Source organism: Microcaecilia unicolor, chromosome 12 (genome assembly GCF_901765095.1).
Source record: "Microcaecilia unicolor chromosome 12, aMicUni1.1, whole genome shotgun sequence".
In the NCBI taxonomy this organism is placed as follows: Eukaryota; Metazoa; Chordata; class Amphibia; order Gymnophiona; family Siphonopidae; genus Microcaecilia; species Microcaecilia unicolor.
This window is the reverse complement of record NC_044042.1, coordinates 44,213,984-44,286,072: the sequence shown is the minus strand read 5'-3', so window position 1 is coordinate 44,286,072 and position 72,089 is coordinate 44,213,984. Positions and strand designations below refer to the sequence as shown.

The following is a 72,089-nucleotide window of genomic DNA, read 5'->3' as shown; positions in this document are numbered from 1 at the left end:
GTTTACAGAGAGTAGAAATATAGTAATGGGAATGGAGGGCTGTGAAGGGAGTGAGATGGGGAATAGGACTAGTGCGTGAGAGAAGAAAATGGAAATTTGATAAGTAGCTGAAAAGTAAAAAGGAGGAGAAGGGTGAGAAAGAGGGTGAAATTTGAGTTGACAGGCAGAAAATAAAATAAAAGAGAAAAAAGAGCTAAAAAGGAATGATCAATATGTCAGAGGTAGGTGTAGACAAGAGAGAGGAAAAAAGACAAATGAACAGCGGCCGCTTGAAAGAGAATTAGCAGACTACAGACAGGAAAGCAGAAAAGAAAAACTGGACCCAACATGATGGAAAATTAAAATGTACAAAGGTAGAAAAAAGCACTTTATTTTGAATATTTTAAATGGAACATGTTAGCTTTGGGAAATATGAATAGCAAATACCTTTGTATTGTGTTCTGTAGTAAAGGAAATGCATTTCTGATTTTTTGTCTAAATATTTTTATTTCTAATTTATGATCCCTTGTTCTATATTTGGTGAGGGTCTGTTGGCGTGATAGTAATGGCAGGTGGGAAAATCGAAGGGGAGGCAGGGAGGAGAGGGGATAGGGAACAGGGGCCCTCATTTATTTTTTATTTTCTGACATGGTCCTAGCATGTCTAACAACAGTCCTGACCCTTGCTGTATAGTTGGGGATATCTACCAAGCTCTGTAGTCGGCAAGAGCATCCATGAGCCACCGACAACTAAGCATGCATTGGGTGCCAGCATTAGTGGTTTAGGGATGTTGCTGCTGCCTGCCAAGCTTGGTAAAATGGAGTTCTGGCCACCTTCAGAAAAAGTCTTTAGCTGGCAGGGCATGGGGATCCTCTTTAGCTAAAGTATTTATATTTTGAGATGGGGATAGGGCAGGGCAGAGAAAATTTTGTGCCCACCCACATTTGGCTCAGGCCTACCTAGAATTGGCCACCCAGAATTGGCTGTCTAGCTATGCCTCTGCTTTTGCCATTTGTAGGACACAGACCTTAGAAGTCTGTCTGGCATCACTTTAGTTCCCACTACTCTTGCCCAGCATAACATCTGAACAGCTATGTTGTGTTTTCATTCTCTTTCTACGTAGGCATCTCCTGTGTCTATCCCACACATTTTTGAATTCGCTCACTGTATTGACTGTACCACCTCTCTTGGAAGGGCATCCATTACCCTCTCTGTGAAAAAGTATTTCCTGACATTACTCCTAAGTCTACCTCCCTCCTCAACTCATGTCCAGAATTATAGCTAGGTGGGGTGCAAGGTGAGCAGTTGCTCCCCCAAATGGCTTTGCAAAGAAAGTGAATTCTATGTGCCACATTCCTTCAGCCCCGCACAATAAACTCAGCAATCTCTTTCCCCCACCAATATCCTTCCTGCAGCTGCTTTTCCTGACCATCAGTAGCAGCAGCAAAAGAGCAAACATTACTCACAGGGCTGCAGTTTCTCTACCCATGTTTGCTGGTCCCACTTCCTCTGATGTCATTTCTTGTTCTGGGGCAGAGTCATCAACCGTGGGTAGAGAAATTGTGGACCCACCAGTAGTGTTTGTTGTTTTGCCAATATTGCTGGTCAGGAAAAGCAGTATCAGCAGCGGCTGGGGTGTGGGGTGGTTAGTGACACCACGAGGAAGGAGATGCCAAATAGAAAAAGGAAAGAGAAAGAATGCAGAAGACAGATGCTGGAAAGAAAGGGCCAGAAAGAGGGAAGAAGCTGGATGGAAGGGGAAGAAAAAGAGCAGTTACTGGATATAGGGGGGAGGGGCAGATGCTGAGTGAAAGAGAAGGAAGAAAGAGCAGAAGCTGGATGGAAGAGGGAGAGAAAGAGGGCAGATGCTGGACAGATGGAGGAAAGAAAGAGGCAGATGATGGAGAGAAGTAAGAGAAAAAGAGGTCAGATGTGGACAGAAAGGGAGAGAAAGAGGGCAGATGTTGGACAGAAGGGGGGAAGAAGAGGGTAGATGCTGAATGGAAGGGGGAAGAAAGAGGGCAGGTGCTGGGAGAAAGAGAGGGAAGAAATGTCAGATGCTGAATGGAAGGGGAAGAGAAGAGAAAGAGGGTAGATGATGGACAGAAAGGGAAAGAAGAAAGGGCAGAAACTGGAACGAAGGAAGGAAAGGAAGAAAGAAATAATGGAGGTGCTGGATAAAAGGGTAAGGGAAGAAAGAAGGCAGATGCTGGGGGAAGAGAGGGAAGAAACTACTTCTCAAACTGCTCACTCTCCAGTTTCTGTGCCTCAACTCTTCCCCTCTCTGACCATCATCTGATAACTTTCACACTTAAACACCCTCCTCCTCCCCAGTCCCGTCCAATCTTAACCAATACATTTAGGAATCTTCAGGTTATTGACCCTTCTACTCTGTCCTCCAGTGTTTCAAATCTCTTCTCTACCACTGTGTTATCCAAGTCTGTCAATGAGGCTGTCTCTTCCTATAATACTATTCTCTCCTTTACTCTGGATACTCTCGCTCCTCCCATTCCCCCGTTCTGTAAAACGTACCAAACCCCAGCCTTGGCTGACCTCTAGAATCCGCTACCTACGTTCCTGTGCCCGCACTGCCGCACGCCTTTGGCTGAAATCCCATACCCATGCTGACTTCATACATTTCCAGTGTGCTCTTTTACTTGCCAAACAGGACTATTACATCCAGTTGACAAATTCTCTTGGCTCAAACCCTCAACGTCTCTTTGCCACACTGAACTCTCTCTTCAAAGTGCCTTCACCTCCAACCCCCCCCCCCCCCCCTTCACTTTACCCCCAGACTCTGGCTGAGTACTTTCATGATTAAACTTGAATTCTCAACCAGGTCACCTCCACATCTCCTTCTCTTAGTCCATTCTCTCAACCCTCTAACCCCTGCCTCCTTTTCTGAAATCACTGAAGAGGAAACTACACATCTTATTTCCTCCTCGAAACTAACTACCTGTTCCTCTGATCCTATTCCCACCCATCTACTTAACACTATCTCTCCTACTGTCATCCCTTTTATCTGTCATATCCTCAATCTTTCACTGTCCACTGTGACTATTCCTGATGCCTTCAATCATGCTGTAGTCACACCACTCCTTAAAAAACCTTCATTGGACCCTACCTGTCCTTCCAACTATCACCCCATCTCCCTCCTCCCTTTCCTATCCAAGATACTTGAACATGCTGTTCACCGCCATTGCCTTGACTTTCTTTCATCTCAAGCTATTCTTGATCCACTTCAATCTGGCTTTTGCCCCCTTCATTCAACTGAAACAGCGTTTGCTAAATTCTCCAATGATCTGTTCCTGGCCAGATCCAAAGGTCTCTATTCTATCCTCATCCTTCTCAATCTATCTGCTGCTTTTGACACTGTTGGTCACATGCTACTCCTTGATACGCTGTCCTCACTTGGATTTCAGGGCTCTGTTCTTTCCTGGTTTTCTTCTTATCTCTCCCAGCGTACCTTTAGTGTATACTCTAGTGGATCCTCCTCTACTTCTATCCCATTGTCAGTTGGTGTACCTCAGGGATCTGTCCTAGGACCTCTTCTTTTCTCCATCTATATTTCTTCCCTTGGTACTCTGATCTCATCCCATGGTTTTCAGTATCATCTTTATTTATTTATAGCGTTTATATCCCACAATATTCCCACCCATGGGCAGGCTCAATGTGGTGTACAACAGTCTATAAAAATATACAACTCCCAGATCTCTCTCTCCAAACCAGAAATCTCAGCCGAAATACAGGCCAAAGTATCAGCCTGCCTGTCTGACATTGCTGCCTGGATGTCTCAGCGCCATCTGAAACTAAACATGACCAAGACTGAGCTTCTTATCTTTTCCCCTAAACCAATCTCTCCTCCTCCCCCATTCTCTCTGTAAATAACACTCTCATCCTTCCTGTCTCATCAGCTCGTGATTTTGGAGTCATCTTTGACACCTCCCTCTCCTTCTCTGCACATATTCAGCAGAATGCTAAAACCTGTCGTTTCTTTCTCTATAATATCACCAAAATTTGCCCTTTCCTTTCTGAGCACACAACCAGAACCCTCATCCATTATCACCTCTCACTTAGACTATTGCAACTTGCTTCTCACAGGTCTCTCTCCTCTTCAATCTGTTCAAAATTCTGCTGCACGACTAATATTCCGCCAGTGTCGTTATGCTCTCTCCTCAAGTCACTTCACTGGCTTTCTATCCGTTTCCACATACAGTTCAAACTCCTCTTATTGACCTATAAATGCATTCACTCTGCAGCTCCTCAGTACCTCTCCACTCTCATCTCTCCCTACATTCCTCCCCGGGAACTCCGTTCACTGGGTAAATCTCTCTTATCTGCACCCTTCTCCTCCACTGCTAACTCCAGACTCCGTTCCTTTTATCTTGCTGCACCATATACCTGGAATAGACTTCCTGAGCCGGTACGTCAAGCTCCATCTCTGGCCGTCTTCAAATCTAAGCTAAAAGCCCACCTTTTTGATGCTGCTTTTAACTCCTAACCATTATTCACTTGTTCAGAACCCTTATTTTATCATCCTCACTTTAATATTCTCTTCTCTCTTGTTTGTCCTGTTTGTCTGCCCTAATTAGATTGTAAGCTCTGTTGAGCAGGGACTGTCTCTTCATGTTAAAGTGTACAGCACTGCGTATGTCTAGTAGCGCTTTAGAAATGATAAGTAGTAGTAGTAGTAAGAAAGGGCAGATGCTGGACTGAAGAGGGAGAGAAAGAAGGCTGATAGCTACTGGTTGGAAGGAGGAACGAAAGAGGGCAGAATCTGGAGAGAAGAAGGCAGAGGGCAGATGCTGGAATGAAGCGGGAAAAAAAGAGGACAGATGCTAGATGGAAGGGGGCAGAAAGTGGGCAGATAAGAACATAAGAATAGTCATACTGGGTCAGACCAATGGCCCATCTAGCCCAGTATCCTGTTTCCACCAGTGACCAATCCAAGTCACAAGCACCTGGCATTCACCCAAATAGTAGCAACATTCCAGAATCCCAAAGAGTAACAACATTCCATGCTACCAATCCTGGGGCAAGCAGTGGCTTCCCCATAACTGTCTCAATAGCAGACAATGGACTTATCCTCCAGGAACTTGTCCAAACCTTTTTAAACCCAGATAAACTAACCACTGTTACTACATCCTCCGCAAAGAGTTCCGGAGCTTAACTATTTGTTGAGTGAAAAAATATTTCCTCCTAAATCACTCTTGGACTTTATTGTGGCAAAAGAAGAGTCAAGGGCTAAGGTTTAATATCTGCTGTTGAGGGCTGGCTGGGGGAATTTAGTGGAGGATGTGTTCTTACTTAATTTGATTTTTTTTTCTTTTTTCCTTAGTATAAATTTCCTGCTTCTTGGCTTCTTTATATCCCTTTATTGTGGACAAATTGTAAGATTGACTTGTCCTGTTTTGTTTTTGTTTGTTTTATTTATTTTTTTATTTGCTATAAGTGTGAAAATTGCAGGGTTTGTTTCCTGTGATTGTTAATCGAAAATTCAAAAAATATATGTCCTCATATTTGTTTTTAAAGTATTTCCATGTTACTTTGAGTGTCCCCAAGTCTTTGTACTTTTTGAAAGAGTGAGAAATTGATTCATTTTTTCTCATAAGTACATAAGTAATGCCATACTGGGAAAAGACCAAGGGTCCATCGAGCCCAGCATCCTGTCCACGACAGCGGCCAATCCAGGCCAAGGGCACCTGGCAAGCTTCCCAAACGTACAAACATTCTATACATGTTATTCCCGGAATTGTGGATTTTTCCCAAGTCCATTTAGTAGCGGCTTGATGGACCCTTGGTCTTTTCCCAGTATGGAGGTGCTTATGTACTTATGTGCACAAACTAAGGGGGGTTTTTTACTAAGTTAAACTGGAAGTACCGCTGGACTACTGCAGCAGCCTGGTGAAAGTTCCCACCCCCAGTGCATGCCATGTTTGGTGTTACAAAAATATTTTTATTTTTGTAGCGCCAGTGTTTACCTAACAGTAATCGGGCCATGCCGTGCACTGCTCGGTTACTGCTGGGTTAGTGCGAGAGCCCTTAACACCACCTCAATTGGTGGCAGTAAGTGCTTGCCCCTCAAAATGGCTGCGCAGCAAGTACTTCACTTGCTACATGACTATTTCTTTTAAAACAACAGCCTTTTACCCGCTGTGGTAAAAGGGGGCCTCAGCGTGTGTCAAAAACATGTGCTGACACCAGTGCAGGTCCCCTTTTGCTGCAGCTTAGTAAAAGGACCCCTAAGAGAGGGAAGAGATGGGTAAGAGGAAGGTAAGGACTTTTAATTAGGACCTAAAAGCAACAGCAACAGTACCCAATCCCACAGGAGCAATCTAGGTGATAACAAAGGCTTGAGTAAAAAGTCAAGCCTTTAGGGCAGCTTTGAATGCCTTAAAAGAAGGATCTTCATGAATATGCAGGGGGAGTGAATTTCAAAAAGAAGGGGCAGCAAAAATGAAAGCACAATTCCTAGTAAATTCCAGTTGAGCAAATGTTGGACCTGGTAGAACAAGTCAGTGATTATTTAGAGAATGAAGTAAATGGTCAGGCGAATAGGGAATAGCAAGTGAATTCAAATAAAGAGAAACCCCCACTCTGTGCATTTTAAAAGTAAGAGTAAGAAGTTTGAAGATTATTCGTTGTTGAATAGGCAACCAGTGAAACTTTTGAAGTAATGGGGAGGCATGATCCCAACTCTGAGCATGTCAAAGCAGTCAGTTTTTTGCAGTGATTGGAGTCGTTTTATGTTGAGTCAAGTACAACCTAGATAAATGATATTATAGTAATCTAAATGAGACGTAAGTAATGTAAGAGAGTGAAAAATATCAATGTTGAAATAGCGATGCATCGAACAAAACTGATGAAGACTGAAGAACCCCATTTTGCACAAATTAGAAATTTGAGGAGTGAAAGTGAGGTGGGAATCTAATATGTTCACTTTTACAAAAACTGGTGCAACAAGTACAAAATAACATTCTGCAGATGACAATTCTTTTTGAAAGAGTAAAAAATTGATTCATTTCTACTTGTTCTACATCACTCGGGATTTTGTAGGTCTTAATCATATCCCCCCTCAGCCATCTCTTTTCCAAGCTGAAGAAACATTGGGGCTTAAATATTTAAAGTCAAAGGAACTACAAACATATCTTCCCTATGGTCATCGGAATGTGGGGTACTGCAGGGATCTCCGCTTTCCCCGATACTCTTCAACCTCATGATGATTCCCCTAGCCAAGTTACTAGCCAAACATGGCCTTAATCCCTTCATCTATGCTGACAACGTCACTATATTTATCCCCTTTAAATCCAATCTATCTGAAATCTCCGATAAAATAAATATAGGCATGACCACCCTAACCTCTTGGGCTAACACTTTCAAGATGAAATTAAACAAAGAGAAAATACAGTGTCTAGTCCTTTCATCTCAATACTCTCCACTTCTCCCGACTACTCTTAGCACCCCAGACTCTCCATATCTGACAACCTAAAAATACTTAGAGTAACAATTGATAACCATTTATCATTCGAAAACCATGCTACATTCATCACAAAAAGAATGTTTAATATGATGTGGATTTTGAAACAAGTGAAATCATACCTTCCCCTGGACACCTTTCAGAACCTAGTACAATCCACAGTACTCATACACACAGATTACTGCAACAGTGTTTTCTTAGGACGTAAGACCCTAATCCTGAAGAAACTTCAGACTACCAAAAACACGGCAGCCACACTTATCTTTGGCAAGTCAAGATTTGATAGCGCAACACCTCTTCGAGAGAAGCTTCATTGGCTCCCCATCAGAGAAAGAATAAGTTTTAAAGTCCACACTCTGATTCATAAGATCATATATGGAGAATCCCCTAACTACATGAATAACCTCATCAACCTCCCAACCAGAAATAGATCATTGTCTTCTCATACTTACCTCAATTTACACCTTCCCAAATGCAAAGGTATTAAATACAAGACCTCCTATGCATCCAGTTTCTCCTTTTTGAGCAGCCAGCTTTGGAACGCTCTGCCAAGATCCATCTGAACAATCATCGATCATCTACCATTCAGAAAAATGTTGAAGACCCATATCTTCAAGAAAGCTTACCCTAATGACCCAACATTACTTTTTAAACCCACCCACATGATTCCTGCCCCAACGATTATTATACCTTTGACCATGTCTCACAATCTCCTTATGCTCATTCCTCAATCTCTTCCTCTCCATCCTTCCTACTCCTTACCCCTCCCAATCTCTTCTCCTTTTGCTCATCCTATCTTTGTTTACCTCTCCATGCTCAATTTACATATCCTCAAAACCCCACTACTACTATGTTTACTACAACTTGTTACATTCTCCTTCAAGACTTTGTAATTCTATTTACTATGTAAGCCGCATTGAACCTGCTATGTGTGGGAAAGCGCGGGGTACAAATGTAATTAATAATAATAAAAATATTACCCCCAGATACTGAAATGAATCGACTGGCTGAATGGTAGACCCAAAGAAGTTCAAAGGAACAGTTGGTGGCATCAGTCTTCCTGTAAAGCAACATCTAACAGTTTTCTATATATTGAGCACTAACCTATGATTAGTTAACCAATTGGAAATAAGATTCAGAAAGTCATTTAGTGGAGCAGGAGTAGGATTATAACAGTTAGTAGGATAAAGAAATGATACATAAGTGGACTTCATAAGGGTGGCAAGAGGATTCGGAAATAAGTTGAAAAGGAGAGGAGAAAGACCAGAACCCCATGGAACTCCAAAGGAGAGGAAGATTTGGGGCTGTGGAAGATGTAACGACCACATAGGAATGGCTATTGAGGAAAGACGAAAACCAAGAGAGGACAGTTCCAGTAGTACCTAAAGTTGAGAGACAGTGAATCAAGAGAGACCTACGCACGTCAATTGCCACTTGGCGCATGTCTGATACGTGCGTCCAAAAAAAAATATTTTTCAGACAAGTGCCAAAAATGAAATTATCGCATGATCCACATGGTAGCCATGCAGTAACTCTATTTTGGCAATCATTGGGCGGCTTAATAAAATGGCCCCTTAATGATTTAACTTTTGTAAATATTATTTTGATGATTTTAAAGTATTCTGTTTGCTTGTTAGTTTCTGCCCCTGACACAGCCTAACGGCAAAACGTGGCCACGTTGGATTTAATAACACTGCATAGCATTTCACTGTTTTTGGTCTGCTTTTCTACTTATTTATACTTCTTGTTGTGGATCATCGCCTATCTGCTGTTGCTGTTGATGGTCCTGAAGACCCTTATGAGAATAGAATCTTCCTGTCCAGGGAGGAGTATATAGGATTGAACGGAAGGAATGAACCTAATGTTTGAAATATCAATGCTTGTCTGCACAGTATGAGATATTTGCTCATGCAACAATTGCCTTGAACAGACGCTGGGAATTACCCTTTGTACCAATAGCAGAAAGCTAAGAACAAGGAAGCAAGTTGTTGTTCATGATCAGGCATGACTGTTAGACCTTAATATAGCTTTTTATAGCTTTATTATTTTGGAGATAGCATGATCTATATTGCATGATAAATGAAAATGAATGTCAGTTGATGGACAGAAAGTACTGAAGGGGAGAGAGGGGTACAGGAGTGCATGAGATAGATAAATGCAATGGAAAGTTTCAAGTTATAACTAATAGTGACATGAGCAGATGATCAATTTAGTAACGAAACATGTACTGAATAATGCGGCTGTGCTAATTAAGACTGGACTTCACCTAACTTGTCAATAAGGTAATTTTTATATGACTAATGATGTGTCAATGATTTGCTGCCTATAAATAGACAAAAGCACAGAGGCAATTTGAGCCATTCCTGAGAAATCTCACTGCTGTTGTGAGCTCTAGGAGCTGCTCCGCATTGGCCTTTACCCTGTATTAATACTGAATTCTTGTGTCTTGGGGAAGGAAGACAAGAACAGGTGGGTCACCCAGTCTGGATAGGGGTCTCCAAGGTGGTCACTGCTTCCCTCCCTCAGTATGCCAGCCTACCTTTTTTTAGGCATGGGGCATTGGCAGTCAGCCCTGTGGGTTGCATTGGGCCTTTCAGTCAGCTGCCCGGGATGATAGGACATCCACATGGTGGCTTTCGGCACACCGGGATGCTTCATCCTTCCAATTCCCCTCCTCACATCTGGTGCGCATAGGCGCACGCACATCGGATCCTGTTTTAAAGGGCCTGCAGCAGTGGTTCATTTCCAGCCTGGAAGGGGGATTATAGGAAGTCCCTGCCTCAGCACTGATGCCTTCGCAACAGGTTGCCTTGCTGTGTCAAGAGTGTGTTCCTGTTTATCCTGCCTGATCTGATCTCCAGCCTGCCTTGTTATGCTTCCAGACCTCATCCGCTTGCCCTGTCCTGCCTCCAGACCTGCTGCTTGCTTTGTCTGCCTTCTTCTTCTCCTGCTCTGCTCCTGCCCTAGCTCCAGCCCTGCCTTGTTTCTGGCTCCAGCCCAGCCCTGCCTCCAGTTTCAGCCTTACCTCACCTGCCAGTCTCCATTTGTAGCCCTGCCTCTTCTCCGGCTCCAGCCCTGCCTCGTCTCTCCAGTTCTAGCCATGCCTGCCTGTCTCCAGTTCCAGCCCTGCCTGCTTGTTTTCAGTTCCAACCCCACCTGCCTGTCTCCTGCTCCAGTCCCACCTGTCTCCAGTCCAAGCCTGCATTGGCATAGTACTGTGCCTAGACCAAGTAATTCACCTGCCGCTAGTTGGTTCCTGGCGGTGGCCCAAGGGCTCACCTTCCCTGAGTTTGTGACAGTTTTCTGTTAGCATTGTCTGTCTATGCAGAATTGATCTGTACTAATCTGGCTTTTTTAGTTTTTCAGTAGGTGTATTGATGTTTTAGTTCGCACCAAATTGTTTATGGTGTTGCCTTTTCCTAGGTAGGGCCTTGTTTTGTGACTTGTGGAAGTTACTGCTATTATGATATGGTAGAATTGTTTTATAGATCCTGAACAACATTTGTAGTGTGTTGTATGTTCTGCCCTGGTTTTACAGCCTGCTTTACTGACACAGACTACTCAGTAATTACTGTGGATTTGTTTGGATTTGTATTAGGTAAATGAGACTTTTATCACAGGTTCTAAATACTGTACGGTCTCCACCACCGGGAGACTCTTGGAAAAATCTCCTGCACTGTGAGACTCTTGAGTCCCTCGGCCCTTTAGTTGAGCTGTGTGCTGTAATCCACTGCTAAAGAGCGCATGGCAATCCACAAGGTCAGATCATTATACTTTATTGTAATCCCTTTATGTCAACTGCCCCTCCAAAGGTAGTTCCCACCACAGCATTTCTCAAGAAGCATAGTATAGCAGTTCAACAGCATAGTATTCAAAACAAAACAAAAAAAACCCAAAAGGTTCCATAATCTCAGCAGTTCATATAAAGCAGTTATGCAAAGCAATTCTTCAAACAACGCTCTTGGGAAGCTGTGCTGTTCATTCTCCCATGTGATACCGAGACCCTGAAGCAGCCCTGCGAAACGCTGACCATCGTCGGCTCGGCACATGAGTTGAAGAGAGTGCAGCACAGCACTGTTTTGGGCAACGCAGTCCATGAGCACTACTGTAAAGATAAGTGATAGAGCCATTGTATATTTAATAGAGTAATATATACAATTGAATAGTTGACTTGAGACTTGCTACATCTGCAGGAAAACTTTACATCAGAAGGTTTTGGCCAATGATGAAGGCAGGATCGTTAGATCCGTTCTAGCTATAACAGATTTACCAAGATCTGTGAGCTCTTTAAGGCCTTTTTCCTGTTAAGTGCAATACTGTACTGTATACAGTTTAAATCATTGTCATTTTGTGGCAGCGGATTCTTTTGTGAGTTTGATAGGTATTCGAGCATATCCGCTCCCGAGTGCTAATTTACTTTTAAGCATGACCTAATTTTATGAGGAATTTTATGTATGAAGAAAAGTTTATAAAATTACCCTCTATCCACCTTATTCTATAAAGTTGCATGGCCAACTTTGCAACTAGAGCACAATTTATAGGATAATGCATGTAACTTAGAGATTCTTTTACTAAGCTGCAGTAAAAATTGGCCTTAATGAGCCCTTATGCGGGACATTTCTGTACACTCTAAGGTCATTTTTACCATAGCTATAAAAATACCTCTTTTCTATTTTCAAGAGGGAGTAGGGGTGCACAAACAGCCTTCCAATAAAATCCAAATGAGGCTTTTGAAGATAGACTGTATAAGTTTATGAAAACACCAGCTGTAGAAAACTCATTATTGGTTACAATACCCAAGGACTCAGATTCGACACAGAGCCGTGTTTCAGCATACACACGCCTGCTTCAGAAGTCAAATAATCTACATGAAAACAAATAAACATATAAAAAAGAATCAATTGGGATATATGACAAACAGTATAAAAATATATAAACGTAGAGATAAAAAATTACAAACATGCATAAAAACAAAGGTAGCTGATAAAATCAATACAGTGCAATCATAACAGCAATAAGAATGAAAGACAATGATTGCATATCATGGAGATACAGATATAGATAATATTTTGTATGTAATTGAAACCAAAAATTAAAAATACAAACAGAATGCACAAAGATATGCATGTATATATTTTACAAGGCACTTCATGTGTAATGAACATAAATTTAACCAAAGAGGTATATATATAAAAATAATTTAAACCATGAAATATGACATAAAGGTAACAAACATTTAGACATGGGCACATTAAAAAAATAGCCCTTGTACAATAGTTGCAAGCTATCAAAAGCATAAATTATGTAAAACACATGAAAATGAATGATCGAAGAACTGTAGAAGAGTGCAGAATTGGGCAGCCATGGAGAAAGTAGCTATAAAAAGCAAATGTAATAAAAACCTCCTTTAGCAGTGGTTATTCAGAAACACCCATAGATAAAAGAGCAATCGCTGGAGCACCAGATGTGTAAAGCAAACACACCATAGCTGGCAATGTTGAGACCCTCAATAAAGCAGAATCAGTAAGTTGTGAAGAAAAGAAATAAAAAGTTGTTAAACAAAACCCAGCTGAAAGCTTAAACAATGTATGGGAACCACATGTTTTAAAGCAATAAATGACATATGTGAGCCACATTGTCGTGAAGGCTCACTTTTTTTATTTAGAACAATAAATCACAAACAGAAAAAGCCTTAAAACGCTTAAAAAAAAAAACTATGGCAAAACACATTGTAATTGTAAAAAAAAGTGAAGATTAAGCACAGGTTATAGTGAGCAGTAAATTCAAACCTAGGAGTAAAGCAACCAGCAAGATAAGTTAGTTAAAATGTAACTATGTTATATTTACCATCGGCTTTCAAAAATGCAAAATGGCCATACGGGATCTTTACAGAAAACAATAAACATTATTATAAATTGCATACCATCTGAAATATAGCTCAAAAGCAACGCCTGTGTCTCAGGAGATTGGGCGGGAAATTAGAGCATCTGCGCTCAAAAAGCATTCTTAATAGCACGGCTACATTCTGAAAAATCAGCATGACCATGCACACATTAATAATTAATTGCAAAGAATTATAAATAGAAATGATATTGAATGTCCCCCTAATGTATTGGTCCAAACCAGTGAATGAGGGGAGGAAATATAATACTAACAAATCCAATAACTGTTGATGGTATGTAAGAAACACGAAAGATATTTTTAAAAACGGACTACTGTCCTTCATAAAAGGACAAAAACAGAGGAGGGGAAGGGACAGAGGAAAAGGGAAGGGAAACTTGGAAGGATGAATAAAAAAGAGGGAAGGAGAAAAGGAAAGAAAGAAAAGGGAGAAAAGGGGAAGGGGGGGGAAAGAACCTGTGAAAACAAAAAAGAGACCTTAAGAAAAAACAAAGAGAGAGGAGGAAAAGGCAAGGTCAGGGAAAAGGGAAAGGGTGGAAGGGAAGGGGGAAGGAGGGGGTTAAGAAGGGAAAAAAGAGAAAGGGGAATGAAAAAAGGGAACCAAAAGAGAAAAAAAGGAGAAATAAGAGGCTAAGAATGGAGAAATGAAAAAAAGAAGGAAAGAAAGAAAGAAAAGGAACAAAAAAAGAAAAAAAGAAGATAACAGAGGTGAGGGTAAGTAAAGGGAAGAGATGAAGATGAACATGGGGAAGGAAAAGGGGAATTGTGCACACAAATTCCAGAGCGCATAAATGCAAGGGGGCGTGGACCTGGGAGGGGCATGAGCAGGTCAGGGCATCTCTAGCAATTAGTTCTGCATGTTAGTACCTACAGTTAGGCGAAGGCACTTACCCCAGCCATTTGGGTAGCCTACTTGCTTGTACCTAAAGTTTGGCACATAACTGCGGACTTACGCTTGCTGTTACAGAATCCACATGCAGCACCCAAACTTAGGTGACCTTTTCAGAATTATCCCTTAAGAGGTAATTTTATAACAGGGAGCCATGCGTAAGTGCCTACAGGGGGCCTATATACATACTCTTTTACAAAGACAAGCACCTGCATTGTTGCATGGGACAGCCCTTCTGCAATATCACTTATAAAAATGTTAAAAAGAAGCGGACCCAGAACTAAATCTTGTGGCACACCACTGGTGACATCTCTTTCCTCAGACTGAGCTCCATTGACCACTAACCTCTGTCATCTTATACTCAACCAGTTCTTAACCCAGTCTGTGTTTTAAGGGCCAATTAAGAAGGTAACAAGTTAATTAGCTTGTGCTGATTAGGTTGGCAGGCCATCAGTCAGGACCCCTGATTTCCTGCAATCCCTACAAAAAGTAACACTGAATTTAGCCCCTGCTGTGGAATTGATGTCTGGATGGAACTGCAGAAATCAGAAGTTGGGTCTAGAGTGGATAGGTGCACGCCCCACATTTATTTCTATGCATTTATTAGTATTATATATCTTGTCTTTAAACAAACTACTAAATGGGTTATGGGTTGAAATGAAATCTAAATTACAAGCAATATTCATCAACCCTATTTCCACATCATGGCCTGAACTATGCCAACAGCCATCGCAGATGTCTAAAATATCAAGCTATCATTCAAAAACTTCTTGGTATCTAGTCAGAATTCAGTAACTATTCTTCCAACAAATATACATCAAAATCTTTTTACTTAGTTTTCCATTGACTGTTGATATATTTTTCATAGACTGATTAGTGACCTCAGTGATGTTCACCACCAACCACCCAACAGGTTTTATTTGGCGATGTAGACAACATCAACCTCTTCATAGCTTCACTGTTAAAGTATTAATCACTTTTTTTAGAGAAAACATTTAATAGATAAATTATTTATTTAACTTATCTTTTCAAACTTTTATTCAGTCGGACCCAGGGGTCAATGGAAAACTAAGTAAAAAGATTTTGTTGTATATTTGTTGGAAGAATAGTTACTGAATTCTGACTAGATACCAAGAAGTTTTTGAATGATATATTGTTTTGGTTCTAGTTTAAATAATTTAAATCTAGCCAATAGTCGAGTAAAATATCAAGCTGGCATTGCTACCCTAAACATCCCATCACATCTTAAACACTGCTACAAGCTGCCAGGTCTTATCCTGCATCTGAAACTTTACAAGATCTGTAAAGGGTTGAGGGTCCAGAGACTGGTGGGGAGAAACACCAGCAGCAGATGTGCAGTTGTCCCTCTATCATTCTCTAATACCCTCTTCCCTACCAATTTCAGTACAAGGAAGGTTCAGAGACTGGTGGGAACAGGGTAGGGAGAAAGTATTTGGATCAGGCTGGGAAGTGTGCGTGTGTGCATGAATTCACTACCCCGCCAGGGGAACATTCCTCGAAAAGAGTGGGAAACTGAATTTCAATATGGCCTTGGAAAAAAAGGTGGTGTTTTGACAGGAAAATGGTGAAAGCCAAATGGCAGGCACTTGCTAGATTGAAAAAAAAAAACCCCAACTAATTAAGAAAATCAACCTAAACAAATTGATCGGAAAAGAAAAGTTAGTGCTAGGCAGGAATCCAGTCTCCACATTTTCTAGTTTTAAGGGAGTATTACTCAATGTCAATGTCACCCTTTCTCACACACCCCTCAGCAAAAACATCCCAGTCATACTCAGCCATTCTCACACCCCCCCACTCACACTCATCCATTCTAATAGAGCACTCAGCAAAACACCCTGCTCACATTCACCCGTTCTCACACACCCCTGAGCAAAACAACCTCAATTACACACTCCAGAATAGCCCACCCCCACTGACACTAACCCAAACTCACACACCCCAGAGTAGCACACCTCCCTGCACAGTCACCCCTCAACATACTTATGCAGTGTTATTACACACAAATAAACCTGATTCTTTTCTATCTCCAAAGAGTCTTGAAAGCTTTAGTGACCACAGGGTGAACCTGTTTCTCACAATTTAAGAAATGGTCAATAATTTAAGCTTTGACTCCAGTGGATAGGTGGTGTGATTAATAGTGATACTGTTAAGTTTTGGTGGGCTATAATAATTTGATACAATTAGGAATTTAGTTTTGTCTCTATTGAATTTAAGGAGGAAAATGGATGCCAATTTTCCATCAGATCCAACAGGGCCGTGCCTAGGGTCTCTGGCGCCCCCCTGCAGCCTATCAGTTGGCGGTAGCGGCGCCTTGACGTCAGAAGAAGGCGGAACACAGCGAAGGGAAGGCTAGAGACGTCGGGAGCGCTGCCTCCTTCCCTGACGCTGCGCTGCCGGAACCGCCACCACGGAGGTAAATTTAAAAAGAAAAAAAAAGAAAAGGGATGTTGGGGGAGGGCGAGCGAGGTGAGCATGGTGCGGCGGCGCCCCCCAGAGGGAAGCACCCCCCTGCCATGCTTACCTCGCTTACCGGGTTAGCACGGCCCTGAGATCCAAGATCTTCTTGATAGTAGGTAGGATATCCTTCACTTGATTTTCAAAGGGAACTTAGATGGTGACATCATCAGCATACATAAGTGAATTAAGTCCCTTGGCTTCCAGGAATCGACCTAGTGGTTCCATAATGATATTAAAGGGGATGAGTGACATAGGAGAATCCTGAGATATGCTGCAATTAGAGGTCCACACTAGAGATGTAGTACCAGACATCTTAACTTGATATGTCCTAGATTTTAGAAGACCTTCGAACCAATTGTAAACTGCTCCACAAATACCTATATCTTCTAGTAGTTACAGTAGTATTTTGTGATGGATAACATCAAAGACACTTGACATATCAAATTGTAGGATAATTTTCTTTCCAGAACTCACCAATCTTTTGAGTTTGAATATAAGACTGGTAAGCACTGTTTCTGTGCTATAAGTGGGCCTGAATCTGGAATGTGACAAGTGTAATAGTGAGAAATGGGATCGGTATGATATAAGTTGCTTGATTACTAGGCCCTCTAAATCTTTGACTGAGGCAACTGGTCTTGATTTTGTCAAAAGGATTGTTAAGAATATTTAACATTTACAACTTCTTAAAAAATATGCAAAAATAATAAGAACATAAGAATTGCAAATCTGAGTCAAACCAAAGGTCCTTCTAGCCCAGTATCCTGCTTTTAACACTGGCCAGGCTAGGTCACAAGTATCTGGCAGAATTCCAAAAAGTAACATGCTACCTACCTTCAGAGATAAGCAGCATATTTTCTGGTCTACCTTAATAATGGTTTAGGACAGTGGTTTCCAAACCTAGTCCTGGAGGCACCCCAGCCAGTCAGGTTTCAGGATATGTACAATATTCATGAGAGAGATTTGCCTGCAGTTGAGGCAGTGCATGCAATTTTCTCTCATAAATATTAATTATGGATATCCTGAAGATGACTTGCTGGGGTTCCTCCAAGACCAGGTTTGGGAACCACTGGGGTAAAGCAATTACTTTTGCAAAATTTAGGTTGAATTTTTTGTGCATAGTTCTGAATTTTTTGACTATAATTTTGAAAATGTTTTCAGTGCATAAATCTCCAGTGTATTTCTGGTAGGTGACTATGGACTTGAAGAAAGAATGGAGCAGCTCCATAAGAAGGGCATGCTACCATCACTTCACACAGCTGGAAGGAGCCACCTGAAACCAGGTACTAAAACAAACTCGAATGGTATGAGATAACTGAAAAGCTATTGAGAGGTGAGGCAGTGTTCTCCACCCTCAGCACTAGTTCTTTGCAGGTGTGTCATAGGAATAAAAAAAGAGTGATATCTTCCTCATTCCCCATCTCTCTCATAAATCTACAGCTATCTATCTATAACACACAGCCCATTTGTCCTAGAACACTCAAAGAATATTTCAAAGTAACATCAACAATTCCAGTCAAAAAGCAATTTTTGTGCATAGTTCTGAATTTTTTGACTATAATTTTGAAAATGTTTTCAGTGTATAAACCCCCAGTGTATATCTAGTAGGTGACTATGGACTTGAAGAAAGAATGGAGCAGCTCCATAAGAAGGGCATGCTACCATCACTTCACACAGCTGGAAGGAGCCACCTGAAACCAGGTACTAAAACAAACTCGAATGGTATGAGATAACTGAAAAGCTATTGAGAGGTGAGGCAGTGTTCTCCACCCTCAGAACTAGTTCTTTGCAGGTGTGCCACAGGAATAAAAAAAGAGTGATATCTTCCTCATTCCCCATCTCTCTCATAAATCTACAGCTATCTATCTATAACACACAGCCCATTTGTCCTAGAACACTCAAAGAATATTTCAAGGTAACATCAACAATTCCAGTCAAAAAGCAAAACAAGTGAAGACAACTAATATGCATATATATTTCTGAAGGTTTCTTTGTTTCTCCTGAAACCTTTCTGCAGTATTAATAGTTAGAAACACATGGGTCGATATTCAGCCTATGGTGGTTAGTGTTTTTTAAAATGGCTGGATATTAGTGCTAAGATGTCCCTTTTTGATCTCCTAACTTTATCTGGATAGTTGTCTGGATAGTGGACTGAACATTGCTTTTAAGTCCTGGCTCTGCCCAGATTCTGTCCCCAGACCACCCTAGGTTAAACATAAGTCGAGTTAATATTCAGCTGGTGGTGGTCAGTATGTTTTTAAACACTGACTGTCATCAGCTAAATTAGTCCTCGAGATTCAGTGTTGGGCCATATTCGGACATTGACACTGACCATGCAGACCTAATTGTGGTTGTCCTAGCTGCCGGAGATAGGGGAAGAAGTGACTGGCGTTCACTCCTGCTCCCATCAACCCCACTGGACTACCAGGGATCTTTGGTATGCCCTGTGGTGGGATGGGGGTTTGATCCTTGCCAGGGAGAGGGGAGACTAGAGTAGGGGGATAAGAAGGAGGGGGCTGCTTTGGGTAGGTGGGAAAGGGTTTGGAAGAGGAAGACATTCTGGGGGAGGGGAGATTGGAAAGACTGGACCATGTTATGTATTCTATAACACTGCATGCGTTGTGGTGTGGAGAGGTAGATCTGGGAGCCATCAGCCAGGGCCACCGAGGGGGGGACAGGGGGGGACAAACTTCCCTGGGCCAGGGCCTCCAAGGGGGGGGGCCTGGCGCCGCAGTCCCCAGTGTCACCCGCCAGCCCTCGGCTCTGTCGACCATCCGCCACAGGGCCGGGCCCCCTGCATTCAAATCACTGTGTCTCACCTCCATGTGAAAGCGCAGCAGCAGCAGATCGCCTCCCTTCGGGCCTTTCCTCCCCGTGTCCCGCCCTCGTCTGATGTAGCTTCCGCGAGGGCGGGACACAGGAAGGGAAGGCCCGAAGGGAGGCGATCTGCCGCTGCTGTGCTTTGACACAGAGGTGAGGCGCTGTGATTTGAATGCAGGGGGCCCGGCCTGGTGCCGGACGGAGGGGGCTGTCGGGGCCAGGGGTGGGCAGGTGGAAACTGGGGGCTGCAGTGACCTCGGGGGGGAGGGCGGCGGCGGGGGGGCCCAGCCCAGTCTCTCAGCGGCCCTGCCATCAGCATAGAGATAGTACTGATCAGATCAGAGCACCAAGGGAGTAAGTATAGATGGAGTAAAGAGGAGGTCCCAAGACAGAGCCCTGAGGTACACTGACCGATAGCAGTGTGATAGCAGTGAAGGAGGAACACCAGAGTATACACTAAAAGTGCAAAGGAAGCGATAAGAAGAAAACCAAGACAGAAATTATTCCATTAAGGGAAGCCATCTTTGACATCAATTCTATATTTGGTCTTAGAAACATGCATTATAATGAGATTGCATAATGCTGATTTGGAATTCCATGCTTTAGTGGGATTGGCTGATATGGAAGCAGAAGCTGTTTTTATCCCTTATGCTGAGATTGCTACAGTACAAAATTTTTCATAATTAAAAACACGTTTAAAATATGTTGGTGAACTTGATTCTCTTGAACTGTTTTATAGGGAAAAGCTTTGTTCCCTGAGGCAGTTTTCAAATGTGTCTAAATTTAATAGCCTTCTCAAACAATTATTGTTTGTTTATTAAGGTGTCTTTCATAACAAAATAACAAAAAAAGTGAATATGGGAACTACAAATAATTGGCAGGACAGAAGAGCTAAAGAGGAAAATAAGTATGAAGAGACACAGGGTTGTCCAAAATGCCTATCTTCCCCTTCCTCCCCCATGCCTGCAAGCTAGGTACTCCAGACCCCCAAAAGCCTGTGTGAAGAGATAAGTTTTGAGACCTGCCTAAAACTTCTTCAGAGACAGTTCAGACCAAAGCGAGAAGGGCATCAAGTTCCATCAAGAAGGAGATGCAAAGAAAGCAGCTTATCTAGCAGAATCAAGTCTGGCTTGTGCAATTGGAGGAACAGTATTTGAAGAAATGGAAGACAGTGGATAGGTTGTAAAGTAGGGTTACCATATGTCCGGATTTACCCAGACATGTCCTTTTTTTGAGGACATGTCTGGACAACAGGGCGGGTTTTGCCAATCTGCCCGTTTGTCCACTTAAGTGCAAGGGTCTGGGACCAAAGAAATACATGCAGTTAACCGGAGCGTGCACTTAACCGTTGTGACCCAAAAAAGAAGCTTGACATCTGATAAACATATGTACAGTACTGTTTATTATACGTACAGTATACAGTCTCCGTTAACTGACATTAGGCTTACTTGAAGTAATTAGGCATAGTCTTCTGTACACTCTTGTGTCTGTGAGTTCCATAGACTACGTCTGCCAGATGGTAAAAACTGTCATAGCACTGACATCCAGTGGCCTCCAGATAGGTCCACACGGTGTTGAGACTCTCTAGCGCTCTTGCAAGAGTGACAGGAGGTTGTTGAATTTCGTCAGCATGTGCCTTGCTGCTCATTTCATCATCTGTTTCATCATCAGCCGTTGCCTGCGTGTAGGCGCATATCTGGACATCAGTGCTGTTGTCAGCTGTTTGTAGATTGAAATCAACAGCTATGTAGTGATGAAACTCCTTCAGTAACACTGGCTGGGATGTCAATAGCCTGTTCATCTGGCGCGTTTGCAACACTTTAGCCACTGCTTCCAAATTTCCCCAGTCATCCATGAATTTGCATTACCCTTGTATGACACAGGAAGTCGCTTAACATTCTTGAATCAATGGGGCTGTTTGCTCTTTCCAATGACGAGTGGTTCCAACTTCTCACTCCCATCCATATTGCAGCAAAGGAGAATCGTCAGTCGGTCCTTCGACGATTTATTTCCTGTAGTTTCGGCTTGTTTGAATGCAAGTGTTCCATCAGGAATCGCTCGCCAGTAGAGTCCGTTTTCGTCAGCATTGAAAATGTCACAAGGTGTAAACTCGTTCAAGATGGTAGGAAGAACTGAAACAACCCCATTTTCAGCACCAAAGTCATCAGCGTCTTGTTTTTCACCATGCTGTTTCTTGAATTTTATGTTGTTCCTCTCCTTACATCTTTCCAAACATCCAACAGTGGCTTTGAATTCAGTTAGTCCAAGACTTTCAGCTAGCTGATTAGCTTTCTCCATAAGCAATGGACCACTGACAGGAAACTGTCTGCTCCTGACTTGAGAAAACCACCAAAGAAGAGCATCTTCTACCTCCTAAGCTTTTCCCGCCCGTTTTCGTTTCCGTTGTGGATTTGTATTGTTTTGCCAGTTTTCCAGAAGCTGGTCTTCTGCTTCAAGATACATGAAATTTGACTGTGATTGACACCATATTCTTTAGCAATAGATGCTTGACTTTGTTTGTTTTCTAATTTTTTAAGAACTTCTATTCGTTCAGCCAGTATTAGTCTTAAAGTTGCACGATGACAACGACGACGACTCCAGTGTAAGCTCTAACAACATTCTTTCGCTTATTCTGCCTGTGGCAGTTAACGAATGAGATTTCAAATTTACCGCCCCTTTGTCACGCGTCAATCGGCTTCCATATTCCATGCGCGCGCTTATGCAGAGTCTTTCCTGCAGAGGAGCAATCTTAAACCATGCATATAAGTGAATCTTGCACTTATCAGTGATAACTAAACTGAACTTTGTCCCCATAGAAATTGATGGCGCCAAAAACGGGACCGAAGTACAGCATTCAGTTAAACAGAGCATGCACTTATCTGACGTGCACTTAAATGGAGTGCACTGTATTTACCCACTGGTTACAATAAAATGAATAATTCATAATAATGTACAGAATATAACACAAATTACAATAAGTTCAAGAAGCAAATTAATACATGTGCAGTAAGTAACCAGGGATTTGGACTATCTCAAGGACAAACACATAATTAAGGGTGGTTAGGTGAGAGCATAATTAGGCAGGACTAGATAGAAAGCGAGATTACGAAAACAAGATTACAAATAGAGTTCTTTGTATTCAGAAAGGTCAGACTGAAGAAATGTGTTTTTAGAAGATTTCTAAAAGTTAGGTAATCATCTGTAAACTTGATTGATTTAGGAAAAGAATTCAAAATTTTGGTGCTTTGATAGGAGAAATTAGCAGAGTAAATTGTTTTATATATCACATTCTTACAGATAGGGAAATGTAAGACAAGAGATTCTCTAGATGATGAAACAGCATTATGAGGGGGTAATTCAATGAGATTATTCATATATGATGGGGCTTGACCAAACAGAATTTGGTGAATAAAAACGCATAATTTGGTAACCAATGTAGCTCATATAAAAGAGGAGTGGCTTTGGCAAAGCAAGGAGATCTACATGTAAGGCGAACAGCAGTATTTTGTAAGACGAGTAGCAGTATTTTGAGAAGACCACCTTTAAGTCCAGCATAGATGGAATTGCAATAGTCAAATTTGGTGAGGACAAGGGATTGAGCCAAAGTACAAAAGACAGATTTAGAGAAAAATGGCCTCAGTCTCTTGATATGATGGCATAGCAAATCCAATAAATAAATAAACAAACAAATATTTTAGAAGAACACTTGAGTGCCCGAGTGCCTTAGAAAATAGGCTCATGGCCCGTTGACAGAATTCTTCACTGCAGTGGGTTAAAAACTGATGTAAAAAGCCTTCAAATGAACTCGATCACTTGTTGAAACTGATTTTTCTACCACTAGATGGCACCAGCTTCTTGCCAGCAAGGAAGCACTGGTACAAGGAAAAGATTAAATTCCTTCTGGCTTTACTAATAAGCTCAATAAAGTTAGCTTTGCTAATACACACAATAAACTCAAATCAGCATAGTGTTTCGCCATCCCATGTACAGTTTAATGGTAATTTTAACTTGTGAAGCTAGTATGCTAGTATCCCACAGAAAATGCCTAGAAAGCATACCCCGATATTCAAAGAGATATAAGCAAGCAGGAAAGGGTCCTACTTGTGTAAATCACCTATGGCAGCCTAACCCCCAGGGGCATAGCCAGACCTCAAGGTGGGAGGGGGCTATAGCCCAAGGGGGCACATTTTGGTCGCTGCCTCGCGGCCGCCCCCACCCCCGCCATCTCGCCGCCTCCCCTCTGCCGCCCACTGCTGCCGCTGTAACATCTTGGCTGGCAGGTGTTCCTAACCCCCATCAGCTGAAGCACCACCACCGCAAATACCTTGTCTGGCGAGAGTCCCCAACCCCTGCCATCTGAAGAGTTCGTCCAGCACTGGTCTCTGGCGCCGCCACATTGCCTGCCCTGCTCTCTCTTCCCCTCACGTCCGGCATGCTCCTTTACTAAAAGGAGTGTGCCCAACATGAGGGGAAGAGAGAGAAGGGCGGGCAATGCGGCGGCACCGCCGCAGATCAGCACTGGATGATTCCCACAGAGGTTGCCCTGCCTGCTGGTCTCGGGATCAGCGGCAGGGCAGGCTCTGCAAAATCACTGCCACCGCCTTTGGAAAAATGAGAAAGAAAAGGTAAATTGGTAGAAAGGCGCTAGGGAAGGAAGGGGGAGATGGCAGACCATGGCAGAAGAGGGTGACAGTGGCAGTGGTGGTTGATTCCTCGCCTCAGGGGAGGCAGCAGCAATGGATTCCTTGCCTCAGGTGGCAGATTGTCTTATGCCGCCCCTGAGCAGTCCCACTTCCACTTGTAGGTGCCCTATTTTACAAATCAAGTAAAAATGCCATCAAAAAAGTACTGAGGCTGCAATTTAAACTTGGTTTCATTTTGAATGCGGAAATAATCAGTGGAAGACTACGAGGAAGTGCCTAAGAAAACCCTTTTTCCTGTTATGGCACATTCTCCCTAGGTCACTGTAACAGAGCTAAAGACTAGGTAGGAGGGCATAGCCCAGATCAGAAAGAACAAAACTTTAGAGAAAGGGAACATCAGAGAACTCCAGGAGTAGCTGAGGAAAGCCTCTAAACCCTGCCAGCAATAGCTGACAGACTACTAAGGATTGCTAAGAAAAGAAATTTGAAGCATTACAGCCTGCAAAGTAGGACAGGCTTCTGCATATGGTGGCAGAGACAGTTAGACATACTGAAGGAGAGGTAAATTCATTGCACACAAATGGCAAATGAAAGAGAGTGGTTGCAGAGCCAGAATGCCTGGCTGGACGCAAGCCTGAAGGCTAATACTCATCAAGTTGTGTCTCTGGCCAGAAAGCAAGAGAGAAAATGAAACTATGGAGTTAAAATTTATTGTAAAAACATAAGAACATGAGAATATCTATACAGGGTCAGACCAATGGTCCATCTAGTCCAGTATCCTGCTTCCAACAGTGGCCAATCCAGGTCACAAGTACATGACAGAAACCCAAATAGTAGCACCATTCCATTTTACCAACCCCGGGGCAAGCAGTGGCTTCCCCCATGTCTATCTGAATAGCAGACTATGGACTTTTCTTTCAGGAAGTGGTTCAAATCATTTTTAAACCCAGATACTGTAACCGCTGTTACCATATCCTCTGGCAACAAGTTCCAGAGTTTAACTATACTTTGAGTGAAAAAATATTTCCTCCTATTTGTTTTAAGTATTTCCATGTAATTTCATTGAGTGTCCCCTGGTCTTTGTACTTTTTGAAAGAGTGAAATATTGATTCAATTTTACCCATTCTACACCACTCAGGATTTTGTAGACCTCAATCATATCCCCCCTCAGCTGTCTCTTTTCCAAGCTGAAGAGCCCTAACCTCTTTAGCCTTTCCTCATATGGGAGGCGTTCCATCCGGTCTGTACCCTGAGAATGGCAAGGACAAATCAAACTCGGGTATACATATAAAGTATCACATACCATGTAAAATGAGTTTATCTTGTTGGGCAGACTGGATGGACCGTACAGGTCTTTATCTACCGTCATTTACTATGTTACTATGTTTTCTTTGAACCTTTTCTAATTGCACTATATCTTTTTTGAGATACGGCAACCAGAATTGAGCGCAATACTCAAGGTAAGGTTGCACCATAGTGCAATACAGAGGCATTGTAATGTTCTTGGCCTTATTTACTATCCATTTCTTAATAATTCCTGGCATCCTGTTTGCTTTTTTGGCAGAAGCAGACTGCTGAGCTGCTTAATGAGTTGGAAAAAGCACAAGGGCAACAAACCAGTATGAAAGAGAGAAGGCCAGCTCTCACCACTCTAATTGGTACAGGAAAGCAATAAGATCACCCAGGTTATTGAGGAGCTGAAAACATTATAAAGGAATCCAGAGAAGCAAATGAAGAAAACTGGGCTCAGTTGGCCAAGGTGAAAACATCTAAGAACCAAACAGTAAAGGAAATGGAGAATCTTACTCAAAGATCACTCTGGAGGAATAGAATTCTGTTGTGGTGGGTCAATTTAGTGAAGCTCAGACAAAGGAAAAGGAGACACAATGCCTAAGTATTGACTTATGTACATAATGAGAGAAACTATTACAGAACCTTTTGAAGCTAAACTAGTAGAACATGTTGTGTTTGCATTAAAATAATCTTTTTGTTGAACCTTGATTGCCAGCCTGAGAAGGAAGACAGGCTTATTGTGTTTGTTGATCCTACATAAGAACATAAGAGTAGCCATACTGAGTCAGACCAATGGTCCATCTAGCCCAGTATCTTGTTGTCCAACAGTGGCCAAGCCAGGTCACAAGTACCTGGCAGAAACCCAAATCGTGGCAACACTCAATACTACAAATCCCAAGGCAAGCAGTTGCTTCCCATGTCTGTCTTAATAGCAGACTATGGACTTTTCCTCCAGGAATTTGTCCAAAACTTTTTTAAACCTAGGTGTGCTAACTGCTGTTATCACATCCTCCGGCAAAGAGTTCCAGAGCTTAACTATTCATTGAGTGAAAAAATATTTCCTCCTATTTGTTTTAAAAGTATTTCCATGAATAAAAAGATTTGTTGTGCTGCCTTTAAAATGTGGTTTGCCTATATGATTAAAGGCCCAAAGCTCCAACACTTGCTCATACTCTCACAAGGACTACTAAGAATGATTCTCTAAATCCCTTGTGTAAAGCCCTGGCAGAAACAATCATGTTTTAAAATCCTATGCATGCCTTTCAGCTGATATAAAGCCCGACATAGAGATTTTTTTTCTCATATATATGTGCATTCCCTTTATAAAATGAAGAATACATACACAGGTTTAGTCCCGCCCAAAACACAGATCCTTGAAATCTCTATACGGTGTGAATCCCCACATGTGAATAGCAGGGGTTCTATAATTGGTATTTACCCAGCCAATATTCAGTGCGGTTCTGGCCCGCTTAAATCGGTTTGAGCCGCCCAACCACCGATTTTCGGCGGCACTAAACTAAGCACTACTGCTGAATATCATCTTTCACCACCCATGTTGAAAGAGGGCAGGTCAGTTACGGTATAAGGGACGGCACTGGGGAGGAGCCGGCACTTATAAAGGTGATGGCAATATTCAATGTCGGGATCCACATAGCTAACCCGGAAAAATTAAGACTGTTTGGGATAGCTACAATGGTGCGCTGGAGCCGAGCCTGTTGTTAAATTTTACTGATTTTTCTGAGCCGGTTGTTGGAGTCAGGCAGCCAGCACACAAGCATCTGGTTTCTTTTTTTCTCCTCCTCTCTCCCTCCTCCCCTGGCCCCAGCATACCTCATCATCCCCCCCTCACCACTGCCTGACCAACCCGGAGCCTTTTCTCTGCCGGATCCCACCCAAAGGAAGTTGCATCAGCGGGGCTGTACACTCGCAGAGACAAGGCTCCAGGTAGACCAGGCACTGCATGAAACAAAGAAATTGAAGATGTTTAGGTTAGTGTCTGATTCCCCTTCCCGCGCTGCTGTTAAACCCAAAACAAGATCAAGCAAACTTATGAGCTGCTGCATCTACATTGTCGTTCTTTATTGTTGGTAGCATTTTAATTTCATGTCACTCATATTTTCAAACATGCCAGCTTGTGCACACACGGATGTACACAGAGGATAACTTTTCATAGGTAGAGTAGTAACTTGTTATAAATGGTAATCACTCTGTCATTTGGAGGGGCTAGTTATAGGGACACCTTCTTGCATGTATTATATTTGTGCAGAGATTTTTTTCTCTTGGTAAAGGGCCACTAAAACAGATATCATGTTATAAGAATCAGGTGCTGCATCCATGTTGTCATTCTTTATTGTTGGTAGCATTTTAATTCAATCTCGCTTATATTTTCAAACATGCCAGCTTTGGCAGCATACAGATGTACACAGAGGTCAGAGAAGTATAGTAATGGAATAACTTTCATAGAGTAGTAATTTGTTATAAATCATAATCAGTGTGCCATTTAGAGGGGCTGGTTATAGGGAAACCCTAGCATGTATTATATTTGTGCAGAGATGGGCGGTAGAACGAGAGGACATGAAATGAGATTGAAGGGGGGGCAGACTCAAAAAAGATGTCAGGAAGTATTTTTTCACGGAGAGGGTGGTGGATGCTTGGAATGCCCTCCCGCGGGAGGTGGTGGAGATGAAAACGGTAACGGAATTCAAACATGCGTGGGATATGCATAAAGGAATCCTGTGCAGTAGGAATGGATCCTCAGAAGATTAGCCAAAATTGGGTGGCGGAGCAGGTGGGGGAAGAGAGGTTGGTGGTTGGGAGGCGAGTATAGTGGAGGGCAGACTTATACGGTCTGTGACAGAGCCGGTGATGGGAGGCGGGACTGGTGGTTGGGAGGCGGGAAATACTGCTGGGCAGACTTGTACGGTCTATGCCCTGAAAAAGACAGGTACAAATCAAGGTAAGGTATACACATATGAGTTTATCTTGTTGGGCAGACTGGATGGACCATGCAGGTCTTTTTCTGCCGTCATCTACTATGTTACTATAAAGGGCCATTAAAACAGATGTCATATTATAAGGATCAGGTGCTCAACATTCAGAATTTCTATCTATCTATTTATTTATTTATTTAGTTACTTATTTATGACATTTAACCCTGTTGTTGGTGCAGAGATTTTTTTTTCTCCTGGTAATGGGCTTCTAAAACAGACATCATGTTATGGGAAACAGGTTCTCAATGCTCAGAGTTTCTATCTATTTATTTACTTATTTATGGCATTTTATCCCACGTTAAACTTGAATTAGATTGGAACCTGGAAGTATTTAAAAAAAAATTCCCAAAGAGAGTAATGCATGACCCCCCCCCCCCCCCCCCCCCGGCTCTCTCCCTGGGTATAGCCAGCTTTGCAATTTGGGGGGGGGGGGGGGCGTAAAGGTGGACGGGGGCGCAGAGTTGGACCAGGGAGAGAGCCTGTTCCTAAAAATTTACCAGCACACCACTGGATAGCTATGTTGGTCTCAGTACCAAACATCAGCCGAGACCCCTCCCCCTGGGCCTATCTGATATCCATGGTGGTCCTAGTGGAGGTGAAGCCGATTTGCTCCTGCCCCTTGTGGCTGCCTTCAGAAAACAGCTACTGCAACCTCTTATGACAGCCTTCTGGTACTACACAAGTACAAGTAATAAGTTGCATTATGTTTTACATATTAATGAGCTGCTTTACATGTTTTGTATCTCATCACTAGGTAACCCTTGGTGACCTAAATATTGCTGCATTAGGCAAGAAAATCTGTATTAGAGCCCTTCAAGTCACATTTAAGGAGCTAATAAAAGGGACTATTACCCTAATACAGCTTAACAATTCCCCCTCCCCCCCCTTCCAAATGGCCAAAGTTTTCCATTGTAAAACACGGTGAGGCCGATATTCAGACCACAGGAGTTAGCCGGGCTGACTCCCGCAGTTGGTACTGAGTCCGGATATTCAATGCCGGGCCATTTCCGCTGACCGTCATTGAATATCCGGTTTATTTATGGCTGGTTTCAACATACATAGTAGATGACGGCAGAAAAAGACCTGCACGGTCCATCCAGTCTGCCCAAGAAGATAAATTCATATGTGCTACTTTTTTATTTGTACTGTCCTCTTCAGGGCACAGACCGTAGAAGTCTGGCCAGCCCTATCCCCACCTCCTAACCACCAACCCCACCTCCCACCACCAGCTCTGGCACAGACTGTATAAGTCTGCCCAGCACTATCCTCGCCTCCCAACTACCAGTCCCAAGTCATTATTCAGCGCTGGCTAGTTAAGTTGAAATCTGCCAAAGATAGGCCTGCTGTTTTAGCAGCCCAATTTGGCTGCCAAATGTAGCCATTGATGCACTGAATATTAGTGGATATTGCACTATATAGCTGGTTATCTGCTAAGCGCTGACCATGAATATTCACAGATAGCCGGTTAAACGCTATTAAACTGGCTAGAAGCCATTACTGGCTGGTTAAATAGCACTGAATATCGGGCGGGTTGTTTTTAGGGTGAGTGTTAGAAGTTAAGTTCTGTAGCAAAATGTGATCACTGATGAAATGATTCTATAAAATGCCCATTAGTACTGATTATACATGCAAATGATTAGAATTATTTCATATAGATGTGTATGTGTGCACATGTGTGTCTAAATGGGGATCATTTACAAAAGATTAAAACATCCAAAAAGTGGCATAAATCTGCATTTGGTATTTTTAAAACCAATTTTTAGACGTTTTTCTATGAAGACTGTCAGAAGTGTGTTCAAATCACAAGGAGACATGTCAGGGGCATGTAAAGATGGGATTTGTGCGTTCCTAAAACTTGAATGTTTTTCTGCCATAATAGAACAAAACAAAACAGCCAGGGCTATAACTTGGACATTTTGGTCTAGGCCTGTTTTATAAGCCAGAAAAAGTGTCCTGATGACAACTGGAAGGAATCAGGGATGACCTCCCCTTACTCCCCCAGTGGTCACTAACCCCCTCCCAGTGCCTACCAAAATGTAATTAAAAATATTACTTACCAGCCTCTATGCCAGCCTCAGGTGTTATACTCAGTGGTGGGTGCAGTGCACTGAAGACAGGTGTACCCAGGCCCATACCTCCCCTTACTTGTTACACTTGTGGTGGAAACTGTGAGCCCTCCAAAACTCACCAGAAACTCACTGTACCTACATATAGGTGCCCCCTTTACCCATAAGGGATATTATAGTGATGTACAGTTGGAGGTAGTGGGGGGTTGGGGGGCTCAGCAGACAAGTTAAGGGAGCAATGGTGAGATGTGTACCTGGGAGCATTTATTTGAAGTCCACTGCAGTGCCCCCTAGGGTGCCCCACTGCTCGCCTAGGATGTCTGTGTGGTCAGTCTACTAAAAATGCTGGCTCCTCCTTTAACCCAGTGACTTTATTTTGTACGTTTTTTTCATTTGGACTTTATTTTTTCCAAAAATTGACCAAAAAGATGAACACACAGAGCACAAAAACATCTAGCAAATAGCCATTTTCGGGGGGGAAAAAAAGAAAGGTATTTTTCTGTTTTGAAAATGGCTATATTCCCCACTTGAATTTTGGACATTTTTAGCAAAACATCCAAAGTTGGACTTAGATGTCATATCAAAAATGCCCCTCCTTATGTTCCAGGTATACATAGAAGGAATTTGGGCAAATCATGGGTAGGATTAAATTTACACATGTAGATTATAGAATAGTATAATTTACATTCATATCTCTGGCATTTAGGTGCAAACACATACATCAACTCTATGGTTGGTGTAAGAGCTAGTACCTAAATTATAGGCGTTTATACATTACCATTGTATACAAGAAAGTAATCATCTACTTTTCTTTACAGACTAATACCACATAGGGACACTGTTACAGAATTACCCCTTAAAGACTAGATTCTATATACAGCACCAAAAAATCGGCTCCAAAAAAGTAAGTGCTAACCCTGAGATTCTGTAAATGGTGCTTCAATTTTCATCTGCAAATTGGGGCATACAACAATTTAATTAAATAAACCAATTAGTGCCAATAATTGGATGCTAATTATCAATTAGCAGTACTAATTGGCATTAATTGAAATTTACGTGTGCATTTTTAGTCATGGAGAGCCAATTGTAAATTTTTATGCAAGGCTCCAAAAATGGGGCGTGGCCAGAGAGTGACAAATTCATCAGAAATGCCAATGGATGCGAGCCCCTCTCCCAGGGGAGTACATGAGAGATCCCTGGATTGAACCTGGGAGGGCAGGCAACCAGAAACTGCCTAAGCTGAGTAGGGCGGACCGCTATCTCAGGCGCATGGGCCTGTGGCATTTATAGTATCCATGTGTTCCACTCCAGGTGAGGAGTGTGGTGGAAGGAAGCCTAGCATGAAGCCTGGATCTGGAAGGAAATCTTTAATAAGATGTGGCTGGATCCAACTTGCTGCTGGGATTATGATCCAAAAGATCCCAGCTGCAGAGGCATGATGCAACCACAGTGGTTGGGCTTTGGTACGTTATCAGATTTATGTAAGTTACTTGGCAATTCGTTGTCATCAATAAAGATGTTTATTTTAAAAAAAGGCTAAAAATAGACTCCGCCTTCTCCACTCAAGCTAGGTGGCCTGTTATAAAATTATTCCTTTATTGCTTAGCTCATCTAACAGAAGATGATGTGAAAGCAAGGTAGGACTGATAAAGAAAACAAATACACATTGGGGTCTTTTTACTAAGCTGTGGTAAAATCTGGGCTTAACACAAGTTAAGTGGGACTTTTCCACTTGTTAAGCCTAGATTGAATGTGGCATTTTTTAGAGCTTTTTATTTTGTTTTAATTGCAGATTGTGTGCTAATGTTCACCAAAGAATTAACTTGGGAGCAATTACCGCCTCCTATTTCGGAGTCATTAACCCCCTAATTCTAAAAAAGTCACCAAAATTTGTGTGCACAAATTTTGGCATGCGCCTAATTTACGCACTCAAGTTAATTGAATAATGAGCTAATTAGTGCCAATAATTGGCTTTTTAGCAAGCAATTAATGGCACTAATTAGATTTAATTGGAATCCACACCTAAATTTTACACGCAAGTTTTTAAAAAAGGTGCAGAAATGGGAGGGCCATGGGGGTGTTCCTAGCATTTACATGCATTGTTATAGAATATGGGGATATGCATCTAATTTAGGTGTGTACATTTGCACCACATTTCAGTCCCGGGTGTAAGCACTATTCTATAAATTGTGCCTAACTTTAACCATGGCTTAGAGGTAGTGTTGTTTTTCAGCAGCATATATAGAATTCATCCCTAAATGCTTTATATGGTTAGCACATGCTAATCATAATCCCCTGGATTCAATATAATGTGATTAGATATAGGCACTGAAATAGGCACTTATTCTATAATACCCTGTGTAAATTAATTGGCTTTACAAGCTAATGAGCACTGATAACAGCACTTAACAAGCAATAACAAGCACTAATTTGCAATTATCAGAATATATACATGGAAATCACTAAGTGCATGCTATAAAGAACTGCGCCTAAAATGAAACACGCACAGTTCAAAATGAATGTGCATAGTTTAAAAGGGGCGTGTTTACGGGCGTTTCAGGGGCATGGCAAAATTTCCATGTGTAATTAAAGAATGCAAGTCACTGCGCCTAAATATATGTGCATGGATTTACACCAGGTTTTTATTGGCGTAAATGGGAGTGCATAGATTTAGGCGCTAGAGTATCAGCTAAGTGTATTCTATAAACTGTGCCTAAATCTTATAGAATACGCTTAAATCCACGCAGATTTTTTAGGGACCAGATATAGAATCTGGCCCAATGCGCTAGCTCAATAACATGGGAATATCCACTCTCCACCCATGACCCACCCCTCCACAACATATTTCTAAAAAAAATCAGTAACACGTGAGTTAGCACACGCAAACAGGCAAAATACTGTCAAATGCTGTTAGTGAGTGCTAACCATGCATTATGGACTTAACATCGTAAAAGGATCCCAGTGCTGACTTTTTTCTCAGTAGACTTATGCATCTTGGAGTGCAGCTCATGGTCTTTGAATCTCAGAAGCGTTCTTTAGGAATACTGGTAATTGCTCTAGATTTTTCCGATTACCATCCACACTTCATAACATATCTGAACACTTGACATATTTTGGGGTGATCAAGCTTATCCCCCTGATACTATAAAAGTCACCAAAAATTGTGCACGCAAATGTAGGCATGCTCCCACTTTGCATGTGCAATTTAATAGAATAATGAGCTAATTAGTGCCAATAATTGGCTTTTGAACAAGCAATTATTGGCACTAATTAGATTTAATTGGGACTTATGTGCTTAAATTTAGATGCTGGATCTGCACCTAAAATTTACGCGTGGCCTGAAAAAGGGGGCGTGTAAATCGGATGGTCATGGCCATTTCGGAGCAGATCATGGGCTTGGCTTTGAGTTACGCATGTAGCCTACTGCTATGCGGGAAAATGTGGGATACAAATGTAATAAATAAATAAATAAAATTATAGAATAACTGTGCTCTGCACATAAATTTAGGCACAGGCAATTACACCATGCTTTCATTAGTGCAAATGGCAGCACCTAAATTTACAAGTGACCTCTCCACATAAGCATTATTCTGTAAACCACACCCAACTTTAGACATGGCTTATAGAATTCCATTTAAATGAGGGTTTTCAGCGGCATGTATAGAATCTAGCCCTATATGTGCAAAGGACTCATTAGTGAAGCAACCTACACAGAGATTATCGCCTGAGTCAGAAACACATATCAAATTACACTATAAATTGCAGACAGAAAATTTATGTTGGCAGACTAGAAAAATCAGTGTCAAAGCACTTCCAGGAACAGAACACAGAATCCTTTCTCTGGGTCTGCCTGTAATTCTGAAGCACTTGAAAGACATAGTAATACAAGTAAGTCACATAACATCTTTTAAGCATTTTTTTTTAATAGCAGATTTCTGGAGAAGAGCTGAAGGTGGGGAAAGGTTGATTCTGTTTTCTGAGTACTACAGAATTCGTAATCAGTGGAGTGGAGCAAAAGAAAAATGGAAAAAGTCTACAAGCCATTGCTGACATAATTTAGAAATAGTAAGTTGCTTGCCCAAGAGTTTAATTTTCTACAACTCCTGAAAAGCCTTAAAAATTCAATGGAAAACATTTGTGTGCATGGATTAATGAGACAAAGCCAGAATGGATTTAGTGATGGGAAATATTGGCTAACCAATCTATTACATTTCTATGAAGGGGTGAACAAACATGTGGATAAAGGTGAGCTAGTTGATATTGTGTATCTGGATTTTCAAAAAGCATTTGACAAAGTGCCTCATGAAAGACTCCAGAGGAAATTGGAGAGCCATGGGATAGGAGGTAGTGTCCTATTGTGGATTAAAAACTGGTTAAAAGACAGAAAACAGAGAGTAGGGTTAAATAGTCAGTATTCTCAATGGAGAAGGGTAGATAGTGGGGTTCCCCAGGGGTCTGTGCTGGGACTGCTGCTTTTTAACATATTTATACATGATCTAGAGATGGAAGTAACTAGTGAGGTAATTAAGTTTGCTGACGACACAAAGTTATTCAAAGTTGTTAAATTGCAAGAGGATTGTGAAAAATTACAAGCGGACCTTACGAGACTGGGAGACTGGGCATCCAAATGCAAAATGACGTTTAATTTGACAAGTGCAAAGTGATGCATGTGGAAAATAGGAACCCAAATTATAGCTATATAATGCAAGGTTCCACATTAGGAGTCACCGACCAGGAAAGGGATCTAGCTATCTTCATTGATGATACGTTGAAACCCTCTGGTCAGTGTGCGACAATGGCTAAGAAAGCAAATAGAATGTTAGGTATTATTAGGAAAGGAATGGAAAACAAAAATGAGGATGTTATAATGCCTTTGTATCGCTCCATGGTGCAACCACACCTCAGATATTGTGTGCAATTTTGGTCACTACATCTCAAAAAAGGTACAGAGAAGGGCGACAAAAATGATAAAAGGGATGGGACGACTTCCCTATGAGGAAAGGTTAAAGTGGCTAGGGCTCTTCAGCTTAGAGAAAAAATGGCTGAGGGGAGATATTATAGAGGTCTGTAAAATAATGAGTGGAGTGGAACAGGTAGATGTGAATTGCTTGTTTACTCTTTCCAAAAATACTAGGACTAGGGGGCACGCAATGAAGCTACAAAGTAGTAAATTTAAAACAAATCAAAGAAAGTACTTTGTCACTCAACATGTAATTAAACTCTGGAATCCGCTGCCAGAGAATGTAGTAGAAGCAGTTAGCTTAGCAGGGTTTTAAAAAGGTTTCGATAACTTCCTAAACGAAAAGTCCATAAGTCGTTATTAAGATGGACTTGGGGAAAAATCCACTGCTTATTTCTAGGATAAGCAGCATAAAATGTAGTGTACTGTTTTGGGATCTTGTCAGGTACTTTTAACCTGGATTGGCCACTGCTGGAAACAGGATGCTGAGCTTGATGGACCTTTGTTCTGTTCCAGTATGGCAATACTTAAGTACTTATAATCCAGTTTTCTCCAGGATCAAACCAGCTACTGGGAGTCTGCATTAGTTTCTCAAAGTCCAAACAGTAGTCCACAGTGATACCATCAAATTGGCCATCTCAAATGTTTTAATAATAGTTTTAACTAGGATACAGAATTTTATAGCCAGTAATAAAATATTTCCAAATTTTATAATAATTATGATATTCCACCCTCATGTTTATAATGTTTAAAATGACACAGTATAAAAGCATTTCACTTTCAAAATAGCATTAAACTAGCACTTGAATTCATGAGTTGGGTTTAACTTCTGATTAAAGTCCTGCATGGAATAGGCCCAGGATATTTAAAGATTATTTTTGATTGTATATTCCTTACAGAGTTTAATGTTCAACAACTGCAGGTTCTTTGGTTATTCCATTTCTATCAAAATTTCACCTAATCAAGACAAGGAGAAATGTTTTTTTTTCCTATGTAGCTTTATATTTCAGGAATTCTCTGGATGAAGTTTAGCAGAAGGCTGTTTAATTTTTGTTTTAGAAAGAATCAATTCATTGTATCTGACATTCCATGATCTGTTATATGATTTTTTTTTTCAGGTTTTAGTGTTTTAGATCCATTTTACCAAACTGCGGTCAAAAGTGACCCATGCTTAGGCCACTTTTACTGTTCCAGTAAAATAGCCGATTTTTCTATTTTCAATATTAATGGCCAAGTGCATGTGGCAGTGTAATTATGCTAACTGATTACCGTAGAACACACTCACTCTTTGCCCCCAGAACTGCCCCAGTGCTAAAAAATAAATTTTATTTTTAGTGCGAGTATAACATGCACACATGGTAAAATTACCATGGGATGCCTCAGCATGTCCCACGGTAATCCATTTTTTCTGTGGTAAGCATGCATTAGTGTTTACTGCAGCATGGTAAAGGGGCCCCTTAGTGTTTTAATTGTAAGAGTCAATATTCAAAGGCTCTTATCCAGATAAGTGTTGTTCACTATTCTCTCTAAGCTGAGCGGGAATCCTCTAAATGCATTGCTGCCAGTAGGGGGTGGTGCTTCAATATTGGGTTTTCAATCGCTAGGGACAGACAGGTTCCATGGAGTCCTAAGCAGCTTGCCTGTCCCTCAATATTGAAAATGTGATAGTGAGACAGCACCTCCCACTGGCAGGACTGTCTTTGGAGGACTCCCACTCAGCTTAGAGGGAACAGTGGTGTTGCAATTTCTAGCTGGGGTTAGCAGTGTTGTGGTTTTGCTGCACTCTGAATATTTCCACAGATTACCATAAGTCTATATTTCTCCATCAACATTGATTTGACAACAGGTGGTGTGTTTTTTTGCAATCAAGAACTTCATTCAGATGGATTTGTGAACATCGTTGTTCATACTCTGCTGAATTGATTTTTGAACTCCTGAGGCAGGCGTCTTTTGCAACAAAGTGCAGATCTACATTGAGTCTGTTTATTTTAAAGAATTTGCCAAATAAACTCATTTTTATACCATTGTGTTGATATTTGATTGGTCCACCCCACTTTTTCTGTACTTGTGCTTTGCATTGGAATTATCTTCTATCTTTTTGTATTTGTGTCACACAGACATCCCTGCAGAGCAGAGGGGCAGCCTAGTGGTCAGTGCAGTGGACTTTAAACAATGAGACCCAGGTACAAATCCCACCTTAATTCCATTATATGTAATTGTGAACCCTCCAAAAACAGATAAAAACCTACTATACCCAAAGGTCCACCATTACAATAGACATCACGCTTGTAGGTTCTTATACATTCTGAAATAGTAGATATTTCTATGATCCGGGAGCGCTAACATATTTGTACAGAAATAGAAGAGTTAAAGTGGCAGGTACACCTGGGTCCCGTTGATCAAAGTCCACTGCACTGACCACTAGTCTCCTTACACATGCTTGCTGCTTTATTAAGAATGGCCATAATACCTGAAGCTGTCATATAGCCTGGTATCCACTGTCACATTTACTTCTTAGGGAGATGGGAGGAGGTTGGTAACCACTGAGAGATTAAGGAGGGGTCATGCTTTCATCCCTCCAGTGGTCAGCTGCTCAATCAGGGCACCTTTTTATACACTGGATGTGAATGAAACAGATCTAGATAATAACATCCTTCTTTTTTGTCTTGGAATGTTTCTTCCCATTCCATTATTGCTGAAAGATGTCCTAATTTTGGGCCTGCCCTAGTTCCGCCCAAAACATGCCTCTCCAACACCCCCCCCCCCCCTTGCTATCTGGGCAAACATTTACTGTAGGGTAAATGTCCAAATTCTGCCTTTCGAAAATTGCGATTTGGACATTTTTGGCAGATGGACTTTTTTTTGGCCATTTTGAGACTCCATCTCCATCAAAAATGAGCTCCATAATTTATAGAATACTGAAAGTTTCATGCCTATTTGCTGCAATTAGCCTGTTGTAAGTGCTCATGCCTAACTGTAGGTGTTTATATACCCAGTTAGGCTAGCATTCTATAAATTCCTACCAGGTGCCTTGTTATAGAATTGCCCTGCATGTGGATAATGCCAGGGCAGAGTGTGGGTGGAGCCAAAGTGGTCCCAGAACTTATCTGAATAATGGCAATAGTCAAGTCGTTATATAGATAACTTAGGACCGAGCACTGTCCAGATAAGTTCTGGCAGTAACTGCCTTATTCAGATATTCATGAGTTAGAAGACTCCATCTCAAGTTAAATATGGAAAAAAGCCCCCAGAAACATTTTAAATACAAGTGTGCCGTGATCTAATTTCATATAACCATGAATTGAGTGGGCTTATTGCATCTCTATCACTGGGAAAGACTTCAAAGTGCAATGTGCGATGTTCAGTGCAAATTCAGTGTATTTCTGTGCAATAAATTCATAAACCATAAATGTTCATAATAACATCAATGAGAATCAAGTCCCTCATATCCAAAGAGAAAAATTCACTTATCTGTTGCCACGCTTCAGTGCTATCAGTCTAGGAGACAGTCATGCAGCCATTCAGTTAAGCTCCCCTTCCTTTAACACCCGACGCCACAGGTTTCATAATGGTATTCTCATCAGGGACTCAGGTGAGTATCTCCAAAAGCTGCAACATCAATGCCAGCATCCCTGAGTCCCTGTCGAAATCGCCATTATGAAACCTGCAGTATCGGGCATTAAAAGAAGGGGAGCTTAACTGAATGACTTCATGACTGTCTCCTAGACTGACTGTGCTTTTAGGCAGGAAATCTGGCAACAGATAAATGAATTTTTCTCTTTGGATATGAGGAACATCAACTTATCAAGCCCACCTAAACACAAACCCTACAAACGGATTACTATTAGAGGGAGAATAAATGAGTCCATCTTCTGGCAGAGCTAATAGCTTCAATCACAAACAATAATGTAACCCAAATGCCCCAACCTAATCTCGCCAACTTCCACCCCCAATTCTGTTCTGACTTAAGTACCAACCTCCCATCCTTCTCTTTCCATCTCTTCTTAATTTTATCCCTACTTACTTTTTCTCCCAAATTACACTATCCTATCCTGTCTACCCTCTTTTATCCTAGTCATATATTATCTAGCTCAACCTATCATGCACTACTAAGCCCAACTTTCCATTATTTTACTACTGTTCTATTAAAATTCTATTAACTTTGTATTTCAAATTACTATGTAAGCCGCATTGAGCCTGTATTATGTGGGAAAGCGCGGGGTACAAATGTAATAATAATAATAACCCCGAACAGGTTTAGAAATAAAATAAAAACGTACCTTTGCTGGGGAAGTGCAGCAGTCACGTGCAGAGTGAAAACTTAAAAATAAACACCTTCAGATGCTTAATGAGGTATGAAAAGTTTATTTAAATTAGTGGGAAGTGCTGTATATTGCTGAAACTGTCAGAAATTAATGTAAAATGTATGTTTATAGGTGATTGCAGAGTGCTATGTTAGTGCAGAGGCTCATGCTGGGTTTGGGCCATGTATGACATACTTAAGATTCTAAACATTGTAATTTGTCAGTTGGGAGGTAAGAGAGAAGCTGTACAGACATATGTCAGTGGTCTGTGAACAGCTATAGTATAAAATCTGTTTAAAAAAACAGATTTTGGGTATCTTTTAAAGTTGTTGTTTTGTGTGAGGAGTGTGAACTAAAATTAATTGCTTAATTTTAAAAGCCATCCGCGCTTTTAGTGGCTTTAGAGTAGTGACTGTCATGGTGACTGAATGCCAGCTGCTTAATTAAGTTGTGATGTTAGAAACTTAAAAGCTTAATAAATCAAACTAAATAACTGGTGAGCTGAGAAGTTTGTTTAAGTCGTCCATTGACACCTCTCAGTACTAGGTAACATAGGTGCTGACTGAGGTGTTCCCTAAATTCCTTCCACGAAGTAAAATTGGAAAGGAGTTATAAAGTAAAGATCCTTTGCAGAACTTTTAAATAAAGGATCATTTAGGGGAAAAAATATTTACTCTGCTTTAAGAGAAGCAAATAAATCTACAGAGTATAGAGGAGATAGCTGAAAGTTATATTAACAGTTGAGCTCAGTATTAAATTTGTTCTATTTTTGGGAATAAAGTTTTTGAAATATTTCTTTGAATTGATAAACAGTGGGTGGGAAAAATATAGGGCTTAAGAATTATACGTTTCTTTCTGGGGAAGTTAGCTAGATAGGTACTGAAATAGTTTGTCTTTACAGTACTTAAAGTATTTTTGATAAACAGCATTTAGGGTTTTTGAATTTCTTTAAGTTTAGAGTAGTAGGTAACCTGGATGATTCGTGGTTGCTGGTTCCTGAAGTCATTGCTGCATTAAATGGTACCCAACGATAAAAGAAAGGAGAAGAAAGAAAGAAAAAAGTATCCTTTAAACCCTCATTACAGGTACATTGAGAAAGGATTCTACAGAGACTTATTAAAGAGAAGTGATATAAAACTATAGACTTATACTTACCTGATTGGTTTACCTGAAGAAGAACCTGGAAAGGGAAAAAATACACAAAGGATCAATTCCTACAAGTTAAAAAAATCTAGAAATTATTTTATGGTGTTACATGCATGTTAGCATATGAACTTTTGCTTAAGTAGAATGTATACTTATCTGATATGTTACTGTCGTGTCCAGTATTGAGGAAAAAGTTGATTATCTGTGAAAAGAAACAAAGGCACTTTCAAATATAGCGGAAATTGGTGGTTTAATTAACAATGTTGAATAAATTAATTAATTTTAAAAGTAAGACATCTGCTACCTAAATTATTTACTTTAGTTTTAATTCCCTTCTTGTTTTATCAATAGAAATCAAACAAAATAAAACATGGAAAAGAAAATAAGATGATACCTTTTTTATTGGACATAACTTAATACATTTCTTGATTAGCTTTCGAAGGTTGCCCTTCTTCCTCAGATCGGAAATAAGCAAATGTGCTAGCTGACAGTGTATATAAGTGAAAACATTCAAGCATTACTATGACAGTCTGACAGGGTGGGAGGAGGGGGGTGGGTAGGAAGTATGCATGGGGACATCAAAGCATATCATTGATATTCTAACAGGATGGGTGTGGATAGGTGAGGGGAGGGTGATCAACAGAGACATACAGCTTTATGGTTTATAATGGGCTAGGAACCCCAGATCCTTGTTAAGTCCTTTCTGTTGGGTGTTAAAATATTCAATCATTCTGACTTCAAAGGTCTTACGTTCTTGTATGGTTTTAAAGTTACCTTTCAGGATTCTCACTGTGAAGTCACTGGTAGAGTGTCCTGGTCCTGTAAAATGTTGACCAACAGGCGTGGGAACCCTGCTGGCACCAGTATTGTTCATATGATGTCTATGTAAATTGAATCTTGTCTTAAGCATCTGGCCTGTTTCTCCAATATAGCATCCTTCGTTACATTTTTTACACTGAATGATATATATCACATTGGAAGATGAGCAAGTGAAAGATCCACACCCATCCTGTTAGAATATCAATGATATGCTTTGATGTCCCCATGCATACTTCCTACCCACCCCCCTCCTCCCACCCTGTCAGACTGTCATAGTAATGCTTGAATGTTTTCACTTACATACACTGTCAGCTAGCACATTTGCTTATTTCCGATCTGAGGAAGAAGGGCAACCTTCGAAAGCTAATCAAGAAATGTATTAAGTTATGTCCAATAAAAAAGGTATCATCTTATTTTCTTTTCCATGTTTTATTTTGTTTGATTTCTATTGATAACCTTAAGAGTGGACTAACACGGCTACCACACTCCTCTTCTTGTTTTAGAAACAAGTAAGTGAGGTTAGTAAAAATAATTGCACCTCACCTTTGTCAGTTCTACAAGAGTTCACCTGAGGTATTCCCAGGGTATTCGTAGGGTGAGCAATTGTATCCAGAGGTGGGGTCACAATAATCCACCACAAGAATTGGTGAAAACCTACTGGGACGCCAATGTGATAAGGGTGCTTGACAAAATTGCCTCAGTCACCACCAAGAAAGTTGTCACTTAAAAACTCTCCGTGGTACCAAGACAAATTATCCAGACTAAAACAAGAGTGTCGACATCTAGAAAACAATGGAGAAAACTCTGCTTATCCACTGAAAAAAGCACTGGAAGCAGGCGTTCTGCCATTACAAATTGAAGGTGACAACTGCCAAACAAAGCTACTACAGTAGTCTAGTAGGCCACGATACCCTACGCATCATACACAACAGCCGCCATCAAACTACATCAAGTCTCTCTATCCACTCAAGACGTAGCAGATTACTTTGCCAATAAAATTATGCAAATCCAGTTGGACATGTCCAAGACCAATCCTTCGCCAGCAACAAACTTGAGCTCAAAAGCATGCAACAAGAGACTAAATCAGACCAAATTTGGTCCTCCTTTCAATGATTACCACAGGATGAAGTAAAATCACTGTTGCTAAAATGTTCGCACTCACACTGTATCCTCAACCACTATCCCAGGTCTCTGCTCACATCAATCCCAGTATTTGAGTGGTTGACACCCTGCCTTAATAAGCTCTTAGACTCAGGTTTTCTCTCTCCAGACATGGGCAAAATTGTACTTGTACCCTTGCTAAAGGGCTCTGGCTTAGATCCAGCCCTGACCACAAACTACCAAGATGCTGGAATCCTACTTCAGCAGACAATTCTCTTCATACCTGGAAAGATTTTCAATTCTACAACAATGTCAATTCAGCTTCAGATCAGTACACAGTACTGAATCCCTACTGCTCACTCTAACTACATATATCAAACAGCAACTTTGCAAGGGTTATCAGGTGATTCTCCTACAGTTTGATATCTCGGCAGCTTTCAATTCGGTTGACCAGACACTGCTGCTCAAATGACTAGACCAAATAAATATCTTGGGATCGGTCCTCAACTGGTTCAGAGAATTCAAACAGAATTATCATCTTTCCCAATACTGGTTCCCAGACTTTGGGGTCCCGCAAGGTTCCCCACTATTGCCTATATTATTCAACTTCTTTATGTCCTCACTGGGCTTGATTGACCTAGGGCTAGGTGAACTTCTACTGTCTTATGCCGATGACTTTCAGCTCCTCCTACCAATTATCCAGCACAACTAAAACCCTTCTGAGTACGTAGCAGCTATCCAGAACTGGGCTCTAATAAATAAACTGAAATTGAATGCTCAAAAGTCAAAAATATTATGGTTCCGGAATCCATGGTCTATCGTCCCAACATCAACAATGATTGGCAATGACAAAGAACTTGCAGTTGAACTAGATGACAAAGTATTTTGAGCTATCCTTGATTCATCCCTAGTGTTCTCATCCTACATCAATCAGCTCTGGAGGCAAACCCTATTCAAAATGAAGCAGCTACGACTTGTATGATCACTGTTCAACCAGAAAGCCTTCACACTACTGGTCCAAATGTTGATCCGCCCCATCTGGATTACTGCAATATCCTGTTCCTTGGTAGATGTAGAGACTTTAAAAAATTGCAAATAATTCAAAACACCGCAGCGAGACTGATCTTCAAACTGAAAAGACATAACAGCGTTTCACCTTTCCTGGCAAAACTACATTGGCTACCAGTAACTGAAAGAATTAGCTTCAAGGCCGCATTTATCATCTTTTAATTTTTGTACAGCATCACATCCAGTCTGCTAACCACCATATCATCATTATGCCTGGCCCAATTTGAAAGACTAAGAAATCAGCTGTTCCTATCCTCCCAGCCCTACAAGGGCTTGAGATACCAGAAGATACCAGAAGTACTTCAAATCACTCTTCCCTATGGTGGGCACATCCCTATGGAATTCACGCCCCATTGCATCAGAACAAATAACATGTACCTCAGCTTTAGGAAAAAAGCTAAAAACATTTGTTTTCCAAAGCTCCACCCTTTGACCACCATCGCCGTCGGTCCACATGTCCAACAAGTCAGATTATATCCTTGTGAATACATTCCTTCTCCTCTAATGTCCTCTATGGATTCTGTACACAATGTAATAACTATATAATCTAATTGTAGAAAACTGCACTGAACCCTGATTGGGGGATTACATTTGATTTGAGTATTAGAAACATTTATAGTTTATGAATTTATTGCACAGTAATACATTGAATTTCTGAGGCCTTTTGAGTTGGGATCTTCTAACTCCTGGTTGATATGTTATATATATTAATATTACCAGTGAGTAGGAGGGATTTTTGTTATTGATTATTCAGATATTCAGCACTGGCCACTACCCACATAGTGACACTGAAAATCCAATTATATTTTGACCACCACAACCGATGTTCAAAACAACTGCTGACTGCAGTGGCTAAATGTCGACCAGTAAATTCTTTCTTTTTATCTTCCTGCAGGCGACTTTCTTTGGGAGAAATGAAGTATCCAACTTTTCTGATTTTAGTCCCGGCATTCATCATTCTGATAAGTTTTATGTACCACCGAAACTTGGTGAAGGTATTAGGGTGCTCCAATTCTCTTCTATTGCTGAGGGTAAAAAAGATGTGAGGTGCAAATGGAAATAAACAGGATAATTTTTAAGGCATTTCTAGAGCTAAAGCAATGCTATAAGAGAGGAAATAGCATGTTACAAAATTGCTGCTGAGTATGTAGGTAAACTTATTTGTATACGTGTGTTTATCCAGACTCCCCCGAGTTCCATTCTGTAACAACGGGCAGCTAAATTGGATCACATGCAAGTCAAAAGGGGCGTGGCCATGTGAGGGACATGGGCAGGTCAATGATATTCACAAAAGATGTGGTTCTTGTGCTTCTTCGCTATATAATTTTTGCTAACAGAAATGATTTAGAAAGCATTTTGAAGAAAAGCAACTAAGGAGCCCTTCTACTAGTGCAAATTAGTGCATGCTCACTGCTTCTGCACAAGCTTGCCAACTCTTAGCATGGTGGTGTAGTGATTAGTGTGTGTTAATTTACACAGTAAAATGCATTTAATATTAGAGTGAGGCATGGGCAGAGAATGGGCATGCATAGCTTACATTCAACGTGTAATTGTAAGTCTGGAATCTGTTGCTAGAGAATGTGGCAAAAGCAGATAGCTTAGTAGTGTTTAAAAAAAGGTTTGGATAATTTCCAATAAGAAAATCCCATAAGCCATCATTAAGATGGACTTGGGGAAATCCAGTACTTTTTTTTCTAGGGTAATCAGCATAAAACCTGTTTCACTCTTTGGGTATATTGCTAGGTAATTGTGACCTGGATTGGCCATTGTTGGAAACAGGATATTAGGCTTGATGGAACTTTGTTCTGTCCCAGTATGGCAATTATGTTTTTATGTTCTTATAGTTGGCTCAGAAAATGTGCTGTCAAATGTGCTGTTAGCACGGAATCAGTTAGGGCCACTTTTACCAAGCTGCAGCAAAATGGGGCCTGCATTGGCATTGGCATGTGTTTTTGATGTGTGTCAAGGCCCCCTTTTACCGCAGCTGGTAAAAGGGTAGTCTTTCTTTTCTGCAGGAAATGGCCGTGCGTCAAGTAAAGCACTTGCCGCATGGCCATTTTGAGGGGGAGCCCTTACCTCTTCTACCCATTGAGGTGGCGGTAAGGGCACCTGTGCTAACCTGGTGGAAACAGGGCAACACATGGCACTGCCTGATTACCACCAGGATAAACCCCTATGCTACAAAACTTAATATATTTTTGTAGTGCGGAATATGACAGCACGATGGGGGTGGGAAGTATGGCTGGGCTTCTGCGGTAGCCCGGCGGTACTTCCTGTTTAGCGAGTGGTAAATCCACGTTGGGCTTACTGCCGCTTAGTAAAAGGGCCCTCAGAGCCTTCTTAAGAGGATATGCTAACCACTGGATTCTGTATATGGTGAACGGAGGCACACGCGTAGATTAATGTGTGTGCCTAATCTATACTCATATATTGTTTTATGCACCACTTAGTGTTGTTAACTGGCTGATAATGACCAATTAGCAACACTAATAGGTCTTAATAGGAATTCACATGTGCTTTGGTAGGCATATTCTGCAAAGTGCTGTGCGTAAATTCCAACGCGCACAGTCCAGATCCCCACATGCACAGCCAAAAAGGGGTCACGGTCATGGGAAGACTGTGCCCGTGCCAGACCTATCAAATATATCTACGTGTGCTGTTACAGAATTTATACCAGTGCACGTAGATGTAGACGTGGGCATTTACACCAGCTTTTCACTGGTGTAAATAGATGTGCCTAGATTTAGGTGTGTCCACCCAGCCCAGACTCATTCTATATATTGTGCCTGAATTTAAGCAGTTCAATAGAATATGCCTAGACGTCTCTATCAGACGCACGTAGATTCTAGGAGCCATATATAGAATCTAGTCCTAACTGTCCTTACTAATTGCAAGCAATGTTAAGACATAGTAGTGAACATTTCAGCAAAGTAATTAAAGAGGATAGGCTGGGCATTACCCCAAGTGTCAACGAGTATAAGATATAACATTTCACAAAGTTAAAAATATGTATGTGAAAAGAAGGTACTCTCAGTTATCTTAAGCTGTGACGCTCTCACGTCTAAGGCTTCATAAGGCAAAAAGAAATATGAGCCATCCCTTTAAAGATCTCATTTGATGACCCGGATACATCCTTGAGTAAACCGTCAATGTGAATGTGAATAGTGCAATATAATAACAAGTTTAGTAATGTACATCCAATACTTAATAGCGATGGTGTCCCCAAAACAAATAGAAAGACTCCCAAAAGGTAATAACTATCATCCAAAGCAAAAAGTCACAGTCACTCTAAATTAGTTCTTATCTAGAACTCAAATGATTGGTAGCAAGAAACTCTCCAATTAGCGGGCAGCCTTTACATTAAGGCACATCAATTTTTGTTGCTAAGGCGCATTAAGTGCACAAACTTAGCGTACTTTACCAGAAGGACTCCTAAGTCTGAATGCAGTAGTTTCAATTCATTGTCTCTATAAAGGTGTGTTATCTTGACACTCTTCTAGGTTTCCATTGTAGTCAGTGGTTGATAATTTCAAGCAACGCTTTTCTGGTGATTCCATATGATCTGGTTCTTTTTACAGAAGAAGTGAGTTTTCATAATTCCATCCACAGCCAAAATCATAGTAGATGCATTTCAGTCCAGTTCATGCTTTGAGAAAGTTGTAGCAGCTGTACAATAGGAACTTTACTCACTACCTTCATAGTGAAGCTATGCCAGTTTAAAATTCAGCCTGACAGGCACATCTGAGGTAAACGAGTTGAGTTCCTGCTTCCATGAACTAAGAGGCTTATAAAGGCATATCAGATAAAGGATCCTGACTCTCTCTCTCTATACCCAGTGTGCCAAAAATTATTATATAAGAATGCCTGAAATTAGAATTTTAAGAGGGGGGGAATAATTTTATAAAATAATTTTTAAAGAAAGTACCTTTGCAAACTTCCAAAAAGGAGCTTAGCAAAACCACCTCCAATAGCACACAAAGGCTCATGTACAAATTTACACCTGCTCTGAAAAAGGTAGAAATGTAAGTGTGCATTCTTGGGGGATTATTTTATAAAGTCATTTTTCACATAGGCATGTAAATGGCTCGATAGAAATAAGAATGGGTATCCAAAACCATTTCACGTTCATGTTCATCTGTTATTTGTCATTTTCAAATAAATGTTGTCAAGTATACACTATGTCCATGTATTGTATGCATTCATTAAAGAGTGCCACTGACAATGACCAGATAGCCATTAGCAAGTGAGTTAACCGGTCGTCGGCCATTCCCAGCGGTTAACTCGCTTTGAGTATCAACCAGACAATCTTTAATTATTATTGTGGACAGGAGGTAACTATTTTTCAAACTGGTGCTACTCCCCTCCTGGCTGTTTAAATCACGTTGAATATCGATTACTATGCATTTGGAACCTATCCACTTGGGAGCTTTCCTATTGGATAAATAATGAGATAGATTCCCCCCCCCCCCCCCATTTTCTTAGAGAGAGTTATCTTGTTTTATATATATATATATATATATATAAATGTTCAGCTTGACCACAGGGTTATGGGCTCCTCCATGACATGGTTCAATATATTATTTGCTGAGTATATTCTTTGAAGCTTATTTATGTTTATTATATTGTGTAAATCTAATAATAATATAATATAAAAACATAAGAATAGCTATACTGGGTCAGACCAATGGTCCATCTAGCCCAGTATCCAACAGTGGCCAATCCAGGACGCAAATACCGGGCAGAAACCCAAATAGTAGCAACATTCCATGCTGCCAATTTCAGGGGCAAGAAGTGGCTTCGCCCCGTCTATCTCAATAACAGACCAAGGACTTTTCCTCCAGGAACTTGTCCAAACCTTTTTTATGCTAACCAATGTTACCAAATCCTCCAGCAATGAGTTCCAGAGCTTAACTATTCACTGAGTGAAAAAAATATCTTCTCTTATTTGTTTTAAAAGTATTTCCATGTAACTTCATTGAGTGTCCCCTAGTCTTTGTAATTTTTGAGAGGCTAAAAAACTGATTTACTTTTACTCATTCTACACCACTTGTGATTTTGTAGACCTCAATCAATCCCTCCTCAGCTGTCTCTTTTCCAAGCTGAAGAGCCCTGACCTAACCTTTCCTCAGATATGCCCATTAATATATAATAGGCTTCAAACAGGTGCTTTCTTAGTGCCTCAGTCTAGGTGCCTCATTATAGAATTACCTTATGTGAGCACCTCCATTTAGGCAAACAAGGATGCATATAAGTTCCGATTGTATAACAGATCTTGGGTGCTCAGAATCCATGATAGAATAGTAACTTAACCCAGTTTTGGCTTTCTAAAAGTGTCCTTAAGGTTGGTGACTATTTTCAATCAATTTTAGATAACTAGGTTTTGGGCCAAAAACAGACACCTAACTTTAGCTTTAGCTTCAAGCAGGTAAAACTGAGGCACCTATATTCTGCCTCGCCTCACCCTATGCTTGGAACAACCTTCCTGAGCCCATACGCCAAGCCCCCTCCCTGCCCATCTTCAAGTCTTTGCTTAAAACCCACCTCTTCAATGCTGCATTCGGCACATAACTCCTACCATTCAGTAAATCCAGACGGCACCAATTTGACTGCCCCTATCGGACTGACCGTTCACTTGTCTTCTAGATTGTAAGCTCTTTGAGCAGGGACTGTCCCTCTATGTTAAATTGTACACGCTGCGTAACCCTAGTAGCGCTTTAGAAATGTTAAGTAGTAGTAGTATTTAGGCTAGAGACTGAGGAGGCCATTTTAGAAACATCTGGATGTGTAAACAGTGACACTTACAGGTCTAGATTGTATACACTTGAAAATATCAAGTTTAGGAAGCTGCTATTTGTACATGCATATCACTGGGACACGGAGATTGAAAGGAGGCATGGTGGGGGTGTTGCAGGGGTGTGGTTTGAGCATGCCAGAAAATTAATCAATGAGAAGCAACATCTAGGAAAAATATCTCCATCAGTTTTTGCACCTGTCTTGAGGCATGCACAAGTGGCAGCTGCCAGTTAAGATCTGGGGTCTGAAGCAACAGGTAGGTGCAAAAACCAATGGCAGCCCCCTTCCCCAGACCCTCCCTGGTATCAACCATTCCCTCCTCCCCCACCTATGGTCCCCCTATGCACCATCTGTTACATACTCCACACCCTCTGTAGACCTCTTGACAGCATCTCATTTATCTCCATCCTCCACCAAACCTCCCAACCCCCCCCCCCCAACATAACAATGACCCCCTCCCCATCCACCAAATTCCCACTCTGGCTCTTACTAGAGGCTATCAGTGTTTAGAAGGGGCTTGAGATCAAAATGGCACCTCTAATTCTTAGAGATAGTCTTGCAAATAACGGCTTCCCAGGGGAAAGTTTTCATTCCAAAGGATCAAAGCACTAAAAGTTAGGCACCTAGACCTTTCGCATTTTGACTTAAAAGTAACATGATGAATGGTCAACTCATTTTGCCTAGTTGAGATGCATCCATTTATAAATTCCCATATGCAAACCAACATCAATTTCTCCCCTTCCTTGTGTCTTTTATCCAACCTCTCAAGCCCTCTTCTTTTAAAAATGTGAACATAAGTTAAAATATTTTATTAAAATGAATATTGGTAAAACAGCTGAAATTTTTTTTAAGTTTGAAAATGAACTATTTCCTGCTTCCAGAAGCCCCTTAAGCTACTTTTATCTATTTAAAATAATTTTTATTCTGCCTATATCTCATTAATAGATATAACAGATCTATTGGTGAAAATCTTAAAAACAGCAGAAGATTAATAGCGTACCATTCCAAATCCTTCTCTCTCTGATAGGGCCAATGGTGTTCACCGACAGGAGGAAACCCACAGTAGGCCATATAGTAATAATCCTGAAGATGGGAATTATATGTATGTTGGGATAAAGAGTTTTTACGAAAAGAATGGTCACATCCCTAATTATAGCATTTTATTTTTCACATAAGCTTCCCACTTTTAGGTATCTTCATGAAAACTGCACAGATCACTTAAAGAACATTGAAAACACTGTGGTCAAACAGAATCCAACCAAAATGGAACTTCAAATAAATGAAATTCTCAACAAATTAGACCAGTTGATCCCCAACGTCACATTCACACACATGAACAGCACAACAAGTGCCAAAAAGAGCATAGCTATATTACTGAACCCCAAGGACAAATACTGCATTGGAGATAACATAACTGTCCAACTTGATATGTACGATTATTTGGGCAACAGGAAAAAATATGGAGGAGACTTCTTAACAGCCAGAATCTTCTCACCAGAGCTGAAGGCAGGTTCATCTGGGGCAATCGAAGATCTCAACAATGGCTCCTACCTGGTGCATTTCACTTTGTTTTGGGAGGGCCGCATACAATTTTCCTTATTGCTGAACCATCCTAGTGAAGCTGTTTCAGCACTATGGAGAGCAAAAAATGGAGGATACAAACATGTCCATCACACAGGCAAGTTCACCAATGGAACACATGAAGAGCAAACTGAATGTGGCTTTCAGGTGGAACTTTCAAAGGAATTATGCAAATACCTAGACCAAAGAGATGAAGAGTTTTTTTACTGTATCAAACCTGTGCACCTACCCTGTGAGGCTTTTACTGAACTGACGAGTCAATTTACACAATACACATACCTCACTGAGCTGGAAAATAGTCTCCTTATCAGGTAAAGGCACATCACATCATCAGAGCAAAACACCACTCCTGTGATATATGTTGTCTGACAGAGCATGCGGTGAACAGGCTGTGGTCTATTGATTTAGGAAGCAGCTTTCCTTACTTTGGCTCAAGGAAAATGTTGGTGGCAGAATATTAATTTGTGATATTGTACCCCCAAAACAACATCACAGTTAAAAATCATCTAATTAGTTGATGCAATGTTTGATGGATTTTCTAAACTGAAGATGAAAGTGGGACTTTTCATCCCTTTAACATGAGAGATGAGATTTAGGCATCAAGCAGGTTAATAATTTGACATGGGTTGTTATATACATTAAGGTGGCATTTTAGAAGCTGTAGTGACAACATACATTCATTTGAAACTGTGTGGCAAATTTCATGACATTTCCCAGATTGTTTTGTATATTTTATTTTGCCTGAAACTGCAAAGAAAAACTCAAGGTTTCAGTTTTTTGTCTGTGTTGTAAATAATGCACACTTTTCTGAAAGAGTGTGTACTATTGGGAAAGTGTGTGCACTGTTTACGCAGAATGCACACTCTTGGAAAATAGTGCACACTTTTTTGGAAGTGTCCAACCTTTTTTGATAGTTTAAGCCAATGCGGACTATTTGCATATGTGCAAGTAGTGCATGCACTTGGGAAGGTGTGTGTACTATTTCCCAATAGTGCACATTACCAACAATATTGTTCCCAAAATGAAACTATTTTTAAAAACCTGAACAAAAAGAAAAATTTTGTAACAAACATGGAAAATGAAACAAAACAGTAATTTTGGGCTGTACTTGCCTGTAAACAGAGGTATTTATGCATGTATCTCAGATATACATAGAAAATCTGATTTTAGAAAAACGATATTTACATGAAAATGGCAAGAGAGCAGGGCTTGTGTGGTGCCAAAATGTCCTTGTGCATTCCTCATTTCAGAATGGGACTACACATGGATGCCTGGGATTTAGAGCTAATCCTTGGGACATATAGGTCTTCTAAAAGTCCTCATTTTTGGCAGTCTTTTACAGGAGGGATTAAGGAAGGTCATCTTCTTAATCACCCATTGTTTTCCCCCCCTCAGAATTGAAAATACAAAAAGTTTGCAGCCTCTGAACTTAATTAGGAGCATTTACACGTGTAGGATTCTAAAATGGCAGACAGACATACAAGTGTGTTGGTCAGCATTTACACATTTAGGTCCCTTTTACAAAGCTGTGCTAGCAGCTGCTGGTGTAGTAATTGTACACATTCCCTGATATTCAGCTGGTAGCGGACAGCGGGTTTTTTTTTTAATGCCGATCATCGCCAGCTAACGTATCCCCCAATATTCAATGCCGAGCCATATCCAGGTACCAACACTGAATATTGGGGGATACTTTTTGGCAGGCTGGGTGCCGGCACTTATGGAGGCCCGGCCAATATTCAGCCGGGGCTGCATAAGAGTTATGTGGTCCTGGCTGAATATCGGGCATTTTTTGTGTTAAAAAAAGCCCCTGAGTCCCCTCTCACCCCTTGTCAATGTCTTGTCTTTCCTTCCCCCTCCCCGCAAACCATACCAAGACCCCTGCTCCCCCCCCCCCCCCAGGCGTGCAACTAGGCCCTCCCCTTGATTGTCCAGCAGAGTCGTTGAGGGTAGGAGCACAGCTACCAGGCACCTGCACCTTGTGGCACGTCTCTAAAATGGCTGCCGTGACCTTTCACGACAGCTCACTGTACTATATGAAGTACCATGAACTACCATGAGAGGTCACAGCAGCCATTTTAGACCAGTGCCACAAGGGGCAGGAGCATGGGGGCTGTGCTCTTGCCCCCATTGACCCCGCTGGACCACCAGGGATACTGGTTGGCCCAGGGGGAGGGCCTACTTGCATGGATGGGAGCAGGGGTTTTTCTAGGGGTCTTGATGCTGGCTGGGAAGGAAAGGAGGGATATTTTTTTAAAGGAAAAAAGTCTTGTGGGCGTTAGCCCGATATTCAGAGCCAGCACCCACATAGCTAAGCGGTCTTATTTAGGACAGCTCTTGAGCTGTCCTAAATTAAGTCACTTAGCTATGTGGGTGCCAGTACTGAATATTGCTGGCATCTGCATAACCTGGGGCTCCTCCCTAATGCAACCCCTGACATGCCCATTTTTTAGTTGGGTGGTCTGAGGGGATATTCAGTGGCACTCTCTGGTTAAGTGCTGTTGAATATCCCCACTTAGGTGGCATAAAGCGATTTACTCGGGCAGGAGAGGCTCCTGCCAGCTTAAATCACTTTGAATAACGGCCCCTCTGTGACCTATACACACTAATCCAAGTTATGGAGATCTAACCCCACCCTCATCAACTATTCTATGATTTGGAGGGCTTTTGGCAAGTCACATAGAAGCCAAAATTCAATAAGGTTGCAAGTGTTAAATTTGTCTGAGAAACTTTACCTGGATATGCAGCAGAATTTATCCGTATATATCTGCTACTAAATATAAGTAGGTAAAATTATCCAGATACCTTTGGCACAGCCGTTTGTTCATACCAGCTCATCTGTTTAGCTTTATCCAGCTAGCAGTGAATATCAGCAATAACATGATAATATTTCATCACATCCCCAAAATATTTCCAGCTCCACCTCCTTTTAGGTAGACAAATTTTGTTCAAAGCAGCAATTTGCCTGGGCATAATTTATCCACTTGTGAAGGGAAATTCTATAAAGGGGCACCTACAAGGTGAGGCAAAAAAAAAAAAGTGACCCTCTAGAGTTTTTTTCCATTTTCTCAGCAACCACTTTGAATTTCAACAAGAAATTTTACATACTTACTCCCTTGTTTACTAAGCCGTGCTAGCAGCTGCCACGCGGCAATGCCCACACAGCCCATTCAAAGTGGCACTAGCATGGCCTAGTAAATAGGGAGGGGTGGGGGTAGGGTGATAGTCATCATACATGTATTACTATGAAATAATATTTGATTATCTTAAGCTTTGTTGATGTTACTAACATTTTGGCATTACTACCTAGCGATTTTTGCATGTTAAAAATATTCAAGCTAAAACACAGTAAAATAATGCCATTAAAACTATACAATTAACAATTTGTCAGAATTTCACAGTCACTGTGAATGCTCAAAGTGTTCACCCCCAGCTTTAACACAGGGCTTCAGTTGCTTTGGGAAGTTCTTAACAGCGTTGTCGGTCAGTCCCTGTGGCAGGCTGTCCCAGATCATCTGTGGCGCTTTCTTGAGTTCAGCAATTGTATGAGGCTTTGGGTGGAGCCTTGTAATAGGCCTCTAACATTGCTCCCCAGACAACTATCTATGGGGTCCTTTTACTAATGTATGCTGAAAAATGGCCTGTGGTAGTGTAGGCACGTGTTTTGGGCGGACACAGATCCATTTTTCAGCACGCCTGCAAAAAATGCCTTTTTAAATTTTTGCCAAAAATGGACATGCGGTAAAATCAGAACTGGTGTGCGTCCATTTTGGGTCTGAGATCTTACCGCCAGCCATTGACTTAGCAGTAAGGTCTCATGTGTTAACCATGTGGTAATCATCATTTAACCATGTAGAATGACGATTACCACCCGGTTTCTGCCATGCACCAGAAAATAAAAATTATTTTCCGGCACACGTAGCGGAAGTGCATCAAAAATGAAATTCCCTCAAGGACCATGCGGTAGCCGGAAGGTAACTCCAAACTGACGTACGTTGGGTGGACGTAGGTGCCTATTGCGGCTTAATAAAAGGGCCCCCATGTTACTGTGACATCATCAACAATAAACTGGTACCTTTTCTTTTTCAAATAATGGTAGTTTTACAATAAAAATGTTTTTGAATTGCTGGGTAGTCATGCTAAAATGTCTGTAACTTCTCCATGTTTAAAGATAATCTCATTCCACTTAGCACACAAATGTAGATAGTAACAACAAACAAAGCTGTAAATTTCACATTTAAATTCCAAGCCGCAAAAAACTCTAGGGGATTTAGAGCTGTATATGTACCCTGTGGGGCCGATATTCAAAGTGATTTAGGTGGGTAGGAGAGGCTCCTGCCGATTTAAATCACTTGTCACCACCTAATCCCAAATATTCAGCACTAAAGAGAGCAGAGCTGCTGAATATTGCCTCTGACTGCCAGCAAAAAAAGGAGCAGGTCAGGGGCAGTACGGGGGGCAGCATTTGTGGAGAAGCCCAGGGTTATGTGGGTGCCAGTATATTCAGTGCCAGCACTCGCATAGTTAAGCAGCTAAATTTAGGACCGCTCAAAAGCTGTCCTATCTTTGACTGGCCTAGCTACGCAGGTCCCAACACTGAATACTGGGCCAGGGCCACATAACTTAAAAAAAAACAAAAATTTTAAGCCCCCACGCCCCCATGACAATCCTCTTTCCTTCCCCCTCCCTCAACCAGCAGCATGAACCCCCAACAGAGGGCCACTGTCCCCCCAGCCATCCAGGTAGGCCCTCCCCCTGGGCCTACCTATAGCCTTGGTGGTCTGTGGTGGTCACTGGGGGCATGAGAGCAGGCCCCTCACTCCTATTCCTTGCAGTTGCTCAATGAAAATGGCTGCCACGACCTATTGCAGCAGCTCACGGTACTGTGTAGTGGCCATGGCCATTTTCATTCATTGGCCGCAAGGGGCAGGAGTGATGGGCCTGTGCTCCTGGCCCCAACGACCACCACAGACCACCATGGCTACGGGTAGGCTGGGGGGATATACTACCTGGATAGCTGGGAAACAGGAGCTTAATGCCGCAGGCTGGGGGAAGGTGGTAAAGAAAGAGGGCCACTGTCAGGGGGGCGGGAGAGGGTGAGGGGGCAAAGGGGCAAGGGGGCTTTTTTAATTTAAAAAGAAGTTATGCAGCATCAGCCTGATATTCAGTCGAGTTATGTGGCCCTGGCTGAATATCGGCCAGGCCCGCATAAGTTCCGGCAGCCATTTAATAAAAAGTTGACTGCCACCAGCTAAATATCAGGGGTGTATATTTAGGTGCCTAGAGGCACCTATATGGAGACTGTTCTACAAAGGAAAGTAGGTGCCTACTTTCCATTACAGAATACTAGTGTAGCAGTGCATATATATGCATATAATGTAGGGCGCCATTTTTTGACTCTTATGAGCTGCAGGAAGTAGTCATGGCAATACTGAAACAGCACAAGTTTATGATCAGCCCCTGACAAAGCTGATGGTGAAATGGGCACCCGTTGGGATCTTCTTCAGATAAGTGCTGCTTCACCCAATTTATTAACTATTTTGAGTGCGTGAAATATATTCTATGAAGTGATTATTTTACTAAGTGGAGGTTTTTTGACCAATAATTATGCTACCAGCTGGTTTATAACAGTATTATGAGTTCCTAGCAGTGAACGCTTGTGACACTACCCGGGTGTCTGAGGTTTTTCCTCCATTTAATCTATTTAATATTGAATAGCATTTGAAAGTGATTATTTTTCTTCCAGTATTACATTAGTATTTGTAATGTAGGTGTGACCACTTACACCAGTCATACAGCTGGCATTAATGTGTACTCCTAGATAGCTTTAAAGAAATGCATGCAAATTATATAGTATTCTATAATTTATGCAAGCTGGCATCTTTTTTGTAGAATTACCCTCCAATGTGGAGAGGAGCAGAGGAGGGGAAATTTCAATGCCTGAGAATTGATCCAACTAATTCTTAAAATTAGCTGGTCAAGTCTTTTGAATATTGACCCTATAGTCTCCCCATAGCAAAATATTTCATTGCAACCTGTTTAGGAAGTGACCTCAGATCTTGCAGCTTAATTTCCGCAGTCTTGCAAGCATCTGATCTATAAATAATATCACTTTGATGGCATGCTTGTGTTGTAGAAATAGAATCATTATCTCCTGTTGTCCCTATTGGTTTGAAGGTCGAATGTTCGTCTGGAAATTCCCAAAACCTTCACCTCCATTGATGTTGGTCACTGTAACAGTAAGTTTGGGCTTTCTTCGATTTTCATTGAGAGGGGAGAGGATTTGGTTGCACATACTGGTTTGTTTGGTGTAATCAAAACAAAAGCGCTATAGAAATGCTAAATAGTAGTAGTAGTAGTAGTAGTAGTAATCATGCCTTTACCACCAAATTTCTTACCACCATTCAAAACGCTGGACAAACTCTACTTACAGTTACTTCTCTTTGGTTCCCAAAGGTAATGCTGCCAAACAGATTGCATTGTTTATTTATTTATTTATTACATTTGTACCCCGCGCTTTCCCACATGTTGCAGGCTCAATGCGGCTTACATAGTAAATGCAATTACAGAGAAGAATATTACAATTGTAGTAAACGAGTAGTTGTAAGGATTGAGAACATGTGAGTTAGATGTAAATGCAAGCAAAGATGGGATAACAAAAGGAAAAGAGATAGGGAAGGTTAAGGAGTAGGGAGGATGATAAGGAAAAGAGATAGGGAAGGTTAAGGAGTAGGGAGGATGGTAAGGAAAAATAGAGGGATGTGGTAAGGAGTAGGAAGGAAGGTAAGGAAAGATAGGGAGGTGCATAAGGAGATTGGGAGATATGGAGGGGCATAATCGAACATCGCCGGCCAAATAGATCACCGGCGATCTATGTTGGCGGCGGCGCTACAGCTGGCTGGAACCGTATTACCGAAAAAGATGGCCGGCCATCTTTTTTTCGATAATATGGTTTAGCCCGGCCAAATACCTTGGAGTTTGCCAGGTTTGAGATGGCTGGGTTTGTTTTTCAGTGATAATGGAAAAAAATGCCGGCCATCTCCAACCCGGCGAAATCCAAGGCATTTGGTCATGGGAGGAGCCAGCATTTGTAGCGCACTGGTCCCCCTGACATGCCAGGACACCAGCTCGGCACCCTAGGGGTCAGTGCGGTGGACTTCAGAAAAACCTCCCACATGCATAGCTCCCTTACTTTGGGTGCTGAGCCCTCCAACCTCCCCCCCAAAACCCACTACCCACAAATGTACAACACTACCAAAGCTCTTAGGGGTGAAGGGGGCAACTACATGTGGGTACAGTGGGTTTTGGAGGGCTTCCATTACCAGCACAAGTGTTACAGGTGAGGGTGGGGGGGTGGGCCTGGTTCTGCCTGCCTTAAGTGCACTGCGGTACCCACTAAAAGTGCTCCAGGGACCTGCATACATGCAGGCCTCTAGGACTTGTTGCTGCTGTATAACCTTGGCACACCAGTTGACACCTGAAGACTAATCTCTTTGAAAAAGTCCTTTATTTGAATAAGCACGTTTACTCACAGTTAACTGCAGATCAGAGGTTGTGCCCCACTGGCAAACAGTCTCCCTGGTACTGAGATTAGCAGTAGGTCAGAGCTGGCAGAATGCTGTATAATGCCCTCTTTCAGCCACATTCAAGGTAACAACGTTCTCTAAAACGTGGGTGACACATGAAAGGGATCTAAAACTGGCTTACAAAAATGGCCACTACCTCCAGCAAAACAGGGCACAATCTGAACCCATTTAGCAGGGTGGAAAAGCACCATGGGAGTAGAGCCCAGTACCCTACACCCACCACAATGCATTGCTGATGTGACTCTGCAGGGCACCTAACAGAAAAGGTGTCACACTCACCCGAGAGCCACATTGCAACCAGGGAAAGGCTGTCGGAGGATACAACACATTCTGCTGTCATGGAGGTGGGTACGGCATTTGAGGCTGGCAAACAGGCTGGCAAAAAAGGTTTTTAGTTTTATTTGTTTAGTATGGGAGGGGGTTGGTGACCACTGGGGGAGTATGGGGAGGTCATCCCCCATTCCCTCCAGTGGTCATCTGGTCATTTGGGGTACCTTTTTGAGGCTTGGTCGTGAACATAAAAGGACCAAGTAAACCCGGCGATATACTGCTTATCGCCGGGTTTTTTTTCCATTATCGCCGAAAGCCGGCCATCTGGTAGCCACACCCATGCCTGCCCATGTCCCACCTTCGCTTCGCTGCCAACACACCCCTTTGAACTTTGGCCGGCGACGCGACGGGAAAGCGGCGATGTTGCCAAAAAAGCGGCTTTCGATTATACCGATTTGGCCGCTTTTCCGAGATCGCTGGCCATTTCCCGATTTATGTCGGAAAATGGCCGGCGATCACTTTCGAAAATGAGCTGGATAGTCTAAAGGGATAACAGTCATCAGGATCAAGTAGCTGGTTTGAAATTTTAATTACAGACATTCGGGTAAGCTTTCTTAAAGAGGTGGGCCTTCAACATTTTCCTGAAGGGTAGGTGGTCATTGATTTTCTGGATGGGTCTTGGCAGAGCGTTCCAAAGCTGGCTGCCCAAGAAGGAGAAACTAGACGCATAGGAGGTCTTATATTTAATACCCTTTCAATTTGGAAGGTGTAAATTAAGGTGGGTGTGAGACGACAATGATCTATTTCCGGCTGGGAGGTCAATGAGGTTGTTCATGTAGTTAAGGGATTCACCATATATGATCTTGTGAATCATGGTAAGGACTTTAAAATGTATTCTTTCTCTGATTGGAAGCCGTTGTTGCATATGAAATGGCCTTGGTGGCTAGGGAGCTGAATATCAGGTGCACAGTATGAGACAGGTGCACAATTCCAGGCTGCTGATCCTTGGGGACACCAAGGTCCATTGTCCAGGCTGATCTTTTTTATAAAACCACAGGACCTTTCTATCTGCGGCAGAAGTTGCTAGATAAAGCAAAACATAGGTTCAGTAATGCTGTACATATAATAAGTACCACTGAATTAATATGGCAGCTATTTACCTACTTCAGTACATAAGTTAGGCCAGCTTTCTTAAAGGTTTGACTTATGTATGTAAGTTATCCAGAAAGCAGCTGAATTGTACCACTCTCTGAATAACTTTTGGCCTGGCCCCCAGCACTCACCAGAAAGAAAGAAATATGCATAGGGTTGCCATCTAGATCCAGATTTGCACGACAAGGTTGATCCAGTCCTGACCTTACCCCATTGCATGTAGGAACTTGTGGTTCTGATTTCCCCACAGGATTCCCTACAAGTCCCAGCATGCACTGGGGTAAGCCCAGGATTAAATCAACCCTAACAGGTGACTCTGGATCTAGTTGAGAACCCTAAATGTGCATACCTTCATGCATTTACCCCCAAATTTTATAAAAGTCACTAAAAATGGCAAATGAAAATTTGCAATAAATTTAGGTGCAGGATCCTCGCCTAAATTTTACACACAAGTTCAAAAAGGGGGCGCAGAAATGGGAGGGTCATGGGCAGAATGGGGCATTCCTAAAAATTCCTTGGAGGCCCAGGCCTGAGGAATTTTGTCCATCCTGCCCCCCTCCCCTCAGTGGCCCTGGACCCTCCCATGCCCTGCCCATGCACCTCCCCCATGAACACCCCTTGCAGTTACATGCTACTGCAACCTCCATGCTCACATACTACATCACTCTTAAATGTTGCATGCCACTATTTTACATGGCGTCTAGAAAAAAGGGATCTCCAACATTTTTCCAAATTACCCAAAAACCTCTTACTTCTGCGTGAAATTCAAGATATTTTTGAGAAATTTATTTTTCAACTTGAGCTCCAGCGCATCGCGTTCGCAAAACACTCAAGCTCTTAATTAATAAAATCCCAGAATTCAGTGGCCCGATATTCAGCCCGCGGGAGATAGCCAGGCTATCTCCCACGATCCACGCTGAACTCGGATATCCAATGCCAGGCCATTTCCGGTGACTTGCATTGAATATCTGGGGTTTTTTCGGTTGGTTTGAAGATAACCGACTATGTCGCTATTCAAACATAGCTGTTCATCTATAACCAGCTGAATATATACTAGGGTTTGACTTGGCTAAATATGACTGCCAAACCTGATTTAAATCTTGGCAGATAGCCAGTTATATCATGTGACATAACCGGTTATCTGCCAACCGCTAACCATGGATATTCAGCGGAGGATAGCCAGTTATCCCTCGCTGAATATTGGTGGATAGCTGGTTACGTGCTATTTAACTGGTCAGCATCCATTCTGACCAGTTAAATAGTGCTAAATATCAGGCACATTGAGTCAACAAATCAATGGCATCAAAGACTTTGGGGCCCTTTTACTGAGCCACATAGGTGCCTATGCGCACTCAACATACGCCAGTTTGGAACTACTGCCCGGCTACTGTGTGGCCCAGGTGGTAATTTCATTTTGTACGCGCATCCAGTAGGCACGTGTGGCACTAACCGGGCGGTAATCAACATTGTACGCACGCTGATGATTACCATCTGGTTAACACATGAGACCTTACTGCTAAGTCAATGGGTGGTGGTAAGATCTCAGGCCCAAAATGGACGCGTGCCAATTTTCATTTTGCCGCACATCCATTTTTGGCCAAAAAAATGCATTTTTTGCAGGTGCGCTGAAAAATGAACCTGTATGTGTCCAATACATGCATCTACACCAGTGCATGCCACTTTTTGGCGAACCTTAGTAAAAGGACCCCTTTGTGAATATGTGTCACGGACTGTCACAGAGTAGTGAGCCCTTGGGCCACTGCCAGTGACCAGCAGCAGCAGGTGAACCACCCAAACAGGAACAGAGGCTGAACACAGACAGGCTGGTACAAGCAGGACCAGAACTAGCAGGATGGGAATGGAAGCGGTAGATGAGCAGGGCTGGAATAAGCAGGACTGGAACAACTGGATTCTGGAATGGGATTGGCTTGGCTGGAACCAGATGCTGGAACGGACTTGGCTTGGCTGGAGCCAGATGCTGGAATGGGCTTGACTGGAACCGGATTCTGGATTCTCAAACAGGATTCAAGATTCTCAAAAAGGCTTGGCTGGAATGGATTCAGGATTCTCAAACAGGATTCAGGATTCTCAAACAGGCTTGGCTGGAACAGGATTCTGAAAGCAGACAGGGTTGTGGAGGAACTGAAGCTGAAGACAAACAGGGCAGACACAAGCAGGATTAGAACTGAAGCTTAAGACTTGCAGAGCTGTAACAAGCAGGGTTGGAGTAGAAGTTGAAGACTGGCAAGACAAGAACTAGCAGGGCTAGAACTGCAACAAACACACACAGATGAAAATTCATCTGAAGACCTCTGTTGCAAAGGCAAGCCTGAAAGTTCCCAGGTGCTTAATAAAGGCAATTACAGATGAGGTCACAAGTAAGAGTGAGGCTTAGCAGCAAAAACACCAGAGCATGGCTTGGCAGCAAGAACACCACAGCGAGGCTTGGCTGCAAGAACACCACAGCGAGGCTTGGTTGCAAGAGCACCAAAGTGAGGCTTGGCTGCAGGAACCCCAAAGCAAGTCTGGAATGCTAGAACATCAGAATAGGACTGGAATCAACTCTGGAACATGTTTGGGAAACAGGAAGAAGGCAGTCCACAGCAGCCATAGGGCATGGTCACCAGGAGGCGAGGTGAGTGTAGGCATGGAATACAGTCACAACCGTGACAGTACCTCCCCCTCAAGGCTCTCCTGGTCCCCACGGGAGGTCTGGGCTTCCAGGGATATCTTTGGTGGAACCTGCTGGTGAGTTTAGGTGTATGAACAGGAACCACAGAACTGGAAGTTGATAGCAAGGCTATAAGTTGAAGACAAGGCTGTATCTTGCAAACAGTACTAGAGTAGTACTACAAGCCATGGACTGCCATGGGCTATCCTTGAGACCATAAGCTCCCCTGATAACAGGAATGTCCTGAACCCTATAACCCGGGTCCTGTTCTTCAGGCATGGTATGAGATAACAAGTCTTGAGGAGTCTTCTTAGAACCTCCGTTGAAAGGAATCTAAGTCTTGGACGTAGTGCAGGTTTCAACCTGGAGCTGACTGGTCTGGGGTGAAACACAAGCGGTGGCCAGAACAACCGCAGATGCATCAGAGTCCTGGAACTGTGAGTCACTAATATCAGTCCAAGCGTCAGAATCTAGGTACTGCTGTTTGCCGACCATACTGCAAGCATTGGGGACGAGACAAAGTTTTCTGCAAGAATTGATCCAGTCTGTGATCTCACCTCTTCCCCAGTCTAGGGTCGGATTGTGTCTCTGTAGCCAAGGTAGACCCAGTACGATGGGTTGCACTGCTGTCTGATGTTTTCCTTGTGGTCGCCAATACACAAGCGCACCGGAACCATTTGTATGCTTACATATCCTTGAATGCAGCCACAGACTGAAAAGAGCGGAATGGTCTTAGGTAACTCTTGTGTAGGAATGTTAAATTGATGGACCAGGGATTCGTCTATAAAATTTCCACCAGCCCCAAAATCCAGAAAAACTTCAGTATGATCGTTTCTTTGACCTAGATCAAGCACTGATGGAATTAGAAATTGAGTATGAAGAAAACCAGAAGATAAGCCTACTATGGTGCCTGCGGTCAGACCCTGATCCAAGGACCCAGGTTTATTTGGGCACCTGCGCATCACCGCAATACAGACATAGGTTGAGGGTCCGACGCCTCTGATACTCTTGCATCGAGAGTGGAGTATGACCCAATTGCATGAGATATACAGATTCTAGGGGAGAGGCCTACCTAGGACTAGGATCCTGTGATGCATACTGATAACTCGGTGTCTTAATGCCTATCTTTTCTGAGGAGCTCCATTCTCAGCTACGCTCTTGAAATTGAATATCATATTGCAGAGCCCAATCAGGTCGTCTAATCTGGTTGGAAGCTCACATCTGGCCAACTCATCCTTAATTTGGGGTTCCAACCCCTACCAGAAGGTCGCGACCAGACTCTAGTTGTTCCAAGCCAATTCAGAAGCCAGAGTGCGGAACCTAATAGCATAGAGGGGCACAATCGAATGGGGACGCCCATCTATAAGGGCGTCCATCTCTGAGGACGGCGCCGTGAAGGGGCGGGGCATCCTGTATTATCGAAACAAGATGGGTGGCCATCTTTTGTTTTGATAATATGGCTGGGGACGCCCAAATCCCAACATTTAGGTCAACCTTAGAGATGGTCGACCTAAATGTTGAGATTGCCGACCTTAGAGATGGGTGACCTCGGTTTTCACCGATAATGGAAACCGAGGACGCCCATCTCAAAAACAACCAAATGCAAGCCCTTTGGTCATGGGAGGAGCCAGCATTCTTAGTGCACTGATCCCCCCCTGACATGCCAGGACACCAACCGGGCACCCTAGGGGGCACTGCAGTGGACTTCACAAATTGCTCCCAGATGCATAGCTCCCTTACCTTGGGTGCTGAACCCCCCAAAACCAACTCCTCACAACTGTACAATACTACCATAGCCCTTAAAGGGTAAAGAGAGGCACCTAGATGTGGATACAGTGGGTTTTGGAGGGCTCCCAATTTACCACCACAAGAGTAACAGGTGGGAGGGGGGGGGGGGTGGGATGGGTCTGGGTCCGCCTGCCTGAAGTGCACTGTAGTACCCACTAAAAACTGCTCCAGAGACCTACATACTGCTGTCATGGAGCTGCGTATTACATTTGAGACTGGCATAGAGGCTGGCAAAAAATGTTTTATAATTTGTTTTTTTGGGTGGAAGGGGGTTGGTGACCACTGGGGGAGTAAGGGGAGGTCATCCCTGATTTCCTCCGGTGGTCAACTGGTCAGTTCGGGCACCTTTTCAAGGCTTGGATGTGAAAAAAATTGGACCAAGTAAATTCGGCCAAAAGCTCGTCATGGACATCCTTCTTTTTTCCATTATCGGCCGAGGACGCCCATCTGTTAACCAAGCCCTCGTCCCGCCTTCGGTACACTGCCGACACCCCCCGTGACCTTTGGTCGTCCTCGCGATGGAAAGCAGTTGAGGACGCCAAAAATCGGCTTTCGATTATGCCGATTTGGCTGACCTTGAGAGAAGGACGCCCATCTCTCGACTTGTGTCGGAAGATGGGCGTCCTTCTCTTTCGAAAATGAGCTGGATAGTCGCCCAGGGTCCGCGTTCCCTGCTTTAATCTCAGGAGCACAGAAGTTGCAAATGTAACCTTCCCAGGTTCCTCAAAGACTCGTTTAAACTGTTCCAGGAAACTATGGAGATCATGAAGCACTGGGTCATCCCTTTCCCAGAGAGGAGAGACCCATGCTAAAGCTTGACCGGACAGCAGAGAAATAATATAAGCTACCTGGGTTCTATTGGAGAGAAAGTCTTGGGACTGAAGCTCAAAACTTATTTTACACTGGTTGAGAAAACCTCTACAGTCTTTGGGATTACCGTCATATCTCGGTGGTGCCTTAAGACGGATACCTGAAATTACAGGAGCAAGTGTCAGTAGTGGGTCCGAGCTCAGAGGAACCGAAGCTTGAGAAGCTGCTGATTTCAGGTAGTGGTCCTGGAATGCCTCCAGAAATTGCTGCAGCTGGTCTATGCGTGTCTCCAGGCCTTGCTGGAACTGGTCCATGCGTGCAGACAAATCTTGGATGGCTTCATGATGATGTAAAAGCTGAAGAGAGTGCTCATGAAGCCTCTGCAAGGTGGATGGTTCTGCCGAGCTCATGGCCTTTGCAATCTGTCACGGACTGTCACGGAGTAGTGAGCCCTTGGGCCACTGCCAGTGACTGGCAGCAGCAGGTGAACCACCCAAACAGGAACGTAGGCTGAACACAGACAGGCTGGTACAAGCAGGACCGGAACTAGCAGGATGGGAACTGAAACGGTAGATAAGCAGGCCTGGAATAAGCAGGACTGGAACAACCGGATTCTGGAACGGGCTTGGCTGAAACTGGATTCTGGAATGGGCTTGGCTTGGCTTATCTGGAACCGGATTCTAGAACGGGCATGGCTTGGCTTATCTGGAGCCGGATTCTAGAACGGGCTTGGCTGGAACCGGATTCTGGATTCTCAAACAGGATTCAGGATTCTCAAACAGGCTTGGCTGGAATGGATTCAGGATTCTCAAACAGGCTTGGCTGGAACAGGATTTTGAAAGCAGACAGGGTTGGAACAAACAGTGGAGGAAATGAAGCTGAAGACAAACAGGGCAGACACAAGCAGGATTAGAACTGAAGCTGAAGGCTTGCAGGGCTGGTACAAGCAGGGTTGGAGTAGAAGTTGAAGACTGGCAAGACAAGAACTAGCAGGGCTGGAACTGCAACAAACACACACAGAAGAAAACTCATCTGAAGACCTCTGTTGCAAAGACAAGCCTGAAAGTTCCCAGGTGCTTAATAAAGGCAATTACAGATGAGGTCACAAGTAAGAGTGAGGCTTGGCAGCAAAAACACCAGAGCACGGCTTGGCTGCAAGAACACCACAGTAAGGCTTGGTTGCAAGAGCACCAAAGTGAGACTTGGCTGCAGGAACCCCAAAGCAAGTCTGGAATGCTGGAACATCAGAATAGGACTGGAATCAACTCTGGAACATGTTTGGGAAACAGGAAGAAGACAGTCCACAGCAGCCATAGGGCCTGGTCACCAGGAGGCAAGGTGAGTGTAGGCATGGGATACAGTCACAACCGTGACAATATGTCAAGGTTGAAGGAGGACACTTTGAACAGAAATTATGAATTAACTAAGAAAAACCCTATTATACTGTGTATTTTCAAAGGTCATACTGATGTTTAAACAATTGCAAAGTATTTTGAAACTACGTAAGAAGTCCCGTTTTTTTCTAGACACCATGTATAATCTGAGCACAGCAATGGCACTTACATGTAGGTGCTAAGGTTATAGAATTAGAGGATTAGTGGCTTATACTCATTAAAGTTACATATATACTACCAGATTCTATATAGTACGCCTAGAGATCTGTGCCGAAATCCAGGCATATTTTATAACAATGTGCATAACTTAATTGGCTTAACAAGCTAATCAGCATTGATAATAGCACATACATAATGAGCAATAATGAGCACTAATTGGCAATAAGTAGAATTTACACGCACAACTCGCTAAGAGTACTCTGCAATGAACTGCGCCTAAAACCTAATGCGTGTATTTCAAAAGGGGCATGGTCATGGGTGGGGAAATGGGCATTTCATGGTCGTTCCAAAATTTATGCATGTAGTTATAGATTGTGGCCCAGTGCATGTAAATCCATGCGCGGGGATTTACGCCACATTTTCATTGGTGTGTAAACACTGGGATATCAACTAAGTGATTTCTATATACTGTGCCTAAATCTAGACGCCACTTATAGAATACGCTTAGGCGGAAATGTTTGTCGCACAGATTTTTTAGGTGCCTTATACAGAATCTGGCCCATAGGGGGGGGGGGGAATTCTATATATGCTGCCTTACAAATCAGCACCATAATACCACGTGGTTAGTGTGATCCTTTAAACTACGTCTAAAGTTACACTTGGTGTATAGAATATGCTCCCATGCCGTTCTTGCGACTAAAATTTAGGCGCACCCATTTAGGTCAGCTAAAACCAGGCCTAAATACCTGCACCTAAGTTAGATTGGGTGTATTCTATAATAGTGCGCATAGTTTTTTGAAATGCCCAAAACCTGCCCATTCCACACCCATGGCCACACACCTTTCTTGACTGCACATATTAGAATTTACACGCTACGCGTTATAAAATACACCTAGAAAGTTGTGTGCATTCTAATTAAAGTAAATTTGTGCCGCTAATTGGTCGTTAAGTACCAATATCAGTGTTGATTGGCTTTTTAATCAAACAAATTAACACGCACATCTTAAGGCACCATATATAGAATTTGTGGGATAAACAACAGCAGTTTTCAAATATTGGGCCCACAATTTATTGAATTGTATTCTTCATGTAAAAAGGCCAGACAACACAGGGGTATGTTCAGAACAGAATCTTCACTCAGCAAACTGAAACTTGAAATAAGTGGTGGTCGTTGCATACACTGCCAGCTTCCTGAATAGCATACTATTGTATTTCATCCTAATAGAAAATGACACCTTGACCAAAGAAAAATGCACAACTGGATTCAAGTACCACTTCCCAGGAGGATATTTCTTGCAGAATACATGGAACCCACTCTTCTGCAAAATGACACCATACAAAACCATGGATGAGATTAACACTTGCCTGAAAGGAAAGCTGCTGTATCTCATTGGAGACTCAACCATGCGTCAATGGATGGATTACCTAATGGACACAGTGAAGAGTAGGTATTTCTGTTCTCCTAATACTCTGCTCATGTTTATCATGATTAGACAATAGTTGAAAGTTGTCACAGCTGGAAGAAACATAAAAACAGCCATACTAGGTCAGACAGATGGTCCATATACCCCAGTATCGTGTTCCAAACAGTGGTCAATCCAGGTCACAAGTACCTGGCAGAAATCAAAAAAATAGCAAAATTCTATGGTAACAATATCAGGGCAAGCAGTGGATTCCCATGTCTACCTCAATAGCAGACTATGGTCGTTTCCTCCAGGAATTTGTCCAAACCTTTTTAAAACCCAGATATGCTACCCACTCTTACCACATCCTCCAACAATGAGTTCTAGAGTTTATCTATTATTTGAGTGAGAAAATATTTCCTCCTGTTTGTTTTTAAAGTATTGCCATGTAATTTCATTGAGTGTCCCCTAGTCTTTGTAGTTTTTGAAAGAGTAAAAAATTGATTCACTTCTACTCGTTCTATACCACTCAGGATTTTGCAGACCTCAGTCATATCTCCCCTCATCCATCTCTTTTCCAAGCTGAAGAGCCATAACCTCTTTAGCCTTTCCTCATATAAGAAGAGTTCCATTCCATTTATCATTTTGGTCATTGTTCTTTGAACCTTTTCTAATTGTGTTACATCTTTTTTGAGATACGGCGACTAGAATTGAACATAATAGTCAAGGTGAGGTTGCACCATGGAATGATACAGAGGCATTATAGTATTCTTGCTTATATTAACCATCCCTTTCCTAATAATTCCTAGCCTCCTGTTTGCTTTCTTGCCTGCCACCACACATTGGGCAGATTTCAGCACATTGTGTACAATGATACCTAGATCTTTTTCTTGAGTGTTGACTCCCAAGGTGGACCCTACCATCAGGTAACTATGATTTGGATTATTCGTTCCAATGTGCATCACTTTGTATTTGTCCACACTAAATTTCATCTGCTATTTGGATGCCCAGTCTTCCAATTTACTAAGGTCTTCCTGCATTCCGCATGTGTTTTAACAACTCTGAATAGTTTTGTCATCTACAAATTTAATCATCTCACTTGTCATTCCGATTTCCAGATCATTAATAAATATGTTAAATAGCACCGGTCCCAGTACAGATCCCTGCGGCACTCCACCATTTATCCTCCTCCATTGAGAAAACTGGTCATTTAACCCTACCCTCTGTTTTCTGTCCAATGACCAATTTCCATTTCACAACAGACATTGCCTTCTACCCCATGACTCTTTAAATTTCTCAGGCTTCCCTCATGAGGAACTTTGTCAAAAGCTTTCTGAAAATCTAGATACACTAAATCAACTGGCTCACCTTTATCAACGTGGTTATTCATGCCTTCAAAGAAATGAAGCAGATTGGTGATGCAAGACTTCCCTTGGCTGAATTCATGCTTTGCCCCATTAAACCATTTTTTAAAATGGTGTTTCATTGTCCACCTTCCAATCTTACGGTACTATTGACAATTTTAATGACAGGTTACAGATCACTAACAGCAGATCATTAATTTCATGTTTGACCCTGGAAGGGGAAATAGGAGAAAATGAAGAAAAATAGACAGATGCTAACCTCAGGGGTTGGGGGGGATGGTCTCCTTAGTGCAGGAGGAAGGGATAAGGACACAAAAGAGTGATAGTAGACATGGGAAGGAGGGACACAGCCTTACTTCCTGCTGAGGTATGATTGAGAAAATAAACACCAACACCTAGCAGAATATATTTTAAAATATCATAGAGAGCCTAATATATATCACAGGGTGTCAAAATTCTTTATACTGGTAAACTGCATTTAATATATATACATAATGAAGGCAAGTTCCAAAAGTTATTTATCTAGGTAAATGCTTTTTTCTGAAGATAGACTAGCTATTTGAAAACTACCCACCTTTCCTGCAGGCAAAAATGGGCAATGATGGTGCTTTGAATTTATGTGGCTGTCTTTTTGCAACTGCAGTTGCTCTTGGACACTCCCTAAAGTCTGCCACTTTAGGGGGTTCTTTTACTAAGGTGTACTGAAAAATGACCTGCGGTAGTGTAGGTGCAGGTTTTGGGTACGCGCAGAATCATTTTTCAGTGCACCTGTATAAAAGGCCTATTTAAAATTTTTGCTGAAAATGGACATGTGGCAAAATGAAAATTGGCACGTCCATTTTGGGTCTGAGACCTTACCGCCAGGCATTGACCTATTGGTAAAGTCTCATGCGGTAACTGGGCAGTAATGACCTTTGTGCGCCAAATGCCACTTGGCGTGCATTCGATATGCGCGGCAGAAAATAAAAATTATTTTTCAGCTGTGCATATTGGACACGTGTCAAAAATGAAATTACCACAAGAGCCATGAGGTAGCTGTATGGTAACTCCATTTTGGCACAGGATGGGTGCATGTAGACACTTACGGAGCTTAGTAAAAGAGCCTCTAGGCTACTGCCTAGTTTACCTGATGATTATGCCAGCTCTGTTACCTAATTTCATTTCATCACAAGATGTTCTAATCCAGTCCTTTTTTTGTTTTATATCCCTCTGAATGTATTCAGTAGAGAAGAGTTCATTGCTTCTACCTCTGAACAAAAGCTATCCTTTAACTATGCAATTCTGTTTGTTTTCCTTAGCACTGAAGTATTTTAACCTCTATGGAGGTGGAGGGCCAGTGACTCGCCTAGCTCTGGATATGGACAGAAACATTAAAATCCAAATGAAAAAGCATGGCAACCCATATATCGTCCTAAGTTTCTATACATTTAAGGAGGATGCATATATCACCAAGCAAATTGATGCCATAGCAGGAAATAAATACACAGCTATAGCATTTACTTTTGGAATGCACTTTCGACTCTTCCCTCTTCACATCTTTATCCGAAGAGCGCTTAACATCCGCAAAGCGATAGAACGTCTGCTCATCAGGAGCCCAGACACAAAAGTTGTCATTAAAACAGAAAACACAAGTGAAATGAACAAGGACTATGAAAAGCTTAGCGATTTCCATGGCTACATTCAATACTCTGTACTCAATTACATTTTTCAGGATCTCAATGTCGGTGTCGTTAATGCCTGGGACATGACTGTTGCATATGCTTCAAATAATATTCATCCACCCCGAGAAGTCATCAAGAATGAAGTTAGCATGTTCCTAACTTATATCTGTTAAAGCTGCTGTACTAATGTTAGATAATTGAAAATATTAGGGGTCCTTTTACTAAGCCATGTAGGCGCCTATGCGTGCTGAACGCATACCAAATTGGAGTTATTGCCCGGTTACCACGTGGCACGTGTAGGTCATTACCACACAAATTCTTTACCACTAGGTCTATGGCTGGCGGTAAGGCCTCAGACCCAAAATGGACGCACGGCAATTTTGATTTTGCCGTTCATCCATTTTTAGGAAAAAAGAGACATTTTTTGCAGGTGCACTCAAAAATGGATCTGCGAATGCCCAAAACCGACGCCTACACTACCACAAGCCATTTTTCAGCGTGCCTTTGTAAATAGACCCCTTAAATTGCT

The 72,089-nt window shown here is 42.0% G+C and overlaps 1 protein-coding gene across 2 annotated transcripts; it reads left to right on the top strand.

Moving 5' to 3' along the window:
- The first annotated feature begins 34,333 nt into the window (after positions 1–34,333).
- Positions 34,334–71,838, top strand: LOC115481812 (NXPE family member 1-like). 2 transcript variants are annotated; one of them, XM_030221214.1, is made up of 6 exons: positions 34,334–34,421; positions 44,827–44,926; positions 50,901–51,616; positions 57,480–57,541; positions 68,358–68,576; positions 71,198–71,838. In XM_030221214.1, exons 2-6 carry the CDS (start codon positions 44,846–44,848, stop codon positions 71,731–71,733), a joined length of 1,614 nt encoding a protein of 537 aa, XP_030077074.1. In that variant the 5' UTR covers positions 34,334–34,421; positions 44,827–44,845; the 3' UTR covers positions 71,734–71,838. The 2 variants fall into 2 exon arrangements, with proteins under 2 accessions (XP_030077074.1, XP_030077073.1); XM_030221213.1 differs by lacking the exon at positions 34,334–34,421 and adding an exon at positions 37,634–37,676.
- The last annotated feature ends 251 nt before the right edge of the window (positions 71,839–72,089 follow it).

Excerpts from the sequence above, each read along its gene's own strand:
- LOC115481812 (XM_030221213.1), top strand. Across the intron at positions 51,617-57,479 it reads GAAAATAGTCTCCTTATCAG|GTCGAATGTTCGTCTGGAAA; the intron begins GTAAAGGCACAT and ends ATTGGTTTGAAG. Across the intron at positions 68,577-71,197 it reads CCTAATGGACACAGTGAAGA|CACTGAAGTATTTTAACCTC; the intron begins GTAGGTATTTCT and ends TGTTTTCCTTAG.